The 70942-nt window shown below is 42.0% G+C and overlaps 4 protein-coding genes, 5 long non-coding RNA genes, 1 other non-coding gene and 1 pseudogene across 13 annotated transcripts; 5 read left to right on the top strand and 6 right to left on the bottom strand.

Moving 5' to 3' along the window:
• Positions 1–7764: 7764 nt before the first annotated feature.
• LOC100193067 (uncharacterized) lies at positions 7765–20388 on the bottom strand. Its single transcript, NM_001138233.1, has 2 exons — positions 19599–20388; positions 7765–8369 (listed from the first exon to the last, which is right to left on the bottom strand). The coding sequence occupies exons 1-2, from the start codon at positions 20379–20381 to the stop codon at positions 8079–8081; spliced, it is 1074 nt and encodes a 357-aa protein (NP_001131705.1). The 5' UTR covers positions 20382–20388; the 3' UTR covers positions 7765–8078.
• A 4213-nt stretch (positions 20389–24601) lies between these two features.
• LOC112272611 (uncharacterized) lies at positions 24602–24893 on the top strand (annotated as a pseudogene). Its single transcript, NR_155288.1, has one exon. The product of NR_155288.1 is annotated as an uncharacterized protein (transcript).
• Positions 24894–28491: 3598 nt separating this feature from the next.
• LOC111589726 (uncharacterized) lies at positions 28492–28926 on the top strand. The gene is made up of 3 exons (XR_002748817.1): positions 28492–28554; positions 28662–28746; positions 28833–28926. It is a non-coding gene; the product is annotated as an uncharacterized lncRNA (long non-coding RNA).
• A 1711-nt stretch (positions 28927–30637) lies between these two features.
• Positions 30638–30719, bottom strand: LOC111589814 (small nucleolar RNA R41). The gene has a single exon (XR_004851651.1). It is a non-coding gene; the product is annotated as a small nucleolar RNA R41 (small nucleolar RNA).
• A 301-nt stretch (positions 30720–31020) lies between these two features.
• On the bottom strand, positions 31021–31499 carry LOC109940847 (clathrin heavy chain 1-like). The gene is made up of 3 exons (XM_020541180.1): positions 31428–31499; positions 31205–31317; positions 31021–31111 (listed from the first exon to the last, which is right to left on the bottom strand). Exons 1-3 carry the CDS (start codon positions 31479–31481, stop codon positions 31036–31038), a joined length of 243 nt encoding a protein of 80 aa, XP_020396769.1. The 5' UTR covers positions 31482–31499; the 3' UTR covers positions 31021–31035.
• A 4-nt stretch (positions 31500–31503) lies between these two features.
• Positions 31504–31779, bottom strand: LOC109940848 (uncharacterized). The gene is made up of 3 exons (XR_002263552.1): positions 31741–31779; positions 31600–31662; positions 31504–31530 (listed from the first exon to the last, which is right to left on the bottom strand). It is a non-coding gene; the product is annotated as an uncharacterized lncRNA (long non-coding RNA).
• A 201-nt stretch (positions 31780–31980) lies between these two features.
• LOC103632310 (probable E3 ubiquitin-protein ligase HIP1) lies at positions 31981–34090 on the bottom strand. Its single transcript, XM_035961226.1, has 4 exons — positions 33817–34090; positions 33581–33631; positions 33400–33498; positions 31981–32154 (listed from the first exon to the last, which is right to left on the bottom strand). Exons 1-4 carry the CDS (start codon positions 33880–33882, stop codon positions 31981–31983), a joined length of 390 nt encoding a protein of 129 aa, XP_035817119.1. The 5' UTR covers positions 33883–34090.
• Positions 34091–51628: 17538 nt separating this feature from the next.
• On the bottom strand, positions 51629–52324 carry LOC118472918 (uncharacterized). Its single transcript, XR_004851392.1, has 3 exons — positions 52255–52324; positions 52054–52133; positions 51629–51939 (listed from the first exon to the last, which is right to left on the bottom strand). It is a non-coding gene; the product is annotated as an uncharacterized lncRNA (long non-coding RNA).
• Positions 52325–56043: 3719 nt separating this feature from the next.
• LOC103632313 (uncharacterized) lies at positions 56044–56438 on the top strand. Of its 2 annotated transcripts, none has more exons than XR_555819.2 (3): positions 56044–56099; positions 56193–56268; positions 56332–56438. It is a non-coding gene; the product is annotated as an uncharacterized lncRNA (long non-coding RNA). The 2 variants fall into 2 exon arrangements; XR_555820.2 differs by having other exon boundaries at positions 56352–56402.
• Positions 56439–61765: 5327 nt separating this feature from the next.
• LOC103632315 (calcium and calcium/calmodulin-dependent serine/threonine-protein kinase) lies at positions 61766–63727 on the top strand. Of its 2 annotated transcripts, XM_020541087.1 has the most exons (6): positions 61766–61970; positions 62080–62312; positions 62416–62623; positions 62736–62795; positions 62900–62992; positions 63490–63727. In XM_020541087.1, the coding sequence occupies exons 1-6, from the start codon at positions 61920–61922 to the stop codon at positions 63505–63507; spliced, it is 663 nt and encodes a 220-aa protein (XP_020396676.1). In that variant the 5' UTR covers positions 61766–61919; the 3' UTR covers positions 63508–63727. The 2 variants fall into 2 exon arrangements, with proteins under 2 accessions (XP_020396676.1, XP_020396675.1); XM_020541086.1 differs by lacking the exon at positions 63490–63727 and having other exon boundaries at positions 62900–63434.
• A 5491-nt stretch (positions 63728–69218) lies between these two features.
• Positions 69219–69722, top strand: LOC103632316 (uncharacterized). Its single transcript, XR_555822.1, has 3 exons — positions 69219–69310; positions 69417–69602; positions 69683–69722. It is a non-coding gene; the product is annotated as an uncharacterized lncRNA (long non-coding RNA).
• Positions 69723–70942: the final 1220 nt, after the last annotated feature.

Here is a 70942-nt window from a genome sequence, read left to right on the forward strand (position 1 = left end):
CCCCTAGCTAGCTCAGGCTACGGGGAACAAGACCGGCGTCCCATCTGGCTCGCCCCAGTAAACAAGTAATGATGGCACCCCGCGTGCTCCATGACGACGGCGGCTCTTAGCCCCTTACGGAAGCAAGGAGACGTCAGCAAGGATCCGACAGACCCGACAGCTGTACTTCCACAAGGCTCAAGCACTCCTCCGACGGCCACGACATCACATGAACAGGGCGCCAAAACCTCTCCGGCTGCCACGACGGCATGTACTTAGGGCTCTAGCTCCTCTCTGCTAGACACGTTAGCACACTGCTACACCCCCCATTGTACACCTGGGCCCTCTCCTTACGCCTATAAAAGGAAGGTCCAGGGCTCTCGTACGAGAAGGTTGGCCGCGCGGGAGAACGGGCCGACGCACAGGGCTCCCTCTCTCTCCCACGCGGACACTTGTAACCCCCCTACTACAAGCGCACCCGACCTGGGCGCAGGACAACACGAAGGCCACGGGTTTCCCCTTTGCCGTTTCTCCCCCTCCTTTGTGCTCCGTCTCGCGCCGACCCATCTGGGCTGGGACACGCGGCGACAATTTACTCGTCGGTCCAGGGACCCCCCGGGGTCGAAACGCCGACAATAACTTAGGTTGCAAAACTCCTTTTGTAGTAGAGATAGCAACACTTAGACAAAATCTAGTTTGCATTCTCTAGTTGTCTTATATGCATAGGTTTTGTTCTAGGGATTTATTTGTGTCCTAGATTATAGAAAATTTTAGAAGTCCTAATTCACCCCCTCTTAGGCATCACTGTTTGCTACAATTGTCATAGACATCAACTTTTTTGTAGTGCATACCGAGACCCGAGAGCAACTCCTTGGACTGGTACATGTCCTTGGTCATCTTGTGATTCTCTGGAAGTACATCACCGATCAAGTTCAGAAGCTCGTTGTAGTAGTTGTTTGAGAATGCAAACTTTGACTTAATAGCCATAAGCCTTATCACAAAAATAATGACATCCACTTTTTTGTGCTCGTGCAGCTGCTCTTTGGAAGCTTGAAGAACTTTAGAATCTCAGGTATAGGAGGATCCTTAGAATCGAGAGGGTTGAGGGGGATTCTTGGAATCGACTGGTAGAATGTCATGTCGTACATCGTCAAACATCTCTCCCCTCCTATCATAGTTCCCCACTCCATCTGACTGAACTTTCGATACAATACGAGTAGCTGGGTCCTCATCGTGATGCACCCACACCTCATAGCCAGACATATAGCCGTTCTTACAAAGATCTATCGACATAGTCCTCCTATCAAGGAAATAAATGTTCCGACAATTGCTACAAGGACACCTAACATCGGTTCCAATCTCTGATCAGGCAAAAGCACAGTCGAGAAAAGCTCAAGTCTTGGCAGCCCACTCACTTGATAGAGCTCATCTCTTCTTCCAACCTTCATACATCCATCGACGATCCTCCACCATACTTGATACGAGGCATTAACTAAATTAGTTGAGTAATACATGAACCGTCGTTATTACAAAGAAATCATGTCCCTACATGGCTACATCTATAGGAAAGGATAGGTCTTAAACTCACCTAGGAGTGACCGATAGAGCCCGTGTTTATGAGATTGCATGAGCTCGAGCGAAATTTCGGCAGCATAACCCCGTTGTTTTCCAATTGCATGCTTGAAAATAGTGCAACAGAGACCAAAGGGGTTATGCTGCCGAATTACGCACGAGCACATTCCTTGTCAAACACGGGCTCTGTCGGTCACTCTGAGCATGTCCAGTAAAGAGATAATTCCAGCCCAATACACCACATATACGTTGCAGGTGAGGTGTGTTGGGCCGAAACGAGTGACACCTAGGTTACGTTCCATTTGTTAGCACTACGATACACGTGTTTACGCTACAATAGACTACGTTAGTTAACATTACATACATACAAATAACATCATTTCATGCGAAAATAATATCGAATAACCTTATTTCCAAGGGTTTAATAATTACCCTAGGAAAATTAAAATTATGTGTATCTAACAACCTCTAAACGAACTAACAGAATCTAAATAAGCTGTATAATTACTTCAGCCATTTAAAATAAATTACTTAGCGTTCGATGGAGTGGCGAGTGCGGGCACGGGCCCGAGGGCGAGCGGCACTGGCGAGCAGCACGGTGCTACAACCACCAGCGAGCTAGGGCACGGCCACCAGCGAGTGTGTCGATTAGTGTGGCAGAACCTTCCAAGTTATTGGGCCCACATGCACCTGACCTTGTCTCAAAGACCTCAGACGACTATGCATGTGCACCAGATAACTTAACAGGATCCGTCCGAGTGTCCCAAGGACCCCGGATAAACCACTTACAACCAGGATCGCAAGATTAAGTAAACACAAATCACACACCCACATTTTGCAGTGGAATTTCTTTATTATAAAAGTTACAAGTTACAAAATTTTACATTATGTTTATCGGAGTGATTGCAAAAGTGATTCAAAGGAATAAACTTTGAAATGTTATAAATTATTTATAAGTTTGAAATATATGCTAGCTTAGTGACAATCCTCAATAAGAAGCATAGAAGAGCTACTTTAATCTATAAGAAGGTCATGCCCACCGGCGCTTAACACCATCCACAACAGCACAACTCTAGTACCTGCAACAACATGGGTTCGAAAACCCTGAGTACGAAGTGTACTTTCTCAAGTCTTACCCGACTAAGGAAAAAGACTCTCAAGGATATGCTGGCTTTTGTGAATCAAGGTAAAGTTTAACAAGATTCAAGGACTCTTTTGCAGAAAAGCTTACTATAAGTGGATCCTTAAGAATTCCTTTTACTTGTCAGGTTAAGTGAAGTTACCTTCATCTAGAGTTCTTTCTATCCTAGTTCAAACACTTGGCCTACACTAGCCATCTTTTATCATCCCATCAGTTTACTGGATTGCTACGTGTAAGTCAGTGACCAAGTCTTCATATCCGAGAAGTAACGGCGATCCGAATCGATTAATACCCAGCTGGGGATCTCCAACCACACGACATATGTAGCACTTAACCCTTGCATATGTCAACTCGCCACCGGGTTTCTCAAGACCATAATGGGTTCATGCCAACCGAGAGCACAGATACACCACCGTCCAGCCTCTTGCCACGGAGGGTACATGCTACCCTCGCCATCTCTCCACTCCCATTGCGTGGTGGCCTTTCTGGTATTGGTCCGACTGAGGCAAAGCTTACCCATGACGAGGCATGTGGCTAGTTAAAGGGTCCTCGGTCAGCAGGCCCACATCGACACGGTCCTTAATCGACTCAGACAAAGACACTACACCGAGACTTCCTTCTTGTGCAAGTCACCCGCCCGGTCTCGTCTTTATTATTTACAACCCAAAGTTTGGTACCTAGCAGAGGTACATCTTTTCCGATGTTGAACTCATCACGGCCATGATGGATTCACCATCAAGCCTTTTCTTTTGAAAACTTCCCATCCAATCTGAAACATCACCTTTTGTTTTAAAACAAAACATTTTGTTTTTCTAGAGCAAGGCTAAGCATCATAAAAATCCTTTTCATAAAAGGTATCAAGGAAGGGTAATCAATTTTCCAAGGAAGGAAATACATCAATTGTTTAGCACACAACTCCTATCACCTAATGCATCAAACAAGGTGATAAAGATTTTAAAACATAAGGAAGGGGATAATGCACCGGGGCTTGCCTGGAATAAACACTATGTTAGTGTTTGTTAGACGTCGATCACTTGATGACCATCCTTTGTCTTGGCACTCGTTTAGATTTCCATTTTCAGGTTCATCCATCAACATCATCTTGTGGAGAAGCTTACACGCAGCGACATCTTGTGTTCGACTCAACTTTGGTCCTCCATATCACGTAATCAATAAGCGTACCTACATGATTTGCATAATGCACATGAATGCATATAAACAGGAATATCACAAACCTAAATAATGCTACACGGTAGCGAATTAAACACCTACCGGCGAGGCGTTGTACCATTTCATACAGAAACACTAGTTATCGACACACGACTAAGCGCAATGATTACGCTTCTCTAGATTAACCGAATCTAACGCAAACATCACGAAACAACAAACTATACACATTTAACACAATTAGCCTAAACACAACTTATCAGCTAATTAATTAAATGCTAAACTTATCCCTCGCTTTATAAATTATACCACTTTGATCACAAAGAACTATCTTAATTTTATTTCGCATCACTCATATTTATTCAATCCCTCTAACAATTCGGCTAACAAAATGCGCGCCAATAATAAATTTAGCTCAGATCCACTACATCGATTAACGAATACTAATCCGGATTTTTCGTCAATTACACGTTAAATACCACACTAATACTAAATTCACTCGAAACTACAACATCGATAGTGGGTTCCAGTTCGAGCCTTACCTCAAACCAATAGAATCGGTTACTCGAGAAGAACATATCAGCTAGTCATTGGAAACACTAAACCTATTCCATGCATTATCGTTATACTTCATGTCACAGACCTATAATTGATTCCAGCGTACTAGACCTACACATCTACCTAAGCATTCCTTGTCTAATTTACACTCTCATCTCCCTAAGATGTTTAATCGGTCACCGAATATAGAAAATAATGACTATTAGAGCCGAGCATCGACTACATCTTAATAAATAAAACTCGCATTACCCTAAAAAATATGATGGTTAGCCGATAAATAAAATACCAGACCTAACCTTCATGTCACCAATTAAATATACATCGTATGTGACGCATCAGCAAATGTCTAATACAGTCACAATGCATCCTAACCACGACAAGAAAACTATCGCAACTAATATATTTAACGGTTCTACTTATCCACCAAAAAGCAGGAGTAGCGATGTAACTCACGAGCATCCAAGCGATTAGAAATTTCACGCGAAACGATGACTTCCTGCTTCAAGATTTTTACCAAACACACGACGATAGCGAAGGGCGGACCGACGAGCCAAGGACATAGATACTGCTCCGGCGTCCTGCTGATGCACCACGGCGATGCGATGTCCGAGACGACGGCGAGGTTGACGCAGGAGCAAGCTCGTGCGTCCAGTTGGGGAGTCATCGGCGAGTGAGGCGACTAGCACCAGCACGGCCGACCGGCGAGCAAGGTCAAACTCCGAGCTCCATGGGAGATGGGGTTCGGCGATTCAACGGCGGCCGCGAAGAGATAAACCAGAGCGCGATCTTGAGGGACGCGGCAAGGGAAGACAGAGCGCGGCCATGGAGAGGAACCTCGAGGGAGCTGCGCGCGTCCATGGTGAGCTGGGCGTCGAGCACAGGGAGATGGGCGCGCGCACGGGAGATGGGAGCTCGGCTGGCCAGGGCGCGACGCTGGGCACGCCGGGAGAAAACAGAAGAGCGCGGCTATAGTGCGCAGACCCACACACGACAAGCAGGAAGGGTGAGACGATGGCGAGGAGCATGACTAGACGGTGCCGACGAAGTTCCAACAGGGAGAGCCGAGCAGCAGCGGTCAGCAGAGGAGCTCGCGCGCCGCGACGCTGTGGAGCTTGCAGGAGAATCCATCCAAGGAGCAACGTCCGACGAGCGCAACAGGAAGCCAAAGCGAGGTCGCGGCCAACAGAGGAGCGCGGTGTGGAGACGAGCTACCGTGGGCGTGGGGCTGGAGACGGCCGGGAGAGCTCCACGACGATGGGGTGCTGCCGAGGTCGGCCTCCGCGAGCTGCGAGGGGAACGACGGCGCGTAGGAAGACGAGAGCTCGGCCACGGAGCTGGAAGCCGAGCGAGCAGAGAGGGGCGGCCATGGCTGGGAGGAGCTGGGAGGCCGCGACGCGCAGGGAGCTCGGCATGGGCGCGGCTTGGGCTGAGGCGAGCACCAGCAGCGCAAATATATCCGATGGCCGGCGGTGAAGAAATATCCAAGGGAGAGAGACAGAAGCGCGCAGGAGCTGTCGATGGTGGAAAAGATCAGGGCAGGGAGGGCGGTAGTGATAGGAACGGCTGGAGGATATTTTCTTTCTTTTTTCATTTCTTCATTTTTTAATGGAAAATCGCACATATTTTGAATCAAGATTTTTGACGATGTATAATGGGTCGACTATACGGGTTACACATTTTATTCTACGAATTAGCGAACCAAATTAATTACTAATTACTCGCTTTCAGTTCTAATTACCTTGGTCTGGTTTGTTTCGGACTGAAAACCATTTTCGTCGAGTTCCTTTTTATTTGTTCGGGATAAAAATCATCCGAGTGGGTCGAGCTTCCGAATTTGTATTCTCTTAATCTACAAATTTTAAACGGACACAAGACTCGATATATCGCGAAATAAATACGCGAGATCGATGTGGCATCGAAAGTGGGATTCTTTAGGAAGCGACGTCACACATCGTTTACGTGGGCGAGAGGCTGTGCGCTGTCCAGACACGGATTTTGCACCCGTCACACGCATCACAATGTCAGGCCACAGATAGACTCGTGCGATACAAGCGTGAAAGAATTTCAAACAAAATTTTAAGGAACCACATTTGATTTCAAAGATTATAGTTTGGGGCAAGATGTCGATGGCTTAACCCCAAACAATACTGGGTTTGATGTTTCGGAAGATCACTAAAAATAAATTAGGGCAATTTAGACAGAGGAAGACAGACACGATATCAAAATCGTGATAGACGAAGATAATTAGACTTTAGTGTCTGTTTTATTTACTGATATCCCGTGCTTAAATCCATACTCGTTGTCGAGCGGAATATAAACATCTGGGGTGTTACAGTGAGGTGGAGTGGCGGCGGCGGTGAGGAGCCGGCGGACGACAGTGGCGACATCGAGGTGGCAAGAGGAGAACGATGAAAACAACACGCGTGGACAGAGAAAGCGTGAGAAAGTGAAACAGCACGGTCAGACACCGTTTCCTTAAAATTCTTTATATCCAATGGTTATCGATCTGTCAGTCATCAGACATACAACTATGTTTGATAGGTGGCAGATAAGGCATCAGATATTCCATTATGTCAGACGGCCGCTAGTAGACGTCGGACGTAAGCTTAACATCCGCAAGCTGCGTCTACATCCGTCGGCAATAATAGGGCCGTCCTATGTCCTCTCTTTTCCTGTTGTGATGTGTGTAGGCTAGAACTTGCGAAGAAATTATTCTGGTTTGCAATATACAAAACTGTTCTAAAATACGAGTTCGTGTCCTGCATATCTTGTTTTCCCGTTCGAGTGCCCAATTTTTGAGTCTGTTTCTTCAAAGTTGAGCTCTTCTACTTATTTGGGCTATTACTCCATGTGTGATGGATTTCACGATCGTGGTTGATTCTATGGGTTGAATTCCTCTTAACACCTTAAGAAACTTTTGCAAAGTTTGAGTACAAAAGAAAATAAATATAACACATGTTTGTCCAGTTTATAACACACATGCTACATAGTTGTCCCTCACATGTTCGCCCTTGACATGATGACCATAACAACACAGTTAGAGCAAATATAATAAGAGCCTATAAGAACAAGTTTAATAATATAGTCAACAGCTGACGGTCTTTACAACCTAGTTTTTAACTCATGTATATAATGGTTAGCTCTTCACTATTAATGAATGACCCACTTACCTCTGTCACAATATTTATTGGTTCTTGTGTCGAAGCCAGTTTTAAATTTACATTCTATTTTTGCTCGCTCTCTCATTCATTTTAGCATTTAGCTTACTATAACCTTTTATTATACTTGCTCTAAGCAGTCTAAATGCTGATGTGGATGAGAGAGAAGATGAGAAGAACCAAGAAAATATTGTAAGAGAGATAAGTGGGTCATACATTAATAATGAAGAACTAACCATTATGCATATAAGCTAAAAAGTAGGTTGCAAGGATTTCTTACCGCCTGCTGGTGGCTATATTATTAAACTTGCTATTAGAAAGGTAGTTTGTAGGATGTTTTCAATACACATTGGTTTCATGGACGAAGCATACTACACTGTAGTCCGTAGGAGCGCTACACGCGAGGGAATCTAATTAGAAGAAGGTTTGGTACAAAACAGACGTACAATGCCGTAAAATGTGATGAGCAGCCCCAGTCCCAGTCTCCCAGATGAACAGGGTGGCTACAGAAAAACCTCAATGATCGAGAGAAGCCCTAGAACTGGGCTGATCTTGTACGCACTGAATCCAGCTTCCTTGAATAGCCGATACCATTCTTCCTCCCTCCGCTCCTTGCCCGTCGTTACCGTGGACATGAAAAGATCAAGCCAGAGCTGGGTCTCGTTGCAAATTGCAAGGGAAGATGACCCAAGTACAATATCTATGACGATCACTTTTCCACTGGCGGCAATCGCCTCCTTGCATCGCTTTAGGATGATCACGCAATCCTTGTCACTCCAGTCATGCAGCACATTCTGTAGCATTGGATATGGCCTCAACTTCGTCATTATAAAAACTAGAAGTTGGTAGGGTACTTAATGCCTTTTTCACTATCATTTTTTAATATTGGATGAAATTTTTGTCTGCTCTCACACACACATAGGCAGCGCTATTTTTCATTCTATGTGAAGCTTTTCCAGCCGATAATTACTGAAGAATGCTCGATATTTTTCGATAATTACTGAATATTGCTCGGTAATATCGAGTAATTACCGTTCAGTAATTATCGGTTGGGCAAGGCTTTACCTATGGTGAGGAATAGCATGGGTGTTGGTTCTAAACTCTAGTTTTCACGGTTTCCACCGTCGTGCTCCCATATTTAAATAGTAGAAAAGCTAAAATTAAGTATAAATAGAGATTCCAACCATGAGTGTTGGTTCCAAACCTACATTCACACTCACTTAGTCAACAGAACACACATATCTTTATGTTTATACGCTATAATTAAGCATAAATAGAAACAGTTGCAATACACGGTCACTTTGCTAGTGTGTGTCCATGTATATATATGTGTGTTGCATATTAAGAGCATGTCCTTCCAATAACTAGAGGAAGCCTCGATCCAATAATACCTTTTGGTTCAGCCGCACCACCTCAATTAGGGGTGGACTCAGGCCAGGCCGGCTAGCCCACAGTTAGAGACGTAACCCAAAATGTTTTTAGCCCACACTATAAACCCTGCCCAACTGTCCACGACGCCGATATTTGCGATCAACACTAGCTCGGCCAGTACAGGTACTGTTGTCTCCGCCGCCACGATGGCAAGCATGAGGCAACTTTTGAGGGTGCAGGTGGAGGCCATAATGGGGGGCTTCACGTCATGTTGCGCCAGGACTGTCTACCTTGCCAGCCTCACCGGCCCCCTCGCTACAGTGAAGGTCCACAATAGCAGCGAGCGCCTCCACCTCGTGTTCCACCAGGAGCTCGACGCACTCCTATGCGTCTGCCACCCCCACATCGTCCACCTCCTTGCCTTCTATCACTAGAAATACAAAGGCATGTTGGTGCTAGAGTTCACGTCGAATGGTAGCCTACACGAGCAGCTCCATGGCGACATGGCACCGATGACGTGGGCGCGGCGGGTGCTAGTGGCGCTGTAGGTGGCCTGCGCCCATTTGTACATCCATGAGCAGTATGAGACACCATTGGTGCACGGCGACGCGAAGGCGCAACCATATCACTTCTTATGCACTACACATAAACGTTTTATGCTAATTTTAGACATAATGTACGATTCTCGTGTATCTACGCTGATTTTTTACACCACCTTAATGCTAATTTGTAGGTGTATCTATGCTGAATTACCATGTATGTTACGCTCCTCGATTTTTGTTATGTCAAAAAATAAGTGCGGTCTTTGTGAAATCGTAACTAAACTTAACCCTTTTGTTTATCATGTCATAGCGGTATCCACGAATAGAGATCTACTTTGTTATGAGATCGTGTGTATTACGTCCTAGTGATATCCACATCTCCCATGTTGTCTCGGTGTTTATAGTAACCACCTAGATTTCACGCGTGTCTGTTACACGAGGGTCATGCTCAAACTTAAGGATTTATGATCATGAAATATCCACATCTCTTGCATTGGCTCAGTATTTTAAAGTAACTACCTAGATTCACGCACGTTTGTTACGCGGGGGTTGTACGTGACTTCGCGCTGACCACTGTAAGAGCAACTCTAGTAGTTCTCTAAACGACTCCTTAAATCAATAACTTAGAAGGTTAACCTAAAAATTTCTCTCTAACAACTATTTAAATGAACTTACTAAATTTAGCTATTCCTCATCTAACCTTATTTCCTCTGTACATTTGACAACCACTTACCAACTCCCTAAACAAAAAATTGGTTGCATTATGTAGGTAATGAAGGTGGTTGTTGACATTTGTGGCTTGTTTTAGGACATGGATATATTCAAAACAAACTACAACCAATATTGAGATAGCTATTGGAGAACTCACAATTTTTGACCCCTAAAGTTATTTAGCAACTCCTTAAATTCATGATTAAATAGAGTTAATATTTACATAACTATTGGAGCTTCCCTAACAACGTGTACAATATATTTGACACTATTTATGCTCCAACTTGAAGATTTTATGATCACAAATACAATATCTAGAGATATCCACATCTCTCTCGTTGGCTTTGTATTTACGGTAACCACCTGGATTCGCACATGTCTACATGGGTGTCATATGTCACATCGCGCTAACCATTTTAACAATATTTACACTCAAACTTGTGGATTTTACGATCATGAATATGATTACAGCCGTACAAATAATATGGTGGCCCTAGTATATTTGAATATATGCATCATTGCAAATCTATCATGCTCACTATGATGTCTAATGGAATTTTATGGTTTCATCATTTACATGTCAATAATAATCCTGATCATCTTAATTTATGCATTTCCCAATGGATTTTACTACATTTCTTACAGCATCTTACACTTCAATTACAAATGCAGAGCGCACCCACCTGTGTCTCAACCGGGTCATCCCCATCCGACAGAACTTGCGCAAATGCTCCTGGTGGGGTCGAGGGTGAGTGGTGTGAACCCGAAGCGTGCTCTGTTTGGGGATTTCTATAACTATTGGAAGCCCTGTGCTTCCAATATCCCTATCTCGTCCCTCTATGTATGTATGTATTCAACATATTTGGTGTTTCCTGATCATACGAATAGACTGGCTGGGTTAGTACTACTTCCACGATTTGACTTTCTTGGGTATATTATTCTTAGTCTCTATCTAGTTATAGTGTATATTTATGTGAATAGTAAAATCTAAATATCTAAAAAAACAATAAGTATCTTATAACGTAAAATGGATGCAGTATATTATGAGTACAAAAGGAGTCTATCATCATGTAAAAAACATGTTATTTCAATTTAAAAACATGTTATTCTTTTGGAACTACAAAACAAAAATGTCACGAACAAGTAGTTGGAAGCTCTATATGTCTAAAACAAAGTAAAATGCACAAGTGATATATAAACTTATCTTTTATGAAGAGTGAGGTTCTTGAACTCTCAAAATACATTTTTATGTACTTGAGCTTGATCTTGAATTAACATTCTAGAGTTCTTGAAATTTTATGTTTAGTACTTTGAAGTTATTACTTTGTTTCATCTAAGTACAAATGAGCTCCAAATCAACCACATGTTGGTCTCTAACTCTCCATTTGCATGTCTTCCCTCAACCCTCTCTAGCTCTATATCCATGCTCTTCCCTTCTCTCAACTTTTCCAATCTAATATGGCATCACAACTCGATCTAGAACTTGCCATCCCCAACACATATCTTAATCATCATCCACATGAAAACCAAGACATCACCAATCATGGTGGCATCAAATGGCAAAGCTAGCACTTTTTAGACAAAAGAGGTACACAAACAATTTTCGCATTAAGTTTTTTCACAACGAAGAATGACGTATCGATTCAATCGTTATGGCATGTGGTACCATGATTTGATGTCTTAGTGCATGGAAAGAACATACCCTTGACTATTACCAAAATGCATCCAAGGATCCTAGTATAGAGAGTTACCGTAGGGTCCACCAACTAAGACCTCTGGCCATGGGGCCACAGGCCCTAGTGACCTCTCCTGGCCCTAGCAAGTTTAGGGGCTTGCCATCACGTAACTTGACACTAGGACACCATGAAGAAATAATTGAATCATAAAGTCTCACAACAGGCCATTAAGGACCCTAAGCTCACCAGGTCGGAGGCACTCGAATGTATGAGGCTCTATGTGCCTCTAGACATCTCTAGCTATAATAATGGAAGTCTCTAAGGCCCCTTGAGGCCCAGGGCACTCATGGGTCTATGTCCTAGGAAACCCTCGTGCCCTGAGACAGTCTTGAGAAATATAAGTCCCCATGGCTCCTTAAGCCCAGACGCTTATGATTCTATCCTTAGGGATTGTAACACCCTAAAAATTCACTCAAGAAAATTTCTTAAACTTGTTCTAAATTCAAAATGAATTTTATTTTCTTTTCAAAAAAATCTGTATGCGAGTTGATCTCAACAAAGGAAATATAGTGGTCTATATTTCTCTCCAAAATTCTCACAAAGTATTCTATAAATATTTACCAAATGATTTTCATCAATTGCTTCCCGAAAATATTGCCTAAATATTCGATCGATACTTCTTTAAATATTATTTCCTCTTGAGAAGTACCCTCAATTTTTTTAAAATTCCTACTAACATTTTCTTAATAATTTCCCTTGCGCCACTTAAGCCCATATGCATACATACAACCCTACTATCATACGATAAGCTCTACATGCTAAATATAATTATCCCCATCTAATCGTATGCTTATCTCCCACTATTCTTTGGACTTGCAAACTAATCCTCTGCCTTGCATATAATAGAGGGGGCAAGGGACTCCGTTGACTGATTTTTTCCAATGAAAACTTCCCAGTTGGTCAGTCATCTAAAAATTTCTCCAAGCTAAGCACACTTAACATAGTGGTCCAGTTGAGGCAGGCTTCCAAAAAGGAAGATATACCTTGTCTATATGAGTATGCTATCGACCTTATTCAAATCTTGGGCCAAGATACCACAACCTACCCAGGCCAGGATATCGCAATATCCCAACCATTCGGGTCTCACGCTAGCTGTTTATGTCTCAATTGACACCATAGGTAGGAACAATTGACACCGACATGAACCTTCACTCATGAACCACCTAGAAATATTTTATGTTACTCTAGTTAAAAATACATTCATGGTTTTGATTTTCCAAATATTGCTAAATATTCGAATTTTGGAATATTCTAGGAATATTCCTTTTTCCTTTTCTTTTTCTAATTCATATGGATATAAAATCTAAAACTCCTCCATCAAAACTCAGATTTTGATCGTTCTTATTTATAAATTCCTATCAAATTATCCTCTACCCAACCATGTCATTCTCTACGCATGGTTCATATTCTAGAAAACCCCCCAAAATATATTTATCCCATGTACTGCATATAATTCCCTCCTTCAAAACCCTACTAAGTTATGTGCACCCTAGCTATAAATACACCATGAGGGCTATCCTCTTCCTCCCACACACTTAACACCTTGAGCCGAGGCAAACCCTAACACACTCAGTTACTCTTCTTTGCCAACTACACTTCTAGTGTTGGTTCACCTCCGATATACCCCTTTGGGTAAGCATCTCCACTCCATCAACACAAGTTGTACTCAAAACTCTATTCACCCAGTAGGCACCATTCTTGACCACTATAATGAATATTTATTGATATACTCGCTACTTTCATTAGTCTACGCCAAACGGTAAAGCAAGGAGACAGTTCGGTGAGCTCTCACCCTTTCGTCGATTAAAGCAATGACAAACTCATTGAATGTCTTTGATGCATAAATTACCTATATTTCAAACACAATTCCTTAGCCTATTTTTTATACGCATCATATTATTTTGTTGCTAAAAGATTTGATGAAGCTCACTAAATGCCTTTGATATAGCCACCTAGCCTTAGAACATCTCCGTGAAACATCCATAGACTCCTTATAATTTGTGATACAAAGTGATTTGAGGAAGGTTTGAGTTTTGCAAAAGAAACTTGATTTCCAAAAAAAAGTGAATAGTTATCACCATCACTACCTTGAGCGTGATGGTCGGGACTCTCTTGTCGTGGGAGGGCCAGAAAAGAAGTTCGTTCAACTAGGATAGGTGTGAGCAAGGTAGATTGTTCCTTCTCGCATAAGGACCAATTTTTGACATTACACCTTAGATAAACTCTCAAAAGTGCAACCACTCAAATCTGCATGGGTAGCCACTCGATCCATGTTTGCATGGGCTAAACCCTAGGGTTATTGGTGGCTGGGGGCAATGGGAGGAGAAGGAAGGGAGACATTGTTGTCTCGATTTTGGGCAAGAAGGTGGCCATGTTCCTCTCTCTATAACCACCAAGGTAAAGCCATGTAGGGGATGATGAGTTTCGGTATTGAGTCTCATGGCAGTGAGATTATAGAACTAGACTAGTGGGTGAAGTGTACACCTCTGCGCAAAGTTAAAAATATATTGGAATAGTCTGTGTCCATTGGTATGGACAAGTTATGGCTTGGTTCTAACAATTAGTGTTTTGTTTTGTAAATACTTTGAAAAATGATTTGGAAAGGTCCGATGGTCGAGTTGTGAGCTATATAGTGGACAAGAAGTCCAGTTACTGCTTTTGGTTTTGGAATGAAAATCGATGGGAAACAACTGAGATTCTTGGATGGTTTAGTCTAGGGGATTTTGTCTAATAATGGAAAAAATTTCCGCTCCTTTGGGAGGGAATGCACTTTTGGTTAAGATAAAATGTTTTACAAAAATATCCCTGCATAAAAATGCCTTTTATGCTAAAGTCTCTAAGCTCCACTGACTCAATGCATTTAATCTAAAATCCCTACTCCATGGGTGAAGGTGGGTTGTAAGTACATAAGTACTCGCCCTTGCTTATTTGTTGTTTTTTAGAAGAAGATTGTTGATCGTGTAAGAGTTACGCCTACTGCCCAACCATGCCTATGGCAAGTGGATTGCTGATTTGTTTCGCTACGTATATTGGACAACTTAAGTCGTACTCTGATGATATGTCTTGAGTTGTTGTCCAACTCTTAGAGTTGACCACCACTTGTATAGGTTTGTCTCATTTAAGCAGATATAGAACCAGCTGATGTATAAATGTGCATACTAGCTTCCTAGGACTAGTATTTGTATCATATTTTAGTCCTAAAGGATGGAGATGCTTCATGTACCATCTTCCCTTGTGCACATATGAGTAATCTATGTCCCCGAGGCCCATTGAACCCTAGGATGCTTGTGAGTCCAAGTCCCATAGAAACGTTGTGCCCAAGGACACTCATGAGTGGTACAAGTGCTCGAAACAGTTCAAGCTCTAGAGCAGTCAATTATGCTCTAACACTTGGGGCCTCTACTAGCCCTGAGGTCCATAACGTCTTTGACCTCATGTTGTGAGAACGACCGGGCCCCAAACCCTTCAAGGCACGAATCAACTGAAGGAACAAGGGACTTGACGCAAATATGTGTAATCCTATCATAAGACTAAAAGATGTGTCTAGGAACACTAAGGGAAGTATGACCCTAAGGTCGGCACCTAGCATCAAATCCTATTGACAAGTCCATAATGTTAGCTAGTATAGCCCCAAGGTCAAGATCCTACATCAAAAGTCTTACCAACAAGTCAATTATGTTAGATTATTAGATGTGTCTTATGTACAACATATTTAATATGTGAAGTGCAACATTACAAGCCTAATGGACATGTTGTTGTTGTGGCTTAGGCTATAGGGTACTCGAGACCACTATACAATATGTGCATCGATCTTGTAGCTACGCATGCACATGCAAGTGTACCATGTAATATTATCAAGTATAAAAGTGAAAGGGAAATGTGCTATATGCCATTTCTAGTTTGATTTTGGTGATTAATGGCCAACACAACCTTGAGATCTAACTAGTTTGCTAAGTATGTGCTTGCAAGTTCATAAGTGTCAAATTGAGATATTCAACTCAACAATTAGCTCAAACAAAGGCCATGAAGGACATATTTTGGATAAGGTGAGCTATGAGTAGTTCATAAGTTTAGATAAGTTCTAAGTACCCTTAGGAATGTTTTTTAGCACCATATATGATTTGAGAAGTTAGATTGTGGAAAAGGTACTTTTGGAGCCTAGTTTGAGCCAAAACTAGATTCTAAAGTTGGATGAGGTAAAGTAGTGAAGATCCATGACTTATACTAGTTGGACAATCACTATAAGTTGTTGTCTAAGTCATGGAAATACTCTCAAAGAAACTCAAATCAATTTGAAGAAGATTAATCAATAGGAACTTCAACTTAGTAGGCTGGGGCGCACCGGACCAGTCCAGCGACATACCAGACCTAGTTCACAGAGAGGTCTGCATGAGTTCTTACACAGAGAGCTCTGTAGAAGGTCTTAAGTGATCTGGCGCACTAGACTAGTTTGGTGGTGCGCTATATATAGATGACCAAATGGTTTGTGACAGGTGGGCTGACTCGAGGCACGACCCATTTAATAGTGCCTTGGCACGACCCGACATGATGGAAAATGGGCTCATGCGAGCCCGGTACGAGGGACGGGCCGTGCTTGGTCCGCCTCCTTGGCACACAGTGCTGGTCCGGCCTGACTGGATTATTTTTTATTTTAAAATAATTTGTATGTGCATATATATTATACCAATTCACAAAAAACACAAATGACTATGAGCTCCACTGGTTATCAGATCGCTCTGAAGCCTTCTACTCATGCACACAGCACACGATTAACAGGCTGTCGTGCCGTGCTAGGACACGATTAATAGGTCAACACGATTATCAGGCCGTTGTGCTGTGCCTAGACCTCTGTCGCGGCACGCGAGCTGGCCGGGCATGGCCTGATGAGTTAGCCAGGCCTAACAATCCATGCCTTAAATGGGCCCATGTCATGTCGGGCCGAGCCATCCATTTGGCCATCTATAGTGCCAAACCACTTATGCAAAGAGCTCTACATAAGTGACTCCTATGGCCTGGCGCATCGGACTAGTCTGGTGGTGCGTCGGACCACTTACGTGGAGACATTGCAGATTGTAGTTGGTGCACTGGCCCAATTTGGTGTGCATCAGACACTCAGGTTCAATGGCTACTTCAGAGTTCAACGGTCGATTACAATGGCTAGCTGACGTGGCTGTTGACGTGGCCAGGTCTGGTGGTGCAGCGAACCAGTCCGATGCCAATGCAGAAGGAAGGCTTCAGTCGGGATCCTGATGATTCTTATACAGTAAGAGGTGCACTCGAGGTAGCAATAAATCCAATGGCTCTTTGAGGGGTTTGGGGCTATTAATACCCCCAAACAATCCATTCGAAACACCAATCGCTACTAGAGTTGTGCTTTATTCCCAAACACTTCTGCAACACATTCAAGCCATTCCGAGAGATCCGAGCACCCCATTTGAGTAGATATAATCATTTTAGAGAGTGTGTGTGCTCATGTGATATAAGTTTTGGTGTTGTGTTGTTGGGTTCTTGCTTTTGTGTGGGTTATTCTCTATTGTAAAGGCTAACAAGTGGTTTCCGCTTGTGGAGTACCTTGTGGAGACTCCGTCTCTCATCATCGAAGATCTGAGGGCTCAAGCTTGATCATTAGGATCACTTGAAAGAGTTAAAAGAGACCCCGTCCTTAGGGACACCTCAACAGAGACATAGGTTCTTTGAATCAAACTCTAGTCAAACAAATCGTGTGTCTTTATGTGTGTGTGTGTTTTGCATTTGCTTGTGATTTGTTATTCTCTCTCGCGCTCTCTAATTTCTCTTACTTGGACTTTGATTTAAATCAATTGAGTTGCTCTCTAAGTCATTTTTCTATTCATAAGAGCAACAAGTTCAAGAGAACTTTCATCTCGCTCTCTAAGTTCTCTTGCTTGGACTTTGATTTAAGTCACTTGAGTTGTTGTCTAGGTCAATTTCATATTCATAAGAGCAACAAGCCCAAGAGAACTTTCCCCTCCCTATCCTACTACTCTGATTTAAATATTTCTCGTTGTAACCTCTAATTTGGGATCTAGTTTGTTTTTAAGTGTTAAGTTTTTCAGGTGTTGCCTATTCACCACTAAGCAACTATCAAGAAGGATAAACCAACTACCAATTACATTATACTTAGTGGCATGGGCCCCAACGCTCGTGGATGCAACATATCAAACTTGCCCCTATGGCAGATATGGTAGTAGACTTATGAAGGGCATCTCTACACTATGTCGTGGCATAAGGTGTGACCCTAGGTACGACTTCAAGAACAGGATAAGAATGTGGTAGTTGCATCTTAGCATCTTCGAGGTCCATGTAACTTCTCTCCTCCTTTGCACTATAAAAGGGAGGGCCAGAGTAACGTTTAGAGGGATCGCATCAAAGATCAAGGGTCGGGTCAAATTAGGTCAATTTGGGTTCCAGACTCTCCAAGGGTTAGGGTAGGTTATCGAGTTTCTACGACATACTCTTACATAAGAGTTTACTCTACATAAAGGGCATGCATAAAGGTGGATTATGACTATTAGGCTAGAGCTCCCACAAGAACCATGAGGTGAGGAGGACTGGAGGAGCTAGAAGGTCTTCATGCTCAGTGGTGTATAAGATTGTAATCTTCTTCACATTTCTATTCATCAATCGATGAGTAGTAAGAGGACACATGGTATTACACATATTGTACATGTTTCAAACCTCTTTAATTGTCCACGAGTTGGCTTCTAGTCGTGCCTACCTATAGCACGACCACCAACCTATGCCCCACTTTCTCATGTGTATCTCTTTTTTGGTACTTTAAGTACCCTAAGGCTTTGTTTGGATACTCTAGTATTGGACTCAATCCACATGTGTTGAAGTGGATTGAGGTGTAAATTAGTTTAAGTTACACCTCAATCCACCTCAATACAAGTGGATTGAGGTCAATACTAGAGTACGCAAACTAGCCCTAAGTCTATCTCCAGCAGATCCCCTATTCCATCCCATGTATCACCCCTATTTCAAACTTCATCGTAAATAGTGTCATCTACAGTTTCGTGTCCCCTATTTTACAAGTCTGCTGGAGACAGTCTAATTTTGCTACGCCATGACAAATGTGGAATAGATCAGTTCTATTTGGATCTAAGTGACACGCTATGGCAAGCTCGGGTACATATATATGACACCCTGAGACAAATCGTAAGCTCTGAAAATAGGATTTGAAAAATTTAGGATCTAGATGATATATGAAGACAAGTTCGATGTCCTTAAACTTTACTGTAAGAGTTTAAGGACATGACTGACATGCTAAGAGAATTTAGAGACCACCTATATATTTTTACTACATGAGAATATCAGTAAAGAAACAAATATTGTTTGCATGACACACAAAGCTTCAAATTTCAGCAATGTCAAATTACTACGGATCACTCTTTGTATGAAATCTGGCGTCAGCTTAATCTTTCTATCATATCTGACTAATGGGATTTAATTTGTTCTTTAAACTTGGAATGCGTATAGAGCTAGAGGAAGCTTCGACGGTCTCTGACCTATGCAGGCCACGTTTTAGATTTTACCAAAAAATCATATTGGCAGAGTTTAATTAATTTGTAATCATTTTCACAAGTAATTATTCTCATCCCATTCGATTTTCCGTAATAAGTACCAAGTAAAGATTGCATATCACCTTTAGAAGAACGGCATCAGCAGGAGGGATGAACTTCGTCATGTCACCTCCGACAAAGCGAACCGGCCCATCAATCGGAGCAGCGTCTACCACCTGCGGAAGCTCCAGCACCGTGCACCGGGTGTCCGGGAATGCTGCAGCCACCGCTTGGGCTGCTGCGCCGGTGCCACCGCCGGCGTCCACTAGCGATGCTATTCCCTCGAACACCTGGGGGGATCCGCGGATGGCTATGTCCATGAGGAACCGAGTCTCTGACGCGAGCGCGCCGTTGAAGAAGTCGCCCAGAAAGGCGTCGCGCGCGAGGACATCCCAGACGTCCTCGCCGTGCGTCATCTTGAACGCCGTTCCTCGAGCACTGCAGTTGTTGTCGTCGTCGCTACCATCGACACCAGCAAGGGCCCAATCTGCCAGGTTGAGCACTGGCGCCACGAATGCAGGCTCCAGGTACAAGAGCGTGATCGGCCGGAGGCTACCTCGGACGCTGCTGTCGTCGTCCACGAGCAGCGAGGAAATGGCAGTGAGGCCGTACTCGCCGTCGCTCCCCTCCTTGAAGACGCCCAACGCGGCGAGCGCGCGCATGACGCTGTGCAGGCAGCGGAGTCTGCTCGCGTCCAGAGAGAGCTCGGTGAGCAGGTCCTCGACGGAGGCCCTGCCGCCACGGCGCTGGATGGCGTTGGCGACGCCGAGCTTGACAGCGCACCGGAGGGCCGTGGACTTGACGCAGCCGAGGGCGTGATGACGAAGCTCCACGCTGGCCTCCAGCAGCTCGGCGCGCGTGAACATACCGACGTTGCACTGCGGCTCCATTGGGCTGATTCGTTGTTGCCTTCATCTGCATCCTCTTCTCGGAAGGCTAGTAAGTACAAGCAGTACCTGCTGCATCGATGACTGGCCAGAATGATACCATCCACCTGCAGCTTCTCATACCACATATTAATTTTTCGCTCATTTTTCATGTGTTCCTTTGTGGGACAATCTGTTCTTGATATTTTATTTTTTTTATAAATATCTAGTATTTCAAAACTCAACAAATGAATATTGACCACAAAAAAGGTGTTAGAGAAGGTTACAAATTCACTTATCTCCATTTGGATGTCGACAATGGACGACATGAAATTTAATTGGGGTAAATATCAAATCAACAATGCTATTGAAATTAGACGTAATTCCAATTTATTGTTTGGATGTCACTGAATTAGAGTTTGGAATTGTGTGGTCCAATTCCACACAATACTGATGGGTGATGCTCAGTATTGTGAGAGAGAGTTTTTAGTTATAGTCCAATTTTAGGGGATTGGTTTTCTGATTCCAAAGCTTAATTCCATGTGCAACCAAATGATAGAGTTCTAAAAAGTTGATTCCAGTTCTTAATTCCATGCTCCAATATATACGTCCAAATGGGAATTAGAAAGTTGAGATGTAGAAACTTCCAAAACCCATTGAAAGGTCGTAGTTGCATGGCTCCCACATCTCAGGAGAGGTTGCCATCAGAAGTTTCGGCATTGTCTGAAGTTGCGATGTTTCGTGTGAAAGGGTCAAGATGCTTAGGAAAATGAACTAAATTTATCTAAAATTTCTTACACAAATTAAAGCCTATTAAAAACCGCTTCACTTCTTGTGTCTATAAGTGTTTTTTTCTATCTTACACTTAAAATTTTGCATTTTAAGTTTCGATTCTGGTCTAGCATGGCAGTTTTAATAATGTAAATACTTAAATAATATAATTGCATAAATATAAATGCTTAAACTAAAGCAAGATTAGAAACTCTTCGATATTTTTCTAATGTATTGGAGAGTTGGAACTCTCCACGAAGGACGGGCTCACGTCATTCATGGGTATTCAAATAAATACCTAAGATTTTTTTTGAAAACATTAAATATATATAGTGCGTAATGCGCATGTATACCTAGAAACAAAAATTAAAACAATATTTATCTATTTGGGTTACAATAAAAAGGCCTAGCGTCTCTGGACTCGCGGCCGAGCCAGTGGCGGAAGCAGGACCGAAATTCGTGGGGACCAAAAAACCACATTATAAAATCAAGCAAGACGGTAAAAACTACTTCCATGAAATTCAAATTCCATATGTATCAATACACCATACAAGTTTAAAGAAGAAAAAGTATATGAAAAAAGAAGTAAATACACAACTAAGCTCTTTCTAATCGAATAAAAGTTGTGTGTAAATTGTCGAATGTCGATCTCCTCGAAGTGCGGGGCGCCAAAAAAGAGACAGGGTCAGACGACGTCTCCGGATGAGGGCCAGGACGCTAGAAAGGGGGTGAGGTCAGGTAGCGTCGAGCGTCGGGAAGGAGGCGACGATGTCAGGCACGAGGCATCAGGGTGGATTGGCTCCGGTGGCATCAGAAAAAAAATGGACCCAATGAATAGATGCGAGGACTAGACCAAAGATGAGGAAAGTTGAGAGAAGTGCACAGGGCAACTTTAGCCTACTCAAGCATTCAGTTTTTATATACTTTACAGTAAGTAAACATTAGTTATAAAAGATTATAAAAAAATTGAGGAGGGACATAGCCCACTTTGCCCTTCTTGGGTCCGTCTCTCGCTATGACGGTGTCGAGAAGAATAAGACAGGGTGAATAGATGTGAGGGTCAGACCGATTAGAAGGACGGGAGTCGAGAGAACTAGGCCAATTCGACGAGAAGGCACAGAACAAGGCTATTTTAGCCAATTCAAACCTTCAATTTTTTAATATATTTAATAGTAATTAAACATAAGTTATATAAGGTCATAAAAATTAGAAGGGCCATGGCCCACTTTGCCCTCCTCTGCGTCCGCCCCTGGGCCTTGCTATGCTGCACACTACGTATCCCATATGCACCTCCGTATCTAGCCGCCACTGTGTTGCGCAGCCGCACGCTAACCCTGTTGTGTGGCTGCTCGCATTCCCACACTCGCCCCGCCCGCCGCTGCAATGCCAATGTGATACCATTCAGCACTCATACGTCCACTACGTAAAAAAATATGCTTTTAGTAACGTGTTTTTAGGTTAATTAGTGACACGTGAAAAATATGTCTTGATTTTTATATCTTAAATTAAATCCAATCAGTAACATAAAAAGACATCACTAACCGAAACACTATACTGACATATTTTTATAAATAAATTTATATATATTAGACATGATTCCACCTTCCTTCACTGTGGCTTACTTGGATGAGAAAGTAGTAGATACACGTTCTATTCTAGAATATGATCCATGTATAAATCAACAGTCCTAGATGGAGCCCAACACGAAAAGTAAGGTGATGAACTAACTTCAGAATACAATAAACAAAATCAAAACAAGTAAGAGAACTCTTAAAAGAAAGAAATCTATTGTTCTACCATTGACAGATATCTTTTAATCTATAGCCCTACCTAGGGGGAACTCACTCGCTAGAAGGCAAAAGCGCATGAAACAGTACTGAGGTAAAAATAAAACTACTCACTTATCCAGTTATTATCAGTATGCCTGCTCTTCGAATTCAAAACTCCTCGGCTATACCCTTTCTACATATGTATATATGAAAAAGACAACAGTTATACAAAGCTTTATCTCGCCACTTGAGAACTCGTTTGCTTCTTGATGTTTTACTCGATTTCATCTATCCTTAGCTAGATTACTGGCCTGAGATGTATTTGCTTGGAATATTCATAATCTCCCTCGTGGTTATGTTTTATTATATTAGGATTTGCAACCTATAAGACATATAACGCCGTATCAGATCTTTCCATTGCCCTATGGTCACTTGCTTAAAAACTGAAAAGAGACACACTAAAAAGAGACTAAACTTCACTTAGGTTTTCTTGCAAGCTTACTAGAGCATTGAATTGACCTCTACTAATGTCATATCCAAATTGTGGACAATAAAATGGAAGAGTTAATCTCCTTATATGTATTGCCCTCTATTCATTAGAATATATGAATAATCATATTTAAAGTGATTAAATTAACTAATGAAACATAAATAACCTATGCATCATGTTGGAGGTTATTTGTTTGTGCACTTAATGATCACAGTAATAAGAATAATAATAATATGTTAATACTGAAATTGGGGATTAACCTAATTTGAAATCTAGAATTTGAAAATGAAATAGAAAAGAAAAGAGAAGGAAAGGGAAAACAATGGACACTATACAGAAAAATACACACACACACACACATATATATATATATATATATACTACTTATTAAGTAAGCAATAGTAGTCTGCCTCTGACCGTTCTGCCTCTGACCGGTTCTGCCATCTACGTGCCCCCACAGCCGTACACACAGGTCTCCAGCAAAAATTATCATGCCTGCGCAAGAGTTGAACCTAACCAATTCAGCCACCAACAGAGTTCTTACTGTTAAGTCCGCGCCAACGCTTATAAGCCGCTCCATGTCTCCTTTAGTAGCCAGTATGGTACTAAGTTTTTGCAAGACAGCAGGAGAGCGGTTCTTCCTCGGCCCATCATCCCTTGGACCCGCGCGGCCCATTTGCTGAGTGTCGTGCGGACGGCCCATTTGGTGCGGCGTCACGCGACCCTCAGGAGAGCGGTCTTCTTCCTCGGCCGTCCGCACGCACGACGGAGAGCCCAACCGCTCGGTCAGCCACTCAGCCCCACTCTCGCATCCTCCCTCCCCACGACCTCCACTTCCTTGACTTCAATGCGTGCGCTGGATGATGTCGCTATATGGTGCCGCGTCCGAGTCAGTTCCTCTCTCGCTCACTTCCTGCAATTTGCCGAGGTCTGCAAGCTCCCCTTCCTGCTTCGTCCTTCCTGCATCGGGAGCCGGAGGACCTCGCCTACTCCCTCCCTCCATCGGCGCGACAGCTGTCTCGGCGCCCGGAACAGCGCTGCCGCCACGCCGGTGCTGCTCAACGTGTATGGCGCGCTGCTCTGCTTCTACCTCCTCTCCGAGCTCTCCTCTGCCATTGACGAGGCCCCCAAGGTCCACCCCACTGCCTCTTGACCTCATTCCCTGAAGCGCAGATCTCTCCCGTTAGGGCAAACTGATCTGTTTTTTGTGGGACGGCAGTGAAGTATGCAACAACAGTGGTCTCGCTTTTGCTTTGAGTAGCTCTGGTGCACATGAAATGATTTATATGAAATATGAAAGGCTGAGGAATCATGCTGTACCAACTGTGGAGTGCTGTTCAGTGTGAGATTGGCCTTTCTTGGTTGCATCAGCTTGTACATTTTGTAATGAATATGCTCATTTTAGTTGGCAGACCAGTTGCTTGTTTGGAATTGGTACTGACGTATTGCTCTGCTAATTTTAGGATTTTTCAGGGATTAATATTTCAGTCTTCTTTTTCCATGCATCGCTGCACGTCTGCTGTTGTTTGTTCCTGTGCGGGTTCCCTCCCCATGGTTGCCTTTCATATTTGTAGTGTAACTGCTAAATCGTTCTGTAATTGAATTATACAACATGGATTTAAATAAACTAGGTGGAGCAAAGGCTTCCTTTTCATTGGATTTAATCCATGTTCTCAGTGATAATCTTGATTTCACCGTTCTGCAACCCTTCCTTTTTTGTAGTTCTCAAGTGGGTATCACCAAGACTGCGCGCGTGCCGGAGAACGAGGACGACTGAAATCACATAGAGGTAATACTCTTTGTAGTTCTATTTTTATGTTGAGAACTAATTAGATAGCCTTGTAGTACCGGAGATCCCATGATAGCTATGTGTCGAATGTTATGCACAAGTTTAAATAAGTTTTGTAGCAATATGTTTCTGTCATGTGATTTAGGACTACAGTCATAGACTCATAGTTAACATCTTTGTCCTGTTGTTCAGTTTAAACATATCCTATACGATCTCGAAGATGATGAATAGTTTGGCTTGCTGTTGACACCAATTCAGAGTACCAAATAGCATTTGACTTGCTGTTCACATCATTCGAAATATATTGTTTGGGTTCCTGTTCGCATTAGTTTAGACTGTTTAAAAGCTCAAGGGACAGACGACACAGTTTTTGTTGTTCTGCTTTTTGTTCATTGCACTGACCTAACGCTATGCTGAATTTTGCTTCCCATCAATCCCACTAATAGCTAGGCTATTGTTCTCCTTGCTGTTTATTGCATTGTGCTCCCATCAATCCCATTAGTTGGATTAGCATAAGCTGCTTTGATTTTCAGCAGTCCAAACTCATACATATGTATGCTCCCATCAATCCCATCAATTGGATTAGCATAAGCTGCTTTGATTTTCAAGAGTGCAAGAACACATAAGAAGAACCTTTGATTTATCTTATGTAATGCTTTTTATCATAGTGCTTCTGTATCTCAAGGTTATCCTTCGTAGTTAGTATGACCAGAGGGTCCTGTCCATTATGTTTTTCCTGCTAGCAAGTATCCATCTCGCAAACAAACTCATCAAAGTTATCTATGTTAACAAACTCATCGAAACAATTTAATATTTCCCTGTATACGTATGTTTGCCGTTTAAACTCCAAACATTAAACCGCTATTCATAACTTTTCCGATTTTGTTTGTAATAGAAGGCTAAACCTCGAACATTGGCGATCTTATGTTTTGGCACACTTGGCCAGCATCTTGAGGACATCATAGCTGGTATTTTTGTATTTCTTACCTTCTAATCGTTGCTACCTGTTGCATGGTTGCTAACTATTAATGTTTGCTCTATTACTTTGAACAGAAGTTTGAACTTGTTTTGTGTTGCTGAGTGGTGCTTGCTGGACATTGCTGGATTTTTAGGTAACCACTGAAAATTCAACACCTTCTTCCCCTGAAACTATAATGTTCACCATCTTATGGTTAGGACACTTAGGCAACATATATTGTTCTAGCACTAATATGCTACAATCAGTGATAATTAAATTCTGCAATATATAACACTTTGTATTTGTTAGCTGCTAACTTCTGAGTCCTCTAAATTGTAATTTGACATAATCTTAGTGGCTGTTCATTATTTATCACTAATCAGTAAATGGTTGATAATTAGGGACATTAAATAAAATACCAGACTTGTGTGTATTTGGGGTATTCTTTGGGCTGTATAAAGTTTATAGCATGCTTCCGGTATATAGAGGTTGATGCTAATTCTTAGATAAAAAAATTATAGTTGGGAGGCTTAGCTGGTAGCATGCTTTTTGTATGTTGCACTTGCACCCGCCCACAATTCTTTCTCTCCCCTCTTCTTTTTGAATGATACACTTGTACTCGTCCACAATTCTCTCTCTCACCCGCTTCTCTTCATGCTTCTTTTTTGGATCTATCATTTAGCGCAAGCGAACATCTTTAAGGGAAAGTATTGTTGCTTATATCTCTTTTTTCTAAACTTCTTTAGTGCTTTCCTTTGAGTTTGAGTCCTGCTTGTTGAACCACACAAGATGAGTAAACTATGAGCCAGCACATGTTCAGGAAACTAATCTCCATCAACAACTTCCTCTTAAAACGTCACTATCAAACATTGTAATGTGCAAATCATTGCGTGTTACATGACATCTTAAATATCTAACTTTGATAATACGGATATACGAATATGAATAAAAATCAGGTACGGATAAAACATTAAGTATCCGGCGATAGGCCCAACAATGATGCACAGGAGCATTACAACACAAAGAAGTTCAGCTTATTGTTCAGTCACTGTCCATCTTCTATTTGACAACAATTTCTGGAGTATGAGAGGGCCTGTTTATTTATTAGTCAGCTGAGGATTTTGATCTAGGCATTTTGCAGGCAGAAAAAATAGGCCAAATAAAAAATAGGATGTGAATTCAAATAACCTGTCCTTGTAAAGTTCTGATGAATATTGATGAAAATGTCTGCGAATTGTTGAACAATTGCAACTTGAACAGTTGAACTGTAAATATGAGACAATAAGATCAGCACCTTTAACAGTATAATCACTGGAAGCTGTAATGACACTGCAAATAGGAGGAAGGAAACGTAAGCCTTTAATTCTTTTCCGGATTCAGGATATAAAACTGCCTGGAACATGAATGAATGTATGAATACTGAAATGCTGAACCTAATCCAAAAGAAATAAGAAGAGATTGAAAACTGCAGCCTGCAGTGTGTTGGAGAAACCGACATAATTCATTATGGGTGCATTATATAATTTCTGGTGTTGTATGTTGCATGGGAGGACTTTTTGTACAATACACTTGTACATGTCCCCAATTGACAGAGTGACTTTGTTTGTTGCTAAATTCTGATATCTCTAAATTCAGTCATATTAATACAGCGATATATTGTACATATTATTTTAGCATTTTAATAGACAAGAGATTATATGTCATTTAGTTGTTTTAATGTTTTTTGTATCTTTGCAATAATGCCATGATAGATCCTATAAGAACAATGGCATTAAGTAGACATACTCAAAATAGGACGGTGGCAGGCCTGTCTCCCTTTCCTCCGTAAGTTTATATAAGTTTATTTACTTTTTACATCTATATGTATGAAGAACTTAAACTAAAGTTCGTGTTTTATGTAGTTTCGTGCTATTTGACGATATTCAAGATGTCAATAACTTACCACAAGTAAAAAGTGTCTTTGCGAGGGTAGTTGTTAAGTTCCCTAGGCGTCGTAATAGTCAACACTACATCCTACAGGACATCACTATGAGTCACTTCAACAAGCATTGAAATAGAGCAAATATATTCATGTTATTATAATTAAATTCTTCGACTCATACAACATGTATTCCTAAATATCTAGGGATCCAAAATCGAAGCAATTTCTAACAGCAATAATGTCCAACGGTTCGATGCCTTACTCACACAAGGATGCACATATACATTGTATAGAGTGGCATTTTGTCTAAACCGGGAGGAACTTCAATTTCGCAATATTGGTCATGGGCTAGAGTTGAAATTGATAACACATACTATTGTGGATCCATTCATGAAGCCAATCCAATTTCTTCCATTTCCAAAGTATCTTATGCCATTTCATGAGGTTTACCAACAACCGCATAAGACATTCGTAGGTAATAACCCTTCTTTCCATATAGTTTATATATATATATATATATATATCACTAACGCCTGAAGTCTAAATGATTCAAAGGTAACTAATCATATGTGAATTGTTCAGATGTTATTGGCATAGTTCTTCATTTGGAACCATTAAAGCATATCGGTGGAAGACCGTATAGAGAAGCTGTACTAATGGATTCTAGGTGGCACTAATTTTCATATATACATTCTTTTTTAACAGCATTATGCATTTGTTAGGTCTTATTCAGACGATTAAGGTTTTTAATAGGTGGGATCTAATCATCGTGGGGGTATGGACTGACCTCTTGCAAAGAAATGCTCTACGATGGTCGTTAGCTAGAGTTGACAAGAACATAATTATTGGAACTTTGCTGTGTTGTAACCATAATCACAGTAATTTCTTCTGTGCCTAACATCTTTCAATATATACTTAATTCTTACTCTTATTAATAATTATATAATTATATACTATTATAACAATAGGGTGCTTGGAAACCTTGGACCACAGCACTATTCATTTCAACCCGGATCATCACACTATATACTGCTTGAAGAGTGAGTGGTTCTTATAATATATTTATAGATTATAGATATAGATACAATTAGAATGACAATAATTTAAAATAATCATGTCCTTACAAATCATGTTCTAAATTGCAGCAATTCGTCGTTCGTTGATTGACAATCCAAGGAGTCGTTTCATCGACAAATTTCTAGAGAACAGACGAGCACATTTGGCGACTGTAACATCGGATTGAGACATGTGTTCTAGCTTGTTATAGTAGAATACTTTGTTAGTCATGTATCAGATGAAACTTGTTAATAATGATTTGTATTATGTTTTTATTGGTCGTGTGTTCGATCTCAATGTTAACCGCTTTGTATAGAACTATGTGACCTCTCTATTATCTAATAAATAAGTTCATCATCATTAGTTTGTTTGTCAGTGTTCTTATTAGTAACTACTTCCTTTACAGTGGGGCATTTTTCTGGTTTCTTGTTCTGTCTGCTTGTATATATGAGGTTGGCTTTCGTGTGTGCTGTTGCTTCTTATAAAACCAGCAGCAGAGAAATCTCGGGTTGATTTATCATGTGAATTTACAACAGTTACTGGCTCAGTGAATAAGTTATATGCCATCCAACATAGGCATTCAGGCACTCAGGCACACAAAAACTGAGCTAAACAACATTGCAACACACATGTAACAGGGCCACGACCAGGTCCAAGTGGCCAACACGACAAGTATACATGTGACACAGCTTGACAGCCAACACTTGGAGTCTTGGACAACAACACACACTTTTTGGATAGCAAACAGCAAGGCAACGCACACCAACAACGGTATATGTACAACACAGGATTGCCATTCGCCAATAGCATACATAGTACTTGGAGTCTTGGACAGCAGGTCAGCAGTACACACCACTTGACTTGGACAGCGTAACAAAGCAAAGAAAATATAAGTATTTAGATAATCAAAGCAAAGAAAATGATATAAATAATTCAATATTACCTTTGAGAAACATCAAGTCGCCATATGAATTTCCAAAATCCCAGTAACAATGCAAATGCGGGATGCACACAACCACTTACACCAAGTTTCATACAAAAAATCTCAGTAAAATTTTGTTTGAGTTGTCTTGATAGAAAGTAGTGCTGGTGGTTATAAATGTGTCTTTCAGTGGTTGTGTGCACACTCTGTTTGTCTAATTTACATGCAGTGGCAACTTTGTTGTAGTGTTGCGGTTCTAAAGTACTATTGTATTTCAGTTCGAAGACCTGGGAGAACATTTTGGTTCACCTGAATAAAGTGGAGACAAAAAATTCAAGAAATGGCCCTCCCGATGCTGCTTTATTTAGTGCGTGAAATTTGAAAGACATTTTATACTAAGACTTTAATCAAACTGCCATACTACAGATTCAGAGAAGTGAGCTCTCAAAACCCAAACCTGAGGTGATATCAATTTCTAGATTTGAGCACGAGTCACTCTATTAGAGCATGGCTGAAATCCTACCTTCCTTTCCTTTTTGTAAGAATAGAGAACCTAAACCAAACAAAGAAGACAAATCTTATAAAGGCTCAGAAGTATTCATTGGTTTCTCTTGTCAGGGATCTAAAAATAGGTATGTATTTTTTGTCATCACATCCTCAAGTTAGGTCCGATGAGAAAAGCAAGCAAAAGAAAGGAGTGTCAAAATCCAAAGAAAATATAAAAGAAATTGAAGGTGATAAATGGACAGTCCTCACCCACCCCTACTCTGATCCAAGCATATCCCTTCACAACGAGTGTACCTTGATCCGTGCGGTGGGGGCTCCTGGCCGACCACGAGGATGGCGCAGCTGTAGCTCCCACCGATTCCGCAGCAGCTTTATCCGTGAGATCGACAACTTACTGGCTCTGTTGAATGGCTCTTGCTCTTGTTATTACCACTGCTGTCACTGCTCCCTTGGGACTGAGATGTATTTGTCTCAGGTGTTGAAGTTGCAAGGCCAGTTGGAAAAACTCCTAGCAAATCCATACTTGAAATGGATATCTGGGTCCTCGCTGTTGCATGTAAAGAAAACTCAGGTGTGTTGCATTTTGAGAAAGACACGCAAAATTTGAGAAAGGCATTCTGCTGTCAGCAAGAGAAATTACCTGGAGCTCAGATAGGATCCCAAGAAAAAGTAAAGGCCCTCATAAGATTTGAATTGCTCAAATAATTTGATGCAAGCATCAACCCCTAGCTGCTCAGAGTATTCTTTCGCGGCCTGCATATGTCCCCCAAGATTTCACAATAATTAGAACCAAGAAGGAAGAAAATAAATGCCAATGGGTTGGTACAGAGGGGGAGGGGGCATAAGAAACTGAACAAGAATACCTGCACAACAATCTGAAGATTTCCCCTCAGATTAACCAGTAGAAGGTCTTTCATGCATTCCAAAGCCCACTCTCGACAATGTTCCAAAGAACTCAACAAGTGTCTGTCCAAGGAAGTTTTTAATGGGCAAAACATAAAAAAAGATATCTAAAAATAACTGAAGTCGACAAACCTGTGGTTCAATGACATGGGTATTTACAATGGCACGCTTGATATCAGGCAACTCTGAGTAATGCTGCATTACAAAATGTAAGGTTAGTTAAACAGGAATACGAAGCGGAGATATCAGCTGCACCAATGCAAAGGTACTGACCTGGAGGGCTCGCAAGTACAACCCAGCCTTTTTTAATAAGACGTTTGTCAAGTGGGGTAATAGCAGCATAAAAGGGCATGTCTTCTGTGAGAATGACAGGCAAAACCTGGACTACTTAACGCCGACTGTCCCACACAACAGTTCAGTTCCACATTGGAAAGAAAGTGCTCAATGTAAAATCCTCATATGCATTTTGTTTTATACCAGCAGAATAACAGAAGTAGCAGATCCCCTAGGTGGCTAGGTAAGGTTACCGCTTACCTGACAGATGCTGCATTTCATGTCATCAACGGTTGATTTGTTGACTTCTAAAGCGACCTGACTATATATGCTTCTTTTGAGGCATTTTGTGAACTGCTCCTCCGAAAGAGCTGTGCTCACAGAGCCTATTCTCTCCTCCAGTGCCAATAATTTCTATTCAGAATGCATGTAAAGAAAACTCAGGTGTGTTGCATTTTGAGAAAGACACGCAAAATTTGAGAAAGGCATTCCGCTGTCAGCAAGAGAAATTACCTGGAGCTCAGATAGGATCCCAATAAAAAGTAAAGGCCCTCATAAGATTTGAATTGCTCAAATAATTTGATGCAAGCATCAACCCCTAGCTGCTTAGAGTATTCTTTCGCAGCCTGCATATGTCCCCCAAGATTTCACAATAATTAGAACCAAGAAGGAAGAAAATAAATGCCAATGGGTTGGTACAGAGGGGGAGGGGGCATAAGAAACTGAACAGGAATACCTGCACAACAATCTGAAGATTTCCCCTCAGATTAACCAGTAGAAGGTCTTTCATGCATTCCAAAGCCCACTCTCGACAATGTTCCAAAGAACTCAACAAGTGTCTGTCCAAGGAAGTTGTTAATGGGCAAAACATAAAAAAGATATCTGAAAATAACTGAAGTCGACAAACCTGTGGTTCAATGACATGGGTATTTACAATGGCACACTTGATATCAGGCAACTCTGAGTAATGCTGCATTACAAAATGTAAGGTTAGTTAAACAGGAATACGAAGCGGAGATATCAGCTGCACCAATGCGAAGGTACTGACCTGGAGGGCTCGCAAGTACAACCCAGCCTTTTTTAATAAGACGTTTGGGAAGTGGGGTAATAGCAGCATAAAAGGGCCTGTCTTCTGTGAGAATGACAGGCAAAACCTAGACTACTTAACGCCGACTGTCCCACACAACAGGTCAGTTCCACATTGGAAAGAAAGTGCTCAATGTAAAATCCTCATATGCATTTTGTTTTATACCAGCAGAATAACAGAAATAGCAGATCCCCTAGGTGGCTAGGTAAGGTTACCGCTTACCTGACAGATGCTGCATTTCATGTCATCAACGGTTGATTTGTTGACTTCTAAAGCGACCTAACTATATATGCTTCTTTTGAGGCATTTTGTGAACTGCTCCTCCAAAAGAGATGTGCTCACAGAGCCTATTCTCTCCTCCAGTGCCAATAATTCCTGTTCAGAAGATACAAGCACCTCTTCCGTGAGGATAAATATGAACGAAGAGTATTTCGTAAAGGATCATAGTTACTGCTCGAATCACAGTAAGGGCTTCAAACACAGAATAAGGAAGAATCCTCCAGAAAGAAAAGCATCCTCTAATAAAACCCCTCCACCATTCAGGCAGGACAAGACACGATAAAAGATAGTACCTCATAGGACATATCATCAATATCCATCCGCATGTCTCTATGCCGATCATAGGAGGCAAAGGCGCCAAAAAATAGATTAGCCTCCAGCATTAGCAATTGCTGCAAAAAAAGTTTATTCAAGGTTTCAGGCAAAAGAAAGATGATAACGGGCTTGTGGAGCAAAGGGTAAAAAAGAACTAACATCATAGGTCAGCTCTGCTTGCTGTTCAATCCTCTCCAATGCAACCAAAACCTACAGAAATAAACCTATTTCATTCCAAAATGTTACACTTAAACCACCATCGTAGTCAAAGTTATGGATATTTATCAAAATCAAGACCAGTATCACTATATATTTAACTGGATTATAATGACATAAGATCTAACAACGAAAACATAACAACTGGAACCAGTATAGGAAACATTTTAGAAAGCAACCTCTGTAATTCCTTCCATGGTTATGTGTCTATGGCTGTCCCTCTCCCCTATGAGATTATGGAACATTTGTCGAGGACTTTCTTCAAAAAGGGAGCTTGGTCTTCCCCTTTCAGCTCGAGTACTCGAGCGACGACGATGACTAGACGAGAAAATGTTATTATCAAATTCCACAAAGAATGGCCTTATTGAACTCTCAGTGGAGACTTCTTCCAATGAAAGATGTTCCTGAGCTGGCTGTACATCCTTTGTGGATGACTCATGCAGAGAAAGCACGCCATCTACTCTTCCATCTGGAACCAAGTTGTAGAAATAAAATTTGAAGCTCAAATGAGTTACAACAACTGAAAACAGAATCAATAAAACCAAATAACGAACCTACTTTGAGTATATCAGTATCTTGTCAAACTCCCCCCTTTCAGCAAATGCAGCAACAACTTTAGGGGTGCCCTAGCCTTTATGTATATTTGCAGTGCAAGATCATTGTCCACAGTCTACATAAAAGTGCACACACTTAGCAAACAATCAATACATAAGTGAATGTAAATTGGCAAAGTATAGTAAGATCCATGCATCAACAAACACGGTATGACATGCCTTACCTTAGCTGGGACGTGTGGAACTATTGTGTGTACTGCTTGTCACCTTCAAAGCATTAATTCTGCAAAGTTAACTATGAAATCGTAACCACAAGGGATAAAATTCAGAAGTTATAAAAATGAGGTGTTATACAAAAGACAACTATTGGCAATGACAACTACTCAACTGGTAGGTTAAACTTGACTTTTTAAAATAGTAGTAGAAACGAGTTGTGTACCAAGGAATACAACTTCAAAAAATTGATATTACGTGAGCTACATATATTTTATTCTGTTTTCTCACAGCCCTGACTGTCCCTAGAATGTTTTACTTTACCTAGACCATGGGCACATTTATGAACACAATATCAAGAAAAACATATCCATGTTGTCTGATTACCATGGGCGCATATATATGTGTTAAGATACCCTTCCTTAAAAGTTTCAACTTGGTGTCTCTATTGATTCATACAACATGTTCGCGGTACCTGAAAGAAGGTAAGCAGACAAATGTAACCTCTCTTAATTCAGGCATGATAGGGAGGTCTACTATTCAAACAAAATAAAATTGCATGCAAAGGTCTACTACTACACATTGTTCAATGGTAGCAGGTGGGCTTGGGAGAGATATAGTAGATGTGTTTCCTGTCCAGAATTGCAATAATCTAAGTATGAATATGACTAACCTTTTTCTACACAGGTCTGTTGGTAGACTAAAAGACGTAGATGGATCCGTTCAACAATAACGATGTTCGACCTCCATTAAGAGAATTGTCTAGCAACACCCTTGAAGGTATATCTACTAATAAAATGCAATATTTGATCTCTCACCAAGGTTTTAAAAAGGAAAATAACGATGTTCATATTGTGTAGATGAATGTCCAGAGATACCTTTCAGCGATGGAAGCATAATTGATTTAACTAAATCGTGTGATAACACTCAAGGTGAATATGTTTGTTTACTATTGACAATGGAGATTATTAATGGGTAATATATGATGGTTCAGGAGGTCGAACTGATGCGAGACAATGTAAGAGAGAAAGAGAAAGAGCACGATATGCGGCGATGAGTGTTGAAAAAAAACGAATTGAAGAACCGTCGTCAGTCACGCAAAAAAGAGAACGTTGTTCACCATGAGTATTCAAAAGGTAAATTAAGGCTGCTTGTGCTTCACTCATCTTTAAAATAATGCTTTTCTTATGTGTTATTGGGTTACTTTGTGTAGATGATTGTCCAGATGTGGCTATAGGCGACGGAAGCATCATTGATTGTACTATACCGTGTGGTATCACTCTAGGTAATTACATTTCTTTGTTATGTTAATTTAACAACAACGATTAATAATGGAAAAGGATATAACTGATTAGGTGGATGTGATGATGCGAGACAACGTAAGAGGGAAAGAGAAAGAACACGATACGCCATGATGAGTGCTGAAAATAAAAATGAATTGAAGAGGCGTCGTCAGTCAAGCAAAAATGAAAATGTTGTGCACCATGAGCGTTCAAAAGGTATGTTAACTATGCTCGTGTGTCACTCATCTTTAAAGTAATGCTTTTCTTATGTGCTCTTGGGTTAGTTTGTAGATTGCAGCATACCTGCACACAAAGAGAATAATAATCATCAAAGCATTGACACTCTAGGTTATTATGTTTCTGTGTTATGTTATTGAAAGACGAAAATTATAACAAATGTGCCCCAATAGTGAGTTGAGCTCTCATCATTCAACCTATAATATATACACCTAAGAGCTTTGTTACTTTCAACTTTAAGGCGCATCAGCTCAGACGGGTCATCAACATGATTCCAATCCAAGTTCAGAAGTTTTAGATGCAAGGGAACGTAAGAGAATTCGAGAATAGAATCGATTTGCAACTCTAACAAGGGAACAAAGGGCATTGTGTAATACTAAACCATGTCAAAAGAGTGCAAGGGAAAACTATAGTAGAAGACAACAAGAAATGCTAGCTCAAGACTCGATCGCCATTGAGAATCCGAAGTTTACGCCGGAGCTTGTGTGGAGTTCAGCAGATTCTCAACCTCCTACTGTGTCTCTATCTAGCTCCAAGGACATGGTTATCTCTGAGTTGAGTGCAACACCTTTTGTTTATGCTTCATTGCAGACTAAGGATGTTGACATGGACAAAATGACACAGTCTCCTAGAAGACAACGACATGAGCATCATGTGTCGTCTGGCGAAAGACAGAGCCTGATATCTTGTCAAAACCAGAAATTTCAATCTGCCATTAGAAGAAACTTTGCTACTGCAACTAGGGATCACGGAATGGAAGGCGGTGAGCACAATGAAATTGATCACGCGATTGCTTCAGAGATCGAAAACAACAGTAATTACTAATTCATCCTTAATTGATATGATACTTAACTTATAGTGGCCAATTGATTTAACACAACTTTCCGTCAATAGAAAGTACAAGCCCATGTCCAGTCACTGCTCCACATAGTGACATAATGACTGAAGGAGCAGACGTTGGGATGCAACGACAGATAACCCCGAATGTCACCACCAATGGTAATTACAAGCTCCTTCCACAATTAGTTCTCTAATTCTTCTTAGTGGTTAAAACCATGTGAATCAATAGATGCCGATGAAGGTGTGCTCTTTGTAGAGAATCATGACGAGGATGTACTTTTTGAAGATGATGACGAAGAAGATGGATACCTATTCGCTGGGCAAGGTACTTACATAATGTTTGTAATAGTATATATATAGGATATATGATTTGAAAGTTTCTAAAGTTATTCGTCTTACCCGTTCTTCCTCGAAAACAAATTTAGATGGTGAATCTATTGAGGATATCGAGATTGATGAAACCCAAGATGCCTTTACTGTCAACCCTGACGTACCTGACTTGTACGACAAGGTGTATAGTAACATACCTGAAGAAACACATTTGCTGAGCACTGTTGCTGACTGCGATTACTGCAAAGCGAAGAAGTTTCAGTATGAACCACCTGGATTTTGTTGTCGTAATGGACAGATTGATCTAGCCCCGTTCGAGACACCACCCCAACTTAGGAGGCTGTGGGAGTGCTCAGATGCTGATGCGAGGCACTTCCGTGATAACATTCGATTTTTTAACGGCCATTTCTCATTCACTTCTCTATATTGTTGCCTTGATAGTATGACTACAAACATGGATTGTGGTATCTACACGTTTCGTGCACATGGCATGATGTACCACAACGTAAGGTCGTTCGGTAGGGAAGTTGGGGCGGAACATAAACACCTTGAACTCTACTTCTACGATGATGATCCCAACCTCGAGCATAGATATCGTAAATGTGAGAGCACCTAGAGGGGGGGGTGAATAGGTGATCCTGTAAAACTTAAAACTTAAGCCACAAAACTTGGTTAAGTGTTAGCACAATAATCACCAAGTGGCTAGAGAGAAGAACTTGCACAAAACGATAACCACAAAGAGATCAACACATAGATGACACAGTGGTTTATCCCGTGGTTCGGCCAAGTACAAAACTTGCCTACTCCACGTTGTGGCGTCCCAACGGACGAGAGTTGCACTCAACTCCTCTCAAGTGATCCCATGATCAACTTGAATACCACGGTGTTTTGCTTTTCTTTTCTTATCCCGTTTGCGAGGAATCTCCACAACTTGGAGCCTCTCGCCCTTACACTTTTGATGTTCACAAAGAATCACGGAGTAAGGGAGGGATGAGCAACTCACACAAGACTCAAAAATCAGAGCAACAACACGCACACAAGTCGCAACAAGAGCTCGCAACACAACTTAATGAGTTCACAACTCCACCAGAGCTCTATATGCTATCACAAAGAAACAAATGCGCGGAATCGATGTCTTGGTGTTTAGGAATGTTGTGAGTATGCTTGATGTTCTCCTCCATGCGCCTAGGGGTCTCTTTTATAGCCCCAAGGCAGCTAGGAGCCGTTGAGAGCAATCAGGGAAGGCAATTCTTGCCTTCTGTCGTCTGACGCACCGGACAGTCCGGTGCACACCGGACACTGTCCGGTGCCCGATTTCTTTTCTTAAATGTCGCAGCCGACCGTTGGCAGCCAGAGAGTCGTTGGCGCACCGGACATGTCCGGTGCACACCGGACAGTCCGGTGCCCCCTTCTAGCCGTTGGCTCGGCCACGTGCCCCGCGCAGATCGCGCAGCCGACCGTTGGCCCGGCCGACCGTTGGCTCACCGGACAGTCCGGTGCACACCGGACAGTCCGGTGAATTATAGCCGTACGTCGCCGGTGAATTCCCGAGAGCGGCCACTTCGCTCGAACCAGCCTGGCGCACCGGACACTGTCCGGTGCACCACCGGACAGTCCGGTGCACCACCGGACAGTCCGGTGCTCCCAGACTGAGCAGATTCTTGGCTGCTCGAGCCAAGACATTTTCAATTGGATTTTTCCTGTTTCCAGCACTTAGACACAATACATTAGTCCATAAAACAATGTACTAAGTCTGAGAAACATACCTTTATCCTTGGTTTGTACTTTGTCCACCATTTTACATTTAAGCACTTGTGTTAGACACTAAATCACCAAAATACTTAGAAATGGCCCAAGGGCACATTTCCCTTTCAATCTCCCCCTTTTTGGTGATTTATGCCAACACAATATAAATCAAGTAGAACAAATACAAAACCAATTCAAATAAGAACTCAAATTGTTTTGATTCAATTTTGACATATATGGATCACCCTTTGCCACCACTTGGTTTGTTTTTGCAAATCAAACTCAAATTTCTATCTCTAAGTCAAACACACATGTTAAGACATAAAGAGAGTGATTCCAAGAGAAATTGATTCAAGATTTCAAAAAACTCCCCTTTTTCCCATAATCAACACTTCTCCCCACAAGAAGCCAACTTTTGACAAGAGGGACAATAAAAGAGTTTTGACAAACCAAAAGGCTCTATTCTACCAATAAAAGAGTTTTGACCAACCAAAAGCTTTTGACAAACCAAAAAGCTCTATTCTACCAATAAAAGAGTTTTGACCAACCAAAAGCTCTATTCTCCTATTTTCAAAATCTCTCAAGTGGTAGCTGATCCATTTATCGCTTTGGCCTTTATTTTCTCCCCCTTTGGCATCAAGCACCAAAATGGGATAAATATTGGCCCCGGAACCCCATTGCCTCACCAAAATCTTCAATAAGAATATAAAGGCAATAAGAGTACATGAGATGAACTTGGAATAAGTTACCCTCTCATCGGAGTGCAGTGGAAGTCTTTCATGGTCCAAGTCCACCTTTTCCCTTTCAAACCTCCTTTGAGACTAAAACAAGCAAACTCAAGCACATGGTTAGTCTCAAAGGGTCAAGTTGTAACACATCTCCCCCTAAACATGTGCATCACTTTGCAACGGACTTGTGAGGTCCAGGGAGTGTTTGTACAACTTGAGCACCATTATTAAGCAACAAAATGCATAAGGAACATGATCAAGGGCATAAACACATGTATGCTATAAATCAATCCAAGTTCCGCGAATCTAAGACATTTAGCTCACTATGCAACCTGCAAAAGGTCTTCTCATCTAGAGGTTTGGTAAAGATATCGGCTAGCTGGTTCTCGGTGCTAACATGAAACACTTCGATATCTCCCTTTTTCTGGTGGTCTCTCAAAAAGTGATGCCGGACGTCTATGTGCTTTGTGCGACTGTGCTCAACAGGATTTTCCGCCATGCGGATAGCACTCTCATTGTCACATAGGAGTGGGACTTTGCTCAGATTGTAGCCAAAGTCCCTGAGGGTTTGCCTCATCCAAAGTAGTTGCGCGCAACATTGTCCTGCGGCAACATACTCGGCCTCAGCGGTGGATAGGGCAACAGAAGTTTGTTTCTTAGAGTTCCATGACACCAGGGACCTTCCTAAGAATTGGCACGTCCCCGATGTACTCTTCTTATCGACCTTACATCCAGCATAGTCGGAATCTGAATATCCGATTAAGTCAAAGGTAGACCCCTTTGGATACCAGATCCCGAAGCAAGGTGTAGCAACTAAATATCTAAGAATTCGCTTCACCGCCACTAAGTGACACTCCTTAGGATCGGATTGAAATCTAGCACACATGCATATGCTAAGCATAATATCCGGTCTACTAGCACATAAGTAAAGTAACGATCCTATCATTGACCGGTATGCTTTTTGATCAACGGACTTACCTCCTTTGTTGAGGTCGGTGTGTCCGTCGGTTCCCATCGGAGTCTTTGCGGGCTTGGCGTCCTTCATCCCAAACCGCTTTAGCAAGTCTTGCGTGTACTTCGTTTGAGAGATGAAGGTGCCATCCTTGAGTTGCTTCACTTGGAACCCAAGGAAGTAGTTCAACTCGCCCATCATCGACATCTCGAATTTCTGCGTCATTACCCTGCTAAACTCTTCACAAGACTTTTTATTAGTAGAACCAAATATTATGTCATCGACATAAATTTGGCATACAAAAAGATCACCGTCACAAGTCTTAGTGAACAGAGTTGGATCGGCTTTCCCAACCTTGAAAGCATTAGCGATTAAGAAATCTCTAAGGCATTCATACCATGCTCTTGGGGCTTGCTTAAGTCCATAGAGCGCCTTAGAGAGCTTACACACGTGGTCGGGGTACCGTTCATCCTCGAAGCCAGGGGGTTGCTCCACGTACACCTCCTCCTTGATTGGCCCGTTGAGGAAAGCGCTCTTCACATCCATTTGGAACAACCTGAAAGAATGGTGAGCGGCATATGCTAGCAAAATACGAATGGACTCTAGCCTAGCCACAGGAGCAAATGTCTCCTCAAAGTCCAAACCTGCGACTTGGGCATAACCTTTTGCCACAAGTCGAGCCTTGTTCCTTGTCACCACCCCATGCTCGTCTTGTTTGTTGCGGAACACCCACTTGGTTCCCACAACATTTTGCTTAGGACGAGGCACCAGCGTCCAAACTTCATTTCTCTTGAAGTTGTTGAGCTCCTCTTGCATGGCCAACACCCAGTCCGGATCTAGCAAGGCCTCTTCTACCCTGAAAGGCTCAATAGAAGAGACAAAGGAGTAATGCTCACAAAAATTAACTAATCGAGATCGAGTAGTTACTCCCTTGCTAATATCACCCAGAATTTGATCGACGGGATGATCCCTTTGAATCATCGCTCGAACTTGGGTTGGAGGTGCCGGTTGCGCTTCTTCCTCCATCACATGATCATCTTGTGCTCCCCCTTGATTACACGCCTCCTGTTGATGAACCTGTTCATCGTCTTGAGTTGGGGAATGCACCATAGTTGAGGAAGAAGGTTGATCTTGCTCCTTTTGTTCCTGTGGTCGTACATCACCAATCGCCATGGTTCGTATAGCGGCCGTCGGAACATCTTCTTCATCTACATCATCAAGATCAAAAACTTGCTCTCTTGGAGAGCCATTAGTCTCATCAAATACAACGTCGCTAGAGACTTCAACCAAACCCGATGATTTGTTGAAGACCCTATACGCCTTTGTATTTGAGTCATAACCTAACAAAAACCCTTCTACAGCTTTGGGAGCAAACTTAGAATTTCTACCCTTCTTCACTAGAATGTAGCATTTGCTCCCAAATACACGAAAGTAAGATACATTGGGTTTGTTACCGGTTAGAAGCTCATACGACGTCTTCTTGAGAAGGTGGTGAAGGTAGACCCTGTTGATGGCGTGGCAAGCCGTGTTCACAGCTTCCGACCAAAAACGCTCGGGGGTCTTGAACTCTCCAAGCATCGTCCTCGCCATATCGATGAGCGTCCTGTTCTTCCTCTCTACCACACCATTTTGTTGTGGTGTGTAGGGAGCGGAGAACTCGTGCTTGATCCCTTCCTCCTCAAGGAACCCCTCCACTTGAAGGTTCTTGAACTCGGACCCGTTGTCGCTCCTTATCTTCTTTATCTTGAGCTCAAACTCATTTTGAGCTCTCCTTAGGAAGCGCTTGAGGGTTCCTTGGGTCTCAGACTTATCCTGTAATAAGAATACCCAAGTGAAGCGGGAAAAGTCATCCACAATAACTAAACCATACTTACTTCCCCCTATGCTTAGATAAGCGATGGGTCCGAAGAGGTCCATATGTAGCAGCTCTAGAGGCCTTGATGTGGTCATCACATTCTTGCTGTGATGTGCTCCTCCCACTTGTTTACCTGCTTGACATGCTGCACAAGGTCTATCTTTTTCGAATTTCACATTGGTTAAACCTATTACGTGTTCTCCCTTTAGAAGCTTGTGAAGGTTCTTCATCCCCACATGTGCTAAGCGGCGATGCCACAGCCAGCCCATGCTAGTCTTAGCAATTAAGCATGCATCTAGACCGGCCTCTTCTTTTGCAAAATCAACTAAGTAAAGTTTGCCGTCTAGTACACCCTTAAAAGCTAGTGAACCATCACATCTTCTAAATACAGACACATCTATATTAGTGAATAGACAGTTGTAACCCATATTGCACAATTGACTAACAGATAGTAAATTATATCCCAGAGACTCAACTAAAAACACATTAGAGATAGAGTGCTCATTTGAAATTGCAATTTTACCTAACCCTTTTACCTTGCCTTGGTTCCCATCACCGAATATTATTGAATCTTGGGAATCCCTGTTTTTGACGTAGGAGGTGAACATCTTCTTCTCCCCCGTCATATGGTTTGTGCATCCGCTGTCGATAATCCAGCTTGAACCTCCGGATGCATAAACCTGCAAGGCAAATTTAGGCTTGGGACTTAGGTACCCAACTCTTGTTGGGTCCTACAAGGTTAGTCACAATTGTTTTAGGGACCCAAATGCAAGTTTTATCTCCCTTGCATTTTGCCCCTAATTTCCTAGCAATCACCTTTCTATCCTTTCTACAAATTGCAAATGAAGCATCACAAGCATGATAAATTGTAGAAGGTTTATTAACTTTCCTAGGAATATTGACAACATTTTTCCTAGGCATATGATGAACAACATTTCTTCTAAACACATTTCTACCATGCATATAGGAAGAACTAGAAGCAGACATAGCATAAGAATCATAGGCATGCGCATCAAAAGCATTACAACTCCTATGAGACTGTCTTCTATCATTGTACATAAAAGCATGGTTCTTTTTAGTGCTGCTTGCCATAGGAGCCTTCCCTTTCTCCTTGGCGGAGATGGGAGCCTTATGGTTTGTTAAGTTCTTGGCTTCCCTCTTGAAGCCAAGTCCATCCTTAATAGAGGGGTGTCTACCAACCGTGTAGGCATCCCTAGCAAATTTTAGTTTATCAAAATTACTCTTGCTAGTCTTAAGTTGGGCATTAAGACTAGCAACTTCATCATTTAATTTTGCAATAGAGGCTATGTGTTCACTGTAAGCATCAATATCAAAATCTTTACACCTATTGCAAATAACATCATTTTCTACACAAGATGTTGATTTACTAGTCATTTCTAACTTAGCATTCAAATCATCATTGATGTTTCTTAAGTTAGAAATTTTCTCATGGCAAGAAGATAATTCACAAGAAAGCATTTCATTTCTTTTAACTTCTAAAGCATGAGATTTTTGTGCTTCTACAAATTTGTCATGTTCTTCATACAACAAATCCTCTTGCTTCTCTAAAAGCCTATTCTTATCATTCAAGGCATCAATCAATTCATTAATTTTATCTACCTTGGTTCTATCTAGGCCCTTAAATAGACATGAATAATCTATTTCATCCTCATCACTAGATTCGTACTCACTTGAAGAAGCATAAGTAGAGTTTCGAGTACATACCTTCTTCTCCCTTGCCATAAGGCATGTGTGACGCTCATTGGGGAAGAGGGATGACTTGTTGAAGGCGGTGGCGGCGAGTCCTTCATTGTCGGAGTCGGAAGAGGAGCAATCCGAATCCCACTCCTTGCCTAGATGCGCCTCGCCCTTTGCCTTCTTATAGTTCTTCTTCTTCTCCCTCTTGTTCCCTTGATCCTGATCACTATCATTGTCGGGACAGTTAGCAATAAAATGACCAAGCTTACCACATTTGAAGCATGAGCGCTTCCCCTTTGTCTTGGTCTTGCTTGGCTGCCCCTTGCGACCTTTTAGCGCCGTCTTGAATCTCTTGATGATGAGAGCCATCTCTTTATCGTTAAGTCCGGCCGCCTCAATTTGTGCCACCTTGCTAGGTAGCGTCTCCTTGCTTCTTGTTGCCTTGAGAGCAAGAGGTTGAGGCTCATTGATTGGACCATTTAATGCGTCGTCCACGTATCTTGCTTCCTTGATCATCATTCGCCCGCTTACGAACTTTCCAAGTATCTCCTCGGGCGTCATCTTGGTGTACCTAGGATTCTCACGAATATTGTTTACAAGATGAGGATCAAGGACAGTAAAAGACCTTAGCATTAGGCGGACGACGTCGTGGTCCGTCCATCGCGTGCTTCCATAGCTTCTTATCTTGTTGACAAGGGTCTTGAGCCGGTTGTACGTTTGGGTTGGCTCTTCTCCCCTTATCATAGCGAACCTCCCGAGTTCGCCCTCCACCAACTCCATCTTGGTGAGCATTGTGACGTCATTCCCCTCATGAGAGATCTTGAGGGTGTCCCAGATTTTCTTGGCGTTATCCAAGCCGCTCACTTTATGGTATTCATCACTGCACAATGAAGCTAGAAGAACAGTAGTAGCTTGTGCATTTTTATGAATTTGCTCATTAATGAACATGGGACTATCCGTACTATCGAAGTGCATTCCACTCTCTACAATCTCCCATATACTAGGATGGAGAGAGAACAAGTGACTACGCATTTTGTGACTCCAAAATCTGTAGTCCTCTCCATCAAAATGAGGAGGTTTACCAAGTGGAATAGATAATAAATGAGCATTTGTACTTTGAGGAATACGAGAGTAATCAAAAGAAAAGTTTGAATTGACCGTTTTCTTTTTCTCGTAGTCGTCGTCGTTGTTGTCTTTTTGGGAAGAAGTGGACTCATCGCTGTCGTCGTAGTAAATGATCTCCTTGATGCGTCTTGTCTTTTTCTTCTTCCCATCTTTGCGTCTGTGGCCCGAGCCCGAGTCGTTGGACTTGTCATCGTTTGGCTCGTTGACGAAGGACTCCTTCTCCTTGTCGTTGATCATGATTCCCTTCCCCTTAGGATCCATCTCTTCGGGCGGTTAGTCCCTTTCTTGAAGAGAACGGCTTTGATACCAATTGAGAGCACCTAGAGGGGGGGGGTGAATAGGTGATCCTGTAAAACTTAAAACTTAAGCCACAAAACTTGGTTAAGTGTTAGCACAATAATCACCAAGTGGCTAGAGAGAAGAACTTGCACAAAACGATAACCACAAAGAGATCAACACAGAGATGACACAGTGGTTTATCCCGTGGTTCGGCCAAGTACAAAACTTGCCTACTCCACGTTGTGGCGTCCCAACAGACGAGAGTTGCACTCAACTCCTCTCAAGTGATCCAATGATCAACTTGAATACCACGGTGTTTTGCTTTTCTTTTCTTATCCCGTTTGCGAGGAATCTCCACAACTTGGAGCCTCTCGCCCTTACACTTTTGATGTTCACAAAGAATCACGGAGTAAGGGAGGGATGAGCAACTCACACAAGACTCAAAAATCAGAGCAACAACACGCACACAAGTCACAACAAGAGCTCGCAACACAACCTAATGAGTTCACAACTCCACCAGAGCTCTATATGCTATCACAAAGAAACAAATGCGCGGAATCGATGTCTTGGTGTTTAGGAATGTTGTGAGTATGCTTGATGTTCTCCTCCATGCGCCTAGGGGTCCCTTTTATAGCCCCAAGGCAGCTAGGAGCCGTTGATAGCAATCAGGGAAGGCAATTCTTGCCTTCTGTCGTCTGGCGCACCGGACAGTCCGGTGCACACCGGACACTGTCCGGTGCCCGATTTCTTTCCTTAAATGTCGCAGCCGGCCGTTGGCAGCCAGAGAGTCGTTGGCGCACCGGACATGTCCGGTGCACACTGGACAGTCCGGTGCCCCCTTCTAGCCGTTGGCTCGGCCACGTGCCCCGCGCAGATCGCGCGGCCGACCGTTGGCCCGGCCGACCGTTGGCTCACCAGACAGTCCGGTGCACACCGGACAGTCCGGTGAATTATAGCCGTACGTCGCCGGTGAATTCCCGAGAGCGGCCACTTCGCTCGAACCAGCCTGGCGCACCGGACACTGTCCGGTGCACCACCGGACAGTCCGGTGCACCACCGGACAGTCCGGTGCTCCCAGACTGAGCAGATTCTTGGCTGCTCGAGCCAAGACATTTTCAATTGGATTTTTCCTGTTTCCAGCACTTAGACACAATACATTAGTCCATAAAACAATGTACTAAGTCTGAGAAACATACCTTTATCCTTGGTTTGTACTTTGTCCACCATTTTACATTTAAGCACTTGTGTTAGACACTAAATCACCAAAATACTTAGAAATGGCCCAAGGGCACATTTCCCTTTCAAAATGTCATCAAGAGCAATTTGAGAAAGACAAGGCAGTTATTAAACAGTTGGTTGAAATACTTAAGGGAAACCCATACTCTGAGCACCTTAGGAGTATGGGGAACGTTGATAACATTGAAGACTACCATATCGCCTTGAACCTTGACCAAACGTTGAACCAGAAGTTATATAATGTACCCATCACTTCGGAGGTCGCTACAGTTTGGATTGAGGGGAGTGAACGTCGAGGTCAATTCAGTAATAGTGTTATGCTGCATGGGAAGGATAGGTCAATCCACGGCATCCGTTCATATCATAGATGCTATGATGCACTATCATATTCATTGTTCTTCCCTAAAGGTGAACTTGGATGGCATGCCAATATTCCTAAGTCCAATGTTTCCATGGACGAAGTAGACGCGTACTGCGATCAACATAGGAGAAGTGATGCAAACAATGATGATACAGGTTAGTTATTTCTTTGTGATTCTTATATAATCCTTTGTTAAATATGTTTTTAGCAACACTAATTAATAAACCTTGCGGTTGCAGAACGACCTAGCCATCTATGCATGTCTGTACGTGACTATTACTGCTACAGATTCCAAATTCGTCCAAGTATATTCAATCCAATACTTCATGGGAAGCGGCTTTTCCAACAATTCGCGGTTGACACCTACATCAAGATTGAGAGCTCTCGTTTGGATTTCATACGTAAAAACCAAGACAGATTAAGGGCAGATCTATACAAGGGTTTGGTAGATAGCTTGCATGAAGGCGAGAACAGAGCAGACAAAATTGGAAAGCGAACCGTGCTGTCTACATCATTTATCGGTGGTCCTCGTGACATGAGACGTCGGTATATGGATGCTATGGCCCTTGTGCGGAAGTTTTGGAAGCCAGACATATTCCTCACTATGACGTGCAACCCCAATTGGGATGAAATAACTAGAGAGCTTCTCCCTATGCAGTCACCACAGGATCGTCCAGACCTTGTTGTTCGCATATTCCGTGCAAAACTAGAGGAACTGAAGAAGAGATTGACTAAGCATCATATTCTTGGAAAAATTCGAGCTTATGTCTATGTCGTGGAGTTCCAGAAGCGAGGTTTGCCTCATGTCCATTTCCTACTCATCATGCAGAGAAAGTACAAGCTAACTTGTCCTGATCAGTATGATCACCTTATCTCCGCTGAGATCCCTGACAAGAAGAAGTACCCTGAACTATACAAGATGGTTATCAAGCATATGATGCATGGACCGTGCGGGTTGCTAAATCCTAAATGCCCATGCACTAAGGGTCGTGCTTCATGCAAAAACCATTATCCTAGAGCTTTTAGCAATGCAACGTCTCAAGGAAAGGATTCATATCCTATTTATAGGCGTCGTGATGATGGGCGTAAGGAAACGGTTCGAGGTTGTGAATTGGACAACAGATGGGTTGTCCCTTACAACCCTTACCTTCTCTGGCTCTTCAACTGTCACATCAATGTTGAGGCGTGCGGGAGCATCAAGGCTGTCAAATACTTGTTCAAATACATATACAAAGGCCACGATCGTGCGTCTATGGCTGTGACAGACGCAAACAAGGCTGATGGTGACGTTGATGAGATCAAGCAGTATAGAGATGCTAGGTGGGTGACCCCTCTAGAAGCCCTTTGGAGGATATTCAGCTTTGATCTAAGTCAAAACTCTCCTCCAGTGATGCAACTGCAGCTCCATCATGCATATGGTGTCATTTCACGAGCGTGCTAAAGTAAATCATGTTGTCCAACGTCCAGGTGCCGATAGGTCAATGCTTACGGCATATTTTGAGGCAAATAGGCTACATGAGGAGGCTCGGGGCATCCTTTACCGTGATTTTCCTGAGTGGTACACTTTGCAGCAAGGCAAAGTGTGGCAAAGGAGGAAACGAAACACGGGTGGACAGGTTGGTAGAATAGTCTCTGCTCATCCAGCTGAGGGGGAGCGCTTTTATCTTCGACTTCTCTTAAACCATGTGACGGGTGCTACCTCCTATGCGGATCTAAGGACAGTAGATGGTGACACACTACCATCTTTTCGTGAGGCAGCACAAAGGAGGGGACTGCTTGAAGCAGACGACACAATAGATGAGTGTCTCAACGAAGCCGCTATTTACCAAATGTCGTCAGCACTACGAAGGTTGTTTGCAACAATACTGGTATACTGCGAGCCGAACGATGTGGCAGAATTATGGCAGAGACACCTTGACTCAATGTCAGAGGACTATCACCGTAGTACTCAAAGCAAAACCCATGTGCAGCAGTTGGTCTTGATTGACATTAGAAACATTTTGCAGTCAATGGGTAAAGACATAAAGACATTCCCTCTCCCTGCTATAATCGACAAATATGACGATTCAAATGGTACTGATAGAGAGATTTACGAGGAGGAAAGTATCAAGCCGACAGCAGAAGACGTTGCTATGAAAGAAACCCTAAATGAGGAGCAGAGGTCTGCCTATGATAAGATCCTATCTGTCGTTGACACCAATAACGGTGGAGTGTTCTTTGTGGATGGGCCTGGTGGGACTGGAAAGACCTATCTGTATAAGGCACTGCTTGCGGCACTACGCAGTCAGGACAAGATTGCAGTTGCAACAGCTACATCTGGTGTTGCGGCTTCCATATTGCCTGGGGGGAGGACTGCCCATTCACGCTTCAAGATACCACTTACTATTGATGATGGTGCTGTATGTAGCTTCACGAAACAAAGCGGGACAGCAAAGTTGCTACAAAAAGCATCGCTCATTATCTGGGATGAGGCATCAATGACTAAGAGACAAGCAATTGAGGCGCTAGACAATAGCATGCGTGATATAATGGGACGGCCTGGGCTGCCCTTTGGTGGGAGGACTGTTGTGTTCGGGGGTGATTTCAGACAAGTACTCCCTATTGTACGCAAGGGGTCAAGGGCTCAGATAGTTGCTGCCTCTCTACAGAGTTCTTACCTCTGGGAATCCATGTGCCACCTAAAGCTTGTTCAAAACATGAGGGCATAGAGCGACCCATGGTTTGCAGAATATTTGTTGCGCGTCGGTGGTGGAACTGAGGAAGCGAACAACGATGGTGATGTTCGTCTTCCAGATGAGGTATGTGTGCCATATACTGGTAATGACCGCGACCTTGATAGACTGATAGATGACATTTACCCCAATCTAAATGAAAACATGTCTAACACAAGCTACATCACTTCAAGAGCAATATTGTCTACACGGAATGACTGGGTGGATATGATAAATATGAGGATGATCGATCGTTTCCAAGGGGAGCAGATGATGTACCATAGTTTTGACACCGCGGTGGATGATCCTAATAACTATTACCATCGGAGTTTCTAAACACGCTGACTCCTAATGGACTACCCCCACACGTTCTGAAGCTCAAAGTTGGATGCCCAATCATGTTGCTTAGGAATATAGACCCTGCTAATGGACTTTGCAATGGCACGAGGTTGGTGGTTCGTGGTTTCCAAAAAAACAGTATTGATGCTGAAATTGTCCTTGGCCAACATGCTGGAATGCGAATTTTCTTGCCTCGTATACCCCTGTGCCCCTCTGATGATGAGATGTTCCCTTTCCAGTTTAAAAGGAAGCAGTTTCCGATAAGACTAAGTTTTGCCATGACGGTTAACAAGGCCCAGGGCCAGACGATTCCTAATGTTGGTGTGTACTTGCCGGAACCAGTGTTCTCTCATGGCCAGCTTTATGTTGCTCTATCAAGGGCCACCGCTCGATCGAAAGTGAAGATACTTGCCATTCCAGTCCATGATGAGAAGAAGAATAAGGGGGTTGAAAGGAACTCAGCGATAAATGGCGCAACATACACAAAGAATATCGTTTATAAGGAGGTCCTTACGCCGTAGCTGACATTGATGAATGAATGGCAATTAACAACTTGTAATGCACTTAATTATTTTGGTTTTTAGGTGAAGATGTATTTTTGCCTTTTATTTCTCTATTTTGGCTCCTTTTTAGCTTCCTATTGTTTAGTGGTCATTTGGTTGATACAACAAAGGAAGCAGATGAGCATTGAATAGATGTTATTGAATACACACATTTGAATTAGAAAATGCACATTTGAATTTGAAATGATCTGACAAGCAAGTTGTGATTTCCATCTATCTTAATGATCACCTAAATAACATATTATAAAACTCAGACTGAATTACGTCTTCCTTTTCTCCCCAGTTTCCAGGTGTAACCTTGAGCTATTGTTACGGTCGGGAACATTTATAGGCGCTCGTAACAGGGGCTAATTAGGCAAAAGGAGGGGTATTTGGGATCAACCAGGAAGGTCTGGTTCAGCAATAAACAAGCAATTACAACCAATCCCATTTTCACCTCCTTTCTCTGTTATCTCATCTCCCTGCTATCTACCTTGCCACCATCCACCATGGGCAGGAAACCGGTGGCCAGCGAGCTCCCACAGCTACATCCTCAGGGACATGACAGCTGTACTATGATGCTACATCACGGACAGACTATTGGAAGTTAAACAACCACCTTGGTCAGAGAAGGCGGAGTCGTTTTTTTGCCAAGAGCCAGAGCTTCCCCAGTGCTCCAGCTATTGAGGATCGAAGCCAAACAGCCCCTATTACTAAACAGCATACATGCCAAAAGTCACAAAGACGTACTCAATAGAAAAATAGCATCATGGAGATTGTCACAGAATAGCATGACTATTAAAACAATGGTCATAAACATGTTGGATCATCAAACTCTGGCTTAAAACTCATCAATGATATAGGAGGCCTTTTGCAAAATTCCCAACACGCTAAGCATAGAAATGGGGCTGTTCCATAACTGAATATTACATGTCCATCACACCCGATGGGCCAATATGATGTATCAAAAGAAAGCAATCTGACTGCAGTCATCTTTTATTCGACGATGCTCTTAAAGAAACGCATGGGTCAAATCTCAGACAGCTTTTGTTTGGACAAAATCCCTAGGTGAAAACTACCACCTGCTTGATGGCCAACTGTCTTTTCATAAACAAGGATGCCGTGGAGCAGTCTGGTTCTAGAAAAAAGGAGTGTATTGGATTCATCTGCCTCACCAAGTTCTTATTTTCAGAACCACAAGGCATCCTTAGTGATGTCCATCATCTTCATCGCCATGACCATCTGGATCACCACCATCACCAATGACCTTAAGCTGCACAAATCAAGCAACCAAATAATTACATTAATTAACACCGGCATCAGCATGGCAGTGTGATTGTGTAGCAATAACTTATAGCATAACAAACAGTTTAGGGACTTAAATTACCACAAAGTATTGCGAGCAGACTGGACACTCATGCGGCTCATCTTTTTTCAACCAGAACCATACAACATCGTGTTCATCCTCTGCGAGAAAAAACAGGCAAGTAAAGTCAAAAACCAAGCAATTGGTTACACAAATGCTTCGCACCACACCAAATGTTAACTTTAGAAAAAAATATAAGGGCGAGAGACAACACTGGCTTACCTCCCTCACCACCAGGGCAGCCGACTATCCGCTTGTTATAGTAGGACTCAACTACAGATGGTTCCTCCTGCAGGAACAACACCAAAAGAAGAAATGAATAACATTATGCAGAGTACACAAGAAAAAAAAGTAGCACTCTTTAACCCAAAACTTCTGAAGCTAAGAAAGAAAGTAGAACAGCAAAACTCTGAGTGCTTAGACCTACCACACCCACAACGCCTAGGAATTCATAATGAGAGGTGAGGCGACACCTTACCATTCTAAGAAATACGAGAGGGGAAAGTTCAATTCACCCCCCCTGAACTACTCACTGAACTCGAACTTCAATACCAGACAACATACACACCTAACTTTTCCTATAGCTCTAGACGATCAGGATGTCCGATTGACCAATCAGAGCCCGTTTAATCGGGCTGGTCGCCGACAAATCGTGATTAGTCAGCTGATCGCCCCTCTGGCGATCAGGAGCGATCAGCCAATCTGAAAACATTGGTTTGAGCCTAGGAAGCTGCAACTCTATAATACAGTTCTCGAGCAGCCCAAAATGCACAGAACTGGGATTCACAGTTTGAATGAACGTGATAGAGTTCACAACAAAGCTATATATAACTAGAAAAACCAAAGCAGCCTATAATTTGGGACAGGGAGTGGTAGTAGTAAAAAAACTAAAACAATATATGTAGAAGGCACATACTCTCTGGCCATGGCAACTAAGAAAATCTCCTGCATGGTCTGCTTTCAAGTGAGATAGAGCAGACTTGAGTGCCTTCCTCACAAGGTATCTTTCTTGTTGAGATCCCTGCTGTTCTTGCATAGCAGTGGCTAGAGAAAATCAAGGATCGACAGAAAATCCACCTTCTACATATAAATTGAAGCTTTCATTGGAAAAAAAGGCATGTGAATGACCAAAAGAGTATGCAGTGCACAGTGTGGAAACTGGATATCATTCATGGTAAGTGTGAATAGCAATATGCCAATACCAATACGAGCAAATGTCATACTATCCCACTCAAGAAAAGCATTTCCTTCATCACCCAGCAAACCTCCTTTTAACTTGAAACCATAGCTTTGCTGGTCTGTGCTCATCAACACATCAAAAGAGGACTGTGATATCCGACAAGGTACAAAATCTTCAAAGTATAGAACCTACAATTGTTGCCACCAACAATGGCATAAACTGTCAGCTCAGTTGAATCATGATTAACTATAATATCACTGGACACGGAAAAGAATGCATCTCATGAGTCATAATATTGTCAGTAAGCAAGTTATAAGTCAAATGAACAAATCATTTCCATTGTCATGGCATAATAAAGATTGTCTTGGCATGGGGAATGTGCCGCCTTCAGCCTGAATTTGGTACCCAGACATGCGCTAGGATCTAGAAGAAACAGCTATTCAGGAAATGAAATGTATGGCTGAAACCTTTGTGGTTCAAACCTGCGTGGACGGGCAATTTACCATACAACAAGTCAAATCAGATGCAGTGTGTGCAGTACTGCAGTAACTATTACTACTTCAACATGTAGTCCTTTAGCTTTTCTTCTGTCTACATGGTTTGCTGCTCCCGTTCCTATCTTTAGAAGATCTCTGAAGTAAGAGGAAGAAAAAAGGTAAAACTTACTAATTATGTTATTGGTAGCACCGCAACCTGTCCTGAGGATGCATATGCCATAATTAGATGATGCTCCAGTTCCTATCTTTAGAAGATCTACCATTTAGCGCAAGCAAACAAGATACTTGTTTGCTGCTATCTCTTTTTTCTAAACTCCAAGTTACGTGTTTGCTGCTATCTTTTTTTTTCTAAACTCCACATGTTTGCTGCTAAATTCTGAGACCTTTAAATTGATAGAGTGACTTTGTTTGTTGCTAAATTCTGATACCTCTAAATTCAGTCATAATAATACAACAATACTTTGTCAATATTATTTTAGCATTTTTATAAGGAGCAATGTTGTATCTTTGCAATAATGCCATGATATACATCCTATAAGATCAATGGCATCGGGTATACTTAATCAAAATAGAATGGTGGCAGGCCTGTGTCCCTTTCCTCCGTAAGTTTATACAAGTTCACTTGTCACATCTATATGAATGAAGAACTTAAGCTAAAGTTTGTGTTTTATTTAGTTTCGTGCTATTTGACGATGTACTTTATATACTTAAAATACTTTTGTCAATAAAATTATGTTTGACACTTTCAATCTGATGGGTACAGACCAAATCACAATGGATATAGTGATGGAGGAAGGAAATGTCGATGTTGGCAATATTGCTGAACCATCGTATGAGGTTGTGGCTAGAAGTGGTTGTTCAGCACAATTGTCAACTAATGACACGGATGAACATGAACTGGGTAAGTGCTATTATCAATTACAAAAAAACTAAGGTCTGCATAATAAATATTTGTTTGACCCTTAATTCTTCTCTTGTGCGTCATAGCTATAGAGAGCGAGGATAGTAAGGTCAGTGTTGGTAATGCTGCAAAGCAATCACACGATGTTGTGGGAGTAGGCATTGACTGTATTTTCAATCATGCTAAAGTGTCAACTGAAGCCGATCTTGGACCACAACCGGGTAGGCTTTCTTATCTACACTCCTAAATGTAAATATTGTCTTATGAGTACTCCTAAAAATGCTTTTGTCAAGAGACTTATGTTTCATTCACTCCTCATACAGATGTGATACACTTGACATCTTTGGATGTTCCAAATCAATCAAGTCAAATAAGTTCTGATGCGGATATGGTAGAGCAGAACAAACAAGATGCTTTGGACACACTTATTAGAATATCACAACATAAAAAACCAAAGAAATTGAATGTAGCTCGAGTTGTCTCTGAAGGTAATATTTTTCGCATCTTATTGGTTTTCGCATATATCATTTGCTTATTAAGTATAAATAATATTTTTTATTGTATAGATTATAAGTGCACCCCAGAAGATGTTAAGCTTATTGAATACATTAAAACATAACCGGGGAAACAAGTTGTGGTGAACATCAACAGCGCATGGTTAAATAGAAATGATATGGAATGTCTTTTTCATGGTGACATCCAATTGTCTGATGAAGTAAGTACATCTGTATGTCCATATTATATACAGTAATAAAGTATATATATTTATAATTATCATATTATACAGTATGGTATACATATTTAAAGCTAGCATGTATATTTGATTTGCTAATTGTATTCTTTTGGTGTACAGGCCCTCAGTGCAAATATACACTGTATCAGGGGTGAAGAGCATTTACTTCAGAGAGAAGGTGGAAAGGTCTTCTTGGAGAACACATTCATTTCCAGTCTGCTTAAGCGTGATGGCAACCCTAAGATGCTCTTAAATTGTAAGGAAGACACAATTGAAAAAAGGGTGGACAACTATTTACAGTCTGACATGGTTGACCTAAAACTCATCTCATTTTTAATATATGTAATATGTAACATATGGGTGCACAATACTTACAAATTAATGTTAATGTATGTTCTATGAAGGTGTTCCTTCCAATGAATATAGAAAATTTTCACTGGTACCTGGCAGTTCTGAATGCAAAAAAAAGTGAGGTACATGTACTCGATTCTATGGGACAACAAATAACGGATCGCCGAGACCTTTATACTACAGTGAGTAATCATTTCTTTTATATTATGATTATTTCATCATTACATTATTTGTTATCTATAAATATTGATATGTTTTTTATATATATACATAGTTAAAAGGTCTAGAAAGACAGATTAAACTTGCAGCAGAACATAAAGAGCTTTACCAAGGCAAGTGGTCGAATCTTGATGTTGCATCATGGCCAGTTATAGAGAAGATCACAACACAAATGCAAACCGATGGGTAAAATTCATGTGACCACAACTCTACAAAATTGGTTGTATTTATTTTCATATATACATAGAAACTCATCTGATCTGTTAAATTTCATATTAGGGTATCTTGCGGGCTATGGATGATAAACTATATGGAATACTGGACAGGATCCTCCCTATCTGATAACGTAACTCAGGTAGAGGACGTATATTTATTTATAGGAACAATGTTTCTTTTGTTCTAATTTATATACTTGCAGGATGATATAACAATGTTTAGGTTTAAGCTACCTGCAATATTATGGGACTCGAGATTAAACACAAAGAAAAGACATCAAAATCTTGACCACAATGTGGATGAAGATGGAGAGAGTTCAAGTGATGTTCAAATAATCGATACTCCGTGTGAGTTATCTAAATCGTCAAATACATCACATCAGATTGAACCATATATATCTCCATATGTTCTGCCTGCTAAAGTAACATCAACAAACATGCAAGAACTGATGTTTGTATTATGCACATATATCATGGGGATAGACAACGCCAAATATTTAAAGTAAGTTAATTCTCATTTAATATAGTATATGCATGGTAAATATTCAACACATATGTTCTTGCTTTAACTATAAAAACAAATGTTCATTTAATAGGAAACATTGGATTCAGAGCACTAAACCTTATCCAATTTCTTTAAGTCTTCAAAAACTTAAAGATATATTGGATGTAAATAAGCCGATGGATACAGATTGTTTTAACATGGCTGTTCGGATGATCGCATGCAATGATGTCTTGTTCTTGTTGGAAGACAAATACAACTACATGGATCTACAATTCTGTGTAAGTTCAAGTAATTAGTCTTTATTTATATAAGTGTGTTCATTATATCATTATTTTACTAACAAAAAGTAGTCCATAACTAAATTTGGTCGAGACCCTCGCCTTCGTGCAAAGCCAGATATCAACATGTTGGCAAAATTATTAGAATGTTGGCCTGACATGGAGTACGATGTTTCAGATTGCAAACAAGTAAGCTATACTCTTCATCATTTTTGTAATCTTGTTTTTTCTCTTACTTGAACTAATTTTTTAACTTGCAGATTCTATTGCCCTTTTCTTTCTTGGGTCACTTTACCTTATATGTACTTAACATGGACACTAGAAGCATCTATATAATGGACTCCATGCCTATACCATCATGGTTTAAGGGTGATCATCCTAGCATGCATTATATCCATAATATACATTATATTGCCAATAATATGAATGCTGCCATGGAATTGGCCAATCATACATGGAAAGACGATATTTATATGTGGCGTCATATAGTATCAACATGGGTTCCAAGAACATTAAACTGGTAAATTTTTTTAACCCGAACAACCTATTAATTTTGTCTACATATATGTAACAACATATTATTTTAATTTGTAGGGATTTATCTGGCTTTCTTGTTATCAACTTTATGCACGATTGGAATGGTATAAGGTTACCCTGCATTTGCACTGTGAGTACCCTATTTGTTCTAATACTTTGTCAATATTGTTCTTCTATAATTGATTATTAATCGAGTTCAATGATATGTAATAATGAATGTGCAGAATGGGAATGACCTGAGGACCAAATTCTTAGTAGAATTATTGAAGTACAAGGACAATGAATCCAAAGACAACATTCCAGAAGAAATACAAGAAATTATTAGGCACATTAGATAGATATGATTTTATTTGTAATGATACTCAACTTATTATCCTAATTAATTTTGTTGCCTTTTAGGTTCGTAGTATCGTTAGTAACATTTGCCAACATATAGTTTAGTTATATGTTGCAAATATGAAGGCAGTTCAGATTTCTGTACTTTCAAAGATGCATTGGTGTTTTAGAAGCTTCAGCTTATCCTACTGTAGTACTGTGCTTAAAAGACTCCTATGGGTTTCCATCTTTTTATTGGAAACGAAGTACCATACTATTGTACTGTACAGTGACTTACAGGTATGGAGGGATAGGGCTCATCGCACCTTCTAGCTTCGTGAGTCAAATGATTTTATAATTATTTCCTTTCTATGCTTCTGTTCTTATTTTGTGCTAAGCTGAACGGTGCTTGGTTGTAGTGAGCACAAAGGGATCTTTCTAGCTTACTAGAGGTAGCAGGCAACTGGCGACTGGTGAAACCACAAACTGGTGCCACCAAAGTGGAAGAAATACACTCGAAGAACCATCCTGTCAGTCTGCTTGTCATAGAGCATTCACCTTTTCTTGCAGGTAACTTGGGCTCGACTTACTGACACGAGCAATAGTCTGATAACGCTACAAGACACCGATGTGCAATGGTCGCCGCCCTCTTTGGGATTATGCAGAGGTCAGAGAAACAAATAGCTATATTTTTCAAAGAAAAGAAACAAAAAGAACAGGTATGCTACTGTCTCTATGCTGGATCAGCTCGGCTTCTTTCAAGATCTGATGGTTGCTGGTGGCTGATCCACCAATTAAGCAGACTTCTTTCAAGAGACTGATGCTGAAGCAGCAAGGAATGCGAACTACGTGGGAGTACCCCTTTGCGGTCGCAGGTGTAAACATCTCATACATGCTGATTCAACTGCTGGAGCTCAACTCAGGTATGCATGTCAACCATTCCAGAAGGACCAAAAGGATTTTTTTTGTGTAGCTGGGCATGACATCTGATCTCTACATGTGAAACTGTCCAGTTGTCTACAAGGCCAAAAAGCTAGAGATTCTAGGTAAGAGGAACTCTGGGGGGCCTGCTAGCCGATGCGCAGGCAACAGGAGCGGTGGACAGAGTGGACTTGCAGTTTCTGGGAGCAGAAGCAGCGAATAGAATGTGGCTGGCAGCGTTGCTGCTCGACCGAAGTGTGGCATGTCGTCTGAGAGTGGAACTAATGGAGCAGAAGGAAGTGGGTGCACTGTCCAGCTATGAGATAAGAGTATAATATTGCACAATCCATTAACTTTCCACTTATCATTTTGTTGTTTCATTTCCTGAGCATAGATCTAAAGGTGCTGCTGGGATTGCATTTCATGCCCCAATCAACAACCGGGCCAGAAATTTCACCAGGTAAACATGCATATTTCTTCAGTGTACCACTCCATTTTTTTATAAAAAAAAGGTTTGCACTGCTCGTCTGTCCAAGCAAACTTAGTTTGTTGTGCAATTACAGTTTGTGTTTCGTGAGATTGGACATGTTCATAATGTATCGTAACTACATGACACATGCATCATGCATGCGATGCACATCTCATAGTTCATAATGCTTTAGTACTTTGTGCTATTGTTTATGTCAACTACTCTTACTGTGTTGTAATGAAGAGTGCTTTGTAATTTTGTTGCCATGTATGGACTATTGTGTACTTTGTGGTAATCAGCACTTGTACTTGTCTATGCCATGGTTTGCCTTCCTATGAAGGTTATATAAATATCTTTTGATACATATGTCTTGGCGCAGCTGCTGTCCCTGAATTGATGTCCAAGCCAACGGAGGCGGTTCCACCAGCTGGATCAATGGTTCGTTCAGGCACTGAGGTCATCAGTTCCTGTGGTGGTCGCCGTTGTGCTGTAAGTGACGTCGTCCCAGGTTTTGATGGTCATAGCCATGCTTTACCTGCTGCGACATCCCCGGTTCCGCAGCAGGATGCCCTCCTTGCCTTTCAACTTCTATAGGAGACTGCCTGCCAAGTCTGATATGCTCCTTTAAGATCCAGTATTCACCATCAGAGAAACAGGTGCAAGTCTTACTTATTTATGTATGTTCCGCTCTGTTCCTTCTGGTTAGCATCAGATCCGATGTGAATATACCTGATGAGTTCATATATTAGAGGTCATTAGTATCCCCGGAATAAGGTGTCGGTTTAATGGTTTATTTCCTTGGTTATGCCAAAGAAAGGGAACAATTGGATCCCTTTTGAGTTTTGCGATATAGTGGGAGGAGGTTTTTGGTGCAGAATTGTAATATTAACTTCAGGTTATTAGCATAGAACTAAAGGCAGAAACAATATTATCCCCCCGTGTATTATGTTTGTACTATTTGTGTCAATTTTGCTTGTGTTTCAGTGATCTTTTGCCTGCAGTTGGGTCATGTTGTTTGTATTTATGTGTTCGAATCCCTCACCTTGTTTGGGTTCACTGGACATGCCTGCTTGCTGCGCTTCATATCGGAGATCTGCGTGCCGTCCTCGCTCTTCACCAGCCGCTTCTACATCTGCTCCGAGAGCGACTACCAGGACCTGCTGCGCAACACGGATGCCAACCAGACGACGCTCGACAGGAACATGTTCGGTGGCCAGCGGCTGCATGTCTGTGGCGAGGTATTGGTAACCCAGATGTCCTGCTCCCAGCCTATTGAGGTCAATGGAACTGGGAGCGGAGCACACTGTTCACTCATCGCTTGGGTTGGAACCTAATCTGTCACTTGCAGGGCCATGAACCTTTTGTTTTGTACGAGGGCCTTGAGCAGCTGCCAGGGATGATCACCTATTTGTCATCATGAATACTAATGCTAGAAAACTGCAGTTAAGAACACTGTAGGCACACAACAATAATCAAAAGTCTGCAAATGTGGACTACAAGAAGATTGAACGATTTCAGTTAAATCTCTATAACCGATAAGAGAATAAGTCAAATTAACAGTTTGAAGTGAAGCAATGCTATGGCTTATAATTGAATGCTATTTGAGAGACTATCCATAGGATATGTCATTTGGAAACAACATATTCAATATTGATTGCTTCAAGTAGAAGATAGGCTATCTGTAATTTCTGAATCTTCAAAAGTTTTCATCCAATGGCAAACAGATACCGGAATGAGCTCAAGTGATACATTTAGAGCAATGATTAATTCCATCTACTTCTTTGCAATATTTAAGCAAATGCATTGCTAACGTTACAAATTTGATCACTTTTGAGGTATGAACATTTAGAAGCCGAAGACCGTGGCGGCATAGGTACACAGTGCCAACGTTGCCTCCGTCGGCCATGAAGAGGGTGTACTCTAAACTGCTTACATTTACATGCTTCAGTAAGTTCCAGGTACCCGTTTTGAAATCTGTCCTATTTTTGCGCTTCTTATATGTTATATTAAGGTCAATTATCATCTGAACACATGTTTTTTGTTTTCTCTCTCGTAGTTCCAGGTACCTTTTACTTTGGTACCTTTGGCACTGTCCTGAGTCATCATCATCTATGGTCTGTGCCTTTATGAATGAGCGGCAGAGCGGGCACCCCGTTTCTCCCAGCCTCCCAGGTAGTGTGATGCCTTTACTGGCAAAGGATGTGCCGAGCACCGGTATGAGCAGCGACCGAATGATTGGTTGGTCATCCACCGGTTTATTCTCGTCCTGCAAAATCCCAGTGCCCGTTCATGCTCCCAGCGACGTGAAGATTTCAAGGCCACGGGTACATGAAGTCTTTCAAACTTGATCAATGTATCAGGTACAAATTGCACCTTATGGGGGCAAAATTTGCACAAGCCAAGAACTTCAGTTAACATACCCTTCAGAACAGTCTTCAGTAACCGAAAAGCTGACCATATGTCAAGTTGCATATATGATACAATGTACGTAGCATCAAGTTGTCAAAAAACTATTGGCAGACAGAACGAATCAAACATTAGAGACCGCCTCCCCATCATTTTTTAAACAAGATACTCGTCATAACTTTCCATAAGTGTTCAGGGGGAGTTCAGTTTCCAGGACCATACATGCTTCAGCAAAGAAGGCATTGATGGTCATAAACTGCTGTCTCTAATGGCGTACGTGTGCTATCACTCTCCTTTCAGGGGGAGTTAAGTTTCCAGGACCATACATGGAAGACAATCTCTTCATCAGCCAAAGAACTGATGTCCAGTCTTCTCTCTGTTGAGCCTTACAAGAGGCCAACAGCAAGTGACGTATGTCCCTTGTTCCACCCACATTGCCATACACTGGCCAATCTGAGTCACACACAGCTGCGCTTACTGAATCCGTGGACCTTGTTGTCTTTTGTGTCATCTGGACCAGCTGTTGGGGCATCCTTGGGTGATAGGGGACTACGCGAAGCAGGACCTCATGGACGCGGAGGTCGTGACGAAGCTGCAGAGGTTCAACGCCAGAAGGAAGCTGCGGGCGGCGGCGATCGCCAGCGCGCTCAGCAGCAAGGTGGCGCTGCGGACGAAGCGGCTGATGAACCTGCTGGGACGGCATGACCTGAGCTCCGAGGAGCTCGACAACCTGCGGGCTCACTTTGCACGGATGTGAGTACGATATGCTGGTGTATATATATATATTACCCCTTAGCAATGAGATGCATGACAACATGGGGTGGTCGTGGATCACGACGGCTGCTGGTGGCTGCAGATGCGCCGACGGCGAGAACGCGACGCTGGCGGAGTTCGAGCAGGTGCTGAGGGCGATGAGGCTGGAGGCGCTGGTCCCGCTGGCGCCGCGCGTGTTCGACCTGTTCGACAACAACCGCGACGGCACGGTGGACATGAGGGAGATCCTGTGCGGGCTGTCCAGCCTCCGCAACTCCCGCGGCGACGACGCGCTCCGGCTCTGCTTCCAGGTGCCATGAAAACGCAGTGGCTTTCTCCCATCTCTCTCTCTCTCTCGATCGATCGACGTACGTATGCTTTCCTCTCTGGTGATCACATACTGAATGACAAATGGCGTCGCAGATGTACGACGCTGACCGCTCTGGGTGCATAAGCAAGGACGAGCTGGCGTCGATGCTGCGAGTAAGATATGTTTCCGCCCCTGCTTGGGGAACTAATTGGATGGTCACAGGTGCAGAAGGAGTTGTGTTGTGAGTTGTGACCGCCCCGCCCCTGCTTGCATGCAGGCGCTGCCCGAGGAGTGCCTTCCGGGCGACATCACGGAGCCCGGGAAGCTGGACGAGGTGTTCGACGAGATGGACGCCAACAGCGACGGCAAGGTGAGCTTCGACGAGTTCAAGGCGGCCATGCAGAAGGACAACGCCCTCCAGGACGTCGTCCTCTCGTCCCTCCGGCCACCTCCGCCGCCATAGCTAGACGGGGAGAGAGATTCCAACTCGTTCAACTTCATTCCCACGAGAACGCACCATTGATTATAGTACCGTTCAAATCATTTAATCAGTCTCCGGCCTGTGCCGTTGTCCGATCCGGTCGGCTAGCTGTTGGAAACTCCGGGTCGTGGGATAATCTCGATGGATCCTGCTAGATATGATGGTTGTGCTGTTGTGTGTTTCTGAATCCTGCTAGATTAGATGGTTGTGTTGTTATGGGTGGCGGCCACAGATGTTTTTTTACCTAAGGCTTTAGCCATTTTACATTCTACTGAACAGGGTCAAGACATAATGTTGATTAGATGGATAATTATATATTTTGCAAATGTAAGCTTTCTTGCACCCTCATGATGGTGTAGCTGACTATGCAAACCTCAATTTGGCAGGTATGGAGATCTTTATAATGAGAATAATGTGGCTATCAGTGGAATCCATACGCATGCTGGTCCTGGTGGTTATCTGCAGTAGTCTTCTTCGGCTCCTGGTGTACTTCTAATGTTTGTTTATTTGGTCAATAGTCATTCTGGCTCGTTTTTTTGTTTTTTTTCTTGAATGAGCATCGTAAAAGGTTGCATAACTTTGGTTTTGTCCATTATTCTCATAATCAAAATATGATTTAGGAAATATCATTTTTTTTGTAAAAACATTTCAATTGCGTACTAATACGATATTAAAATTTATCAAATTCGAAAATAAAAATTATTTTGTTTTTGCATTACTTATGTAAGTATAAATTGTATGAATATGAATATTATAAAAAATATATAGTATATGAATTCTGTTAACACTATAGATATAGAGGATCGAATTTAGAGGACGTTGCTGGTGATGAAGAAAATATAGATGATGAAATCTTTTAGAGTGTTTTGTAGAATACAGAGAATATTCATTTAAAAGATAAAATTTAAAGTACGCAGCAGTCTCGTTCCCCTCTGACCGTGGACCCAAGCCTCAAGGTTCTCTATCTCCAGGTGACCCCTCCGCCTCGATCCCGTAGGATTTTCCAGCTGATTTCTTCGCCAAACGGCATGTATACCCGTGTTTGTGAACGATTTGGGCTTGCCGCCCGCCGCTTGTGATGCGATCCGGTACTTTTTGGTGAATATTGCGGAGTGCTATGCGTACAAAGAAACATCATGCAGAGAGCACAATGGAGCCACATTCAGTTATATTTTACATAGCTTCTTTTAAAGGGTAAAGGGTAGATGGATGATAATTCTGCATGTTTTTGTTCTGCTCTTTATGTTACATTCAACGACTTCTCCATACTTCACACTTGTATTTGTTGGGGGACAAACAGTAGGTGGCTACTTTTGCCTCTCTTTTCTTATTTTCTTGCTTCTTGGCTGCAATACCAGTCTCCCTCTACCTATCCAACTCCATGTTTAAGAAAGTATTGTCAATGTAAATTGTCTGTTTTCACCCTAACATATTGTCACAAAACATTGTAATCGTTGTGAACTAACATTTTATCAAATAATTGACATGTCGTAGCAACGCACGACACTATCTGTACTAACTATTAAGGGGGCAGTGTAGACTGCCCCCGCTCCCTACCCACACGCAACTGTCTCCCGCACCGCACGTCGAGCTGTCCTCCGCACGCTCGCGCGCCGCAGCCACCGCGAAACCCCCACTCCATGCCCGCAATGGCCTCCCGTCCTCCGCACGCCCGCCACGCCCACCCCTACGAATCCCGCCGCACACGCCCTGCCGCCCAAGAAGCGGATCCGCGCGGCGTGACCCTGGCGCGGGCAGGACGGGACGGCGTGGATCTGGCGAGTCAGTAAGCACCGACGATCTGCTCCCCGCGCTCTCAACAACCCCCGCCCCCATCGCTCTCCTCCGAGGTGGTTGTTTCTTTTATTCTGGTAACACATGGTTTCCTAATCTCACACATCTTCCAGATTTGTGGACTCAAGTGGTCTTATGACAATCGTCAGCTTGCATCCGGAGGCAATGACAATGGAGTAAGATGCTTGTCCATATGTTCCTGTTAGTTTTGAATGCACTGTTCTTAGGATTCCGCATTGCTGTTTTCCCATGCTAATATTTCCCCCTTGTCCAGCTTTTTGTTTGGAATCCACATTCAGTACAACCAGTACTGAAGTATACTGAGCATACAGCAGCTGTCAAAGCTATTGCCTGGTCACCTCATCTCCACGGTCTGCTTGCATCTGGTGGAGGAACTGCAGATAGATGCATACGATTTTGGAATAAGAACAGTGATACTTCTGTTTTTTTATCCTGGTAACACATGGTTTCCTAATCTCACACATCTTCCAGGTTTTGTCCAGCTTTTTGTTTGGAATCCACATTCAGTACAACCAGTACTGAAGTATACTGAGCACACAACAACTATCAAAGCTATTGCCTGGTCACCTCATCTCCACGGTCTGCTTGCATCTGGTGGAGGAACTGCAGATAGATGCATACGATTTTGTCATAAGAACAGTGATACTCTTGTTTTTTTATTCTGGTAACACATGGTTTCCTAATCTCACACATCTTCCAGGTTTGTAAACAAGAAAGAATCAGATACAATTAAGAACCAGGGGCAGAGTAAATTGCCTCACTTAAAATATAAAAGCCATGTGTTACTAAAATTTTTGACAAAGAACATGTTGAAGTGGGTTAGCTGCATGTTAAGGACTTACAAAAAAACTTTATTTGAAGAATAACTATTTTATGAATTGTTTCAGCTTGCCATGTCATGAATTTGATCGCTCATGGGTCATGGCTCTAGGTTACCTAGTCCAAATCATCGTTCAGGTAAAAGCGGCCTTCACACCACCAAACACTCTGAAATATTATCTAGGTGGAGACCTTTGTTCATGTCATGTTTAATTTCCCTACAAATTTCGTACTGCATTTCATATATATGTATCAAAATATGGACCCATGAAACTGAAGAAGGCGTTCCTTTTCAATTCGTGTTGCTTCTTCATTTCCTTTATCAATAAGGGCATGTCTAGATCCATTAGCACTAAAATTTAGCAGTTAAAATTTATATGAGTGGGTCTAAACAGACCTGCTAATTATTTGTTGAAGGACTTGAAGGGCTGTTATTAGTTTCATTAGCAGATTTGGAGTTGCTAATATGTGCTAATAATTCATATGCATCTTCAACTCACTATCTAACTACCTATTAGCAGGTGAGTGCAAACAGCTTCCTGCTAAAAGTTAGCAAGGGATCGGTTGATACTTATCGATGTATTGTGTTTGTTCATTATTATTGTATCCATGTTTGGTTGGAATGTTTTTAAAAGAGTGTTAAATTCTGAACGATATGAGTTATTTTATATTCTATATTCTTTTGGTTTCTGAAAGGTTTCTTGCTTCTTAAAAGAGTGTTCATTATTACTCCCTCATGCTTCTTATTTGTACATCACCTGTAGATCTAAGTAACATATTCCATGTTATCCTTTTCAAAACCTTTGCAGGTTCAGTTGATAATAAAGTTAAATTTTGGGACCTTGAAACTTTTGAGTTGATCGGTTCTTCTGGACCTAAGGTACCATATCTATTTATAACGACTCACAAAATTAATTAGCACATATCCCCAATTTCATGGTGCTCCTAATGCACATGTTGTTCATTTGCGCTGTCTTCATCCTCAATCCGACCTCGACTGGCGAATCCACGGGGAGCCGTGGTACGACTCTCTCTCTTGTTTTTTCTTCTTCTAAATTTGGTTGTGTGCTTCTACTTGATGTGGAGAAGCGTGTTCTAGACCTTTATTCTATCCTAACTGTGCTCAAGGTTGCATGCTGTCGAGTATGTTTTTATGTTATCGAGTGGAGTATGTTTATAGCTATCTTACTATTAACCGTTTGCCTGAATTGTTTGCGGAAGAGCCTTTGGGGTGCTTGCAATTGTTTCTTCATCTAATCGTTGATATAGCTAAATGGTTTAATTCGTGGCAATCTGGAAACATAGAAACGTAAGGATTACTCAAGATATAAGGAATATTAAGATGTTCGTGCGTCAAGCGCATCCTGGGCGTTTGCTTTGACCACCAGGTGCTAACCCATACCCGTGTATATGCGTGTCTCCCATTCTTGCATACTCGTTGTTTAGCTGTTGGTTCTCTTGTTTTGCCTTCCTGTTGTTGATATCATGTAGATCCATAGCCTTTTGGGAACTCAGGTTGAGTGGATATTTCATATGTTGCAAGCTTTCAACTCTGGGAATCTTTTCCAGTAACTATAGTCATTTCATTTTAAATTACTCGACAGTTCTGTATAAATCAGTTAGAGCTAAATAGTTGTTCATTTAGGCCCTTGTAGTGTAGCATAAAACATGTTCCAGCAGTCCTCTTTTATGTAGTGCTTTGTGCTATTCCATGCAGTTAAAGCCGTGACTTTTGTAGCCATTTAAGGATATTATTTTGAATCATAGAGTAGTTAGTAATTCATTGATGATTGTACTGCTTGGTAGTTTTAATTTGTAGGATGGTATATAATAACTTTGCCCTTATACTATGGCTTATTGGACTGATTTGTTATTCCTACACACAAATCTCAGGAAACCAAATGATTGAAAGACTTCTACATATATTTGCTTCATCAAGTCACACATATGGTGGCTTGACTCTGGATTTTCATTGTAATCGACTGGGTCCAGCTGCTTTATTTCAAGTTTTTACAATTCCAGAAACTTATCTATCAAAGTGAAATAATATGATACTCTTATCATCTCATTGGGATTTTTGCTTAAATTCTCCATTCAGCTCCTGCACATTTGTAACTCGCCCTTCGCCGTCGCTGACCAGCTCGGGTACGACGGCGGCGCCGACGCGTTCTGAGCCGACGAGTACGACTGCTGGTCCCCGGCGGGTGCCGCTGGCGCCCACCGCCGGAGCTTCTCGCTCAGCGACGCCAAGGCGGCCGCGTCATGGGGGCCCTGCATGTACTACGCGTGCGGGTACTGCAAAAACGGCTCTTCCTGCCGCTTCTTCCACGGCGTGCCCGAGGACGACGCTGCGGAGCGAGAGATGGCCGTCATGCGCGCCAAGGCCTTGGCCGCCGCGCCGCCGACGCAGCAGCAGCAGCTCATGGCGTCCGCGTACCCCTTCTCGCCGTCGCCTAAGGGAGGCGTCAGCCTCAGCTTCCTGATCCAGCAGCACCAGCAGCAGCAAAGCGAGACCCAAAGGTGCCATTTTTATCCAGCGGCTGCCTCGCCAGCAAATTAAAGGTTGCATTTTGTCTCCGGTCTCACCATTCCCATTTTATTCTCCGCGTGTTGCTGCCTGCTCCAGGGCGGCGGCGGCGGGCATGCTGCTCGGCGGCAAGGACATCTGTTCGGAATTTCGATGATAGCAAATGAATTCAAGTCAATCATGGGTTTTTTGTTATTCGATGATATGCTCGGCGGCGAGGACTATTGAAGTCCAAGTCAATCAGTGTTCTCCACTTTTTTTTGTTAGTTTTACTAGCTCCTCGTGGGTTTGTTAGTTTTACACGCTCTACGGCTCTACCTCATGGGGAAGTCTAGGAAAATCCTAAAACAGTTGTCATCTGTAGGATTTAGATTTTTTATTGTATTCATTGCAATTACTGTGTAGTTTTTTTTACAACATGCCATTTTCGAAACAGTTGTCATCTGTAGGAGTTATTTTTTTTGTATTTGTTGTCATTATTGTGTAGTTTTTTTTCACAACATGCCATTTTCTGGATAGATTTGCAAGAAACATATCAGTTATTATTGTGATCTTACAAAACCATAAGATTCATTTATCTGCTCACACATGGTGTATATGCAGATGTTTAATATCTTTGTTTGGCTGCCTTTTTTCTTTTTAATGTGGCATCAACGCAAAATCGAACAGTTGCTGCATCCCAGCTCATTAGCCTGTCTTAACTAGAGTCTGATTGTATCCACTGTCTTAAAATAGTATGTTCATTCAATCTTAAATTGTGAAGTTAGCATGTTGTGAAGCTGTTGCTTTTGTGTTTATACATGCATCCCTTTCATTACAATGACTCGTGGTCCACACGAATTTAAATTTGTTATTTTTCATAGTTCATAATTCAATAATCACCATAAATTTCGATGATAGCAAATGAATTCAGAATGCTGTTGGTTTCTGTATCAGGGCATGGGACCTCTATCCCACAATTATCTTCTCAGAGCAGCGCACCTCAGTAATCCTCTTATGGTGGATATCAGGGTACAAGCAAAAAGATTGAAAATCCAAATGGAAGGGTAAGCTTATTGTTCATTCTGTTTTCTGTCACTGAATTTAGAAAGTGCATCCAGAAGTGTGATGTTTGTATTCTCTTTAACTGGCACTGTTGTCAACTTGCTGTAGGTTGGTGTTATCATTAGAAAAGCCGGGGAAACTATTAGGTATATCCAACTTCAATCAGGAGCAAAGATTCAAGTCACAAGAGACCATGAAGCTGAACTTGGTGCACTAACAAGGCAAGTTGAGCTTTCTGGCAAACCTGAGCAGATAAGCAAAGCTGAACAGTTGATCAAAGAAGTTCTGGCAGAGGTATTACTCATTATGCTCACAGCCTTTTGTTTTGTTCTGCATTTTTCATCTATGTTACAATGTTTGATCTTGCATCCCAGGCCGATGTTGGGTCATCCGGTGCTGGATCTGGAGGCCAGAAATACAATGCAACACAGCAAGGTGCTGAGACGTTCCAGATGAAAATTGCTAATAACAAGGTATACACCTTGTTCTATTTGGACAAGGGTTTGCCTTACCATACGAAACTACACTTTATCATGCTACCACGAGTATTTGGCATGTGTATGGGTGCCTGTTTATCAATTTTATATCAATCAACAGACTGTGTTGTGTGATTTCCTTACCCATGTTGTTTTTTCCTCTACTTCTGATTTTTGTCTATTTCTTTTTAGGTGGGACTGATTATTGGGAAGGTGGTGAGACTATAAAGTCCATGCAGACCAATTCTGGAGCCCGTATTCAGGTTTGCTATCTTGTTATATAGCTTCCCGTTTTACCTTAGCTGCAATCAGAAGTAAGGTTACACTAAGTTCACTTGTGGCTGTTTGTCTGCTTGTTTTTGCTTTGCCTTGAAAATATCACTTTTAAATGATTGATATTTTGTCACCTGGAGTTTATCATTCATATTTTGCTGTAAACGCTCCATTTGGTCCAAGCTGTTCGTTTATTCTCAAATCATTTGGTCCAAGCTATCCATTTAGTCGAATGAGAAAAATGAAACAAAAGTAGGATTTCTATTTTTTGGATAGTGACTAACACACTTAGAAAATGCTATATGTTTGCAGTAGGTGGTACATGCTATTTATGCAAACGAAAATTCCTTTTTAGGATTGTTAAACATAATTTTGGAGTTTGGGATTTCTTTTGGGTATCTTTTGTGTAGCATTCATATAATTAGTAAAGGTATATAATTAGTAAAGGTATATGTTGCACTACATTTTATCTATAATTCTTTGTTTGGAGTTGTTGTTTGCACGACTATCCCTCTCTCACGGATAAAGATGTCAGGATCATTGCTTCAAACTGCGCTGCATTAGAAAATCTCATTATGTTACAGTCTTCAATCAGTGATAGTGGTCTTTCTCAGGATGCTAAGCAATGCAGAAACCTGAAGTTCCTCCATACCGAAGGGTGCTTGTCCATCACTAAGGCGTCTCTAAGAGCCCTTGTGCAGTATGCCAAGAGACTCGAGTCTCTTACTCTGGGAAGCTACCCTCAAATTGAGCAACATGCCATCTTTTCCTTACTGATGAACTAACCTTATCTGGACACGCTTGTGCTCAAGGACATGATGGCTGGACAATCACATACAAATGATTGAAGACATTTCACTTATCACTAATGCTTACTTGAACTTG

This window comes from Zea mays, chromosome 7 (genome assembly GCF_902167145.1).
Source record: "Zea mays cultivar B73 chromosome 7, Zm-B73-REFERENCE-NAM-5.0, whole genome shotgun sequence".
In the NCBI taxonomy this organism is placed as follows: domain Eukaryota; kingdom Viridiplantae; phylum Streptophyta; class Magnoliopsida; order Poales; family Poaceae; genus Zea; species Zea mays.

Coding starts and splice junctions, on each gene's coding strand:
- LOC100193067 (NM_001138233.1), bottom strand. CDS start 20,381: ATGTTCACGCGCGCCGAGCTGCTGGAGGCCAGCGTGGAGCTTCGTCAT. Junction 8,370..19,598: donor CTGATGCCGTTCTTCTAAAG/GTGATATGCAAT, acceptor CCAATGCTACAG/AATGTGCTGCATGACTGGAG.
- LOC109940847 (XM_020541180.1), bottom strand. CDS start 31,481: ATGAAAGACCTTCTACTGGTTAATCTGAGGGGAAATCTTCAGATTGTT. Junction 31,318..31,427: donor ATCTTCAGATTGTTGTGCAG/GTATTCTTGTTC, acceptor GGACATATGCAG/GCCGCGAAAGAATACTCTGA. Junction 31,112..31,204: donor GGATCCTATCTGAGCTCCAG/GTAATTTCTCTT, acceptor TACATGCAACAG/CGAGGACCCAGATATCCATT.
- LOC103632310 (XM_035961226.1), bottom strand. CDS start 33,882: ATGTTCCATAATCTCATAGGGGAGAGGGACAGCCATAGACACATAACC. Junction 33,632..33,816: donor CCATGGAAGGAATTACAGAG/GTTGCTTTCTAA, acceptor TTATTTCTGTAG/GTTTTGGTTGCATTGGAGAG. Junction 32,155..33,399: donor TTGATGATATGTCCTATGAG/GTACTATCTTTT, acceptor CATTCTGAATAG/AAATTATTGGCACTGGAGGA.
- LOC103632315 (XM_020541086.1), top strand. CDS start 61,920: ATGTCCAGTCTTCTCTCTGTTGAGCCTTACAAGAGGCCAACAGCAAGT. Junction 62,624..62,735: donor CGCTCCGGCTCTGCTTCCAG/GTGCCATGAAAA, acceptor ATGGCGTCGCAG/ATGTACGACGCTGACCGCTC. Junction 62,796..62,899: donor AGCTGGCGTCGATGCTGCGA/GTAAGATATGTT, acceptor GCTTGCATGCAG/GCGCTGCCCGAGGAGTGCCT.